Below are 60948 nucleotides of genomic sequence, written 5' to 3' on the forward strand. Positions count from 1 at the left end.
AAACTAATCAACAACATGGACAGAAGTTGACAAATAAAACATATGGACAAATAGGCCTAATGAGTTACACCTGGTCTGAGTCAAACTAGCTGGAATCAGAGCTGACTATAGGCCTACCGGTTAAGGATAAATCAGTCATCCCCACAAACATTCAGTTGGGGCCACTGTCTAGACATAATGGAAGATCTGCTCTGCCTGTAACAGTTGTTCGCTTGTGGCAATGTATATCACCAATCAGAGCTTATGGTCTAAAGATCAAAGCAGGGAAGGAAAAGGAGGATACAAAATGACAGAGCCGTTTGTAAACTCCAGATCCTATATCCAACCTTTGACATACAGAGAGTATTGCATCTTTCAACAGCCCACAAATTCACAGCATCCATCTGGAGAAATGGTGAGCACAGCAAACTCTGAGCTTCTCTTGTCACACGGTGGGTGTTCCAGGGAAGGGGTGTAAGCATTATGCGGCAGACTGTACAGCCAGGGCAGAGAGGAGGGAGACTGATATGCTGCCCATACTGTACTGTGTTCTCTCTGCACAGTGCACAAGGAGATAAGCAGCATTAATCAGTCGATATGGGGGTTTGTAAGCGCTCACACAATAACCACAATGTTGCCTGTACGTGTGGAAATGGGATGTGTTTTTTTGGGGGGGTTTTTTACACAAAAGGATCTGTTTAGTGAATCCCATGTACTGTAGTCTTGTTCTTGTTATGCAGATGCCATGGAAATAGGCTTGCAAAAAGGTCATGCCTGACACCAGCAAATATCACACCCACACACATCCAAAATGTGCTTCTCCTGCAGTGATTTACAGATGAAAAGGAAAAAAAGCTCTGAACCATATAGACTATAGTGTCTGACAACCTCAGACATATTATTAATAATTATAAGCTATATCTTTTGTCATGGGGGGGTTAATGTTACAGTGAATGCACTGCATTGTGGAGACATTTTGGGGGTTTAAATGTTATGGTTATGCATAAAATGTATGCATCTCGAGATGTGACCTGCTCTATTAAAATAGCTGAATGTAGGGCTGTGCCCAGTCCCCTCTCACTGCTATTCTATTCTGGGTGGCCCAGACTTTCTGTTCAGCCTTTTTAGATCGGGGCTTTAAGGCATGCATGGGCACATGCGGCCCCCACCTGCGGCCCTCAAGTTAATATCAGAATATTGATATATTATTTATTAGCCGTTATACAATTCCAAACATGGCCCGCTTTAATTAATTCAGTCTAAATTAGTAGCTAAATGACTAGTATTAAAATGTTATTGCATTTTTTATGTCCAATGAATTTGGTTCATAAAATTAACATACTGTAACTAGGCTATAATTAAGGGTATTTGAAAGGCATTTGAAATTACATAAAAACGTAAAAATAGCAAAAGATTATTCAGGATCAAATATATAAATAGCAGATCTACAAGATCTACAAGCTCAAAACGCGTCACATTGCGACACGTTTTGAGCTTGTACATCAGCTATCTATCGCAACCGCAGTAATATATTGCATATTATGCAATGTGGCCCTCTGGAGTGAGTGTGGAAATGCCCTCTCCATCCTCAAAGTTGCACATCCCTGCTTTAAAGCATAACGTATAGCCAGGGGTTAACAAAGCTAAAATATCTATTCCGTCAGACTTTTTTAAGTAAAAGTCCTGAATTCAAAATGCACTCGAGTAAAAGTACAAAAAAGTACCAAAAGTAGAAAGTAGTGGAGTAGAAGTAAGTATTGGAACTTGGAAATACTCAAGTAAAGTACAAACCCTCACAAAAAAACACACATCCAAAATGTGCCTCCCCCCTCAGGTTGGCAGAGGAGGTGTAGCGCCCAGGGTAAAGTACAAATACCTCAGAATTAAGTACAGTACTTAAGTAAATGTTACTTTCCACCAACTGAGCCATTGGTCAGGAGGTTGGACAACAGACTAGCCTGCGAGACTACTCATGGTGAGAGATGGCATATCTATCATCACAGATCTATATCATTCCTCCAGGCTTAGGGATGTAGTTGATTGGAGTACAATTCTATATGGGCCCTGCCTCATGAATGATGTGGATCACTGCTCAGCAAAGCAGCCTCATTCAAATGCACAAGTTGGGATCTGGTCAAGCCATATTTTATACTTTGATTTGTAATGGCTATATGAAGAAGACAGATCAATATCCCATTATTATTGTCTGATTTACACATTGCACTCTATCATACGCATTGGTACCTTCCATGCATCCACAGCCTGGCAACGTGAGGCAGAAATCTGTTTTACGGTCTGCAGTGGCTAAAAAGTCTAGTGGTTAAGTTGAACCAGACCCTTTAACTAGAAAACTAGAAATCTGTGTTGATAACCTACCTGGCCTGGTGTAGACTACAATTTGGATGATTACTCATTAAGAGAAGTTTGCAATATACCGTATTAGCAAATGCAAATATTACAAGGTTCTGAAAAACTAATTTTATATGTTAACGCCTTTCAGAATTCGAACGTCCGCTGAGGAAGGTGTTAATCTACGGTTTTCTGTTGCACTCTGCTGTGTTTGTAGACTACATTCTACCCTCCATTAAGTGCGGACGAAACCCAACACCGGCCAGCCGGCACGCTCCGCTCCTCCACGCTGTGGCTGAATGTCTCGTCACTCCTCCCACATGCCCATGGACACTGAAGTCATGGCGTCTTTCCTTGTCACAATCAAGATCGATAACTACACGGATTCGGGGACAAACCGGACTCGCCGCTGCGCGAATAATGCTGTTGCCTGACTGATCATGTCAACACGGTGGGTGAATATCCAACCTGAAACCAACTTCACCGCTGTCGAACACGGATCCTTCCTCATCAATTCATCATAGGACGTGTGTGCGTGTGTGTGTCTGCAGACTTCGAATGAGCCTTCACACCTGCCAAATGAAGCATACTTTCCGACGTAGCACGATTCGTTTTAATCGTAAAGCATTCTGGTGTGAATGCGACCTTAACCTTTAGGCCACAGCTGCCACCACATTATAGGCATTCCCACTGAAATGAATATCCCTCTACCAAACTCCCCACAATTTAATATTGCCCATACAGGGTCCAGCCATACTGGGTTTAGACCCTCAGACCTTCGTTTTCCTTGTGTCCTTCCCTCCTTCCTTTTCTGGGTATTTCTTCCCTCTTTCAGTTTGTTCTCTCCTTCAGTTTGCACTGTTACATGACTTGCAGATAGGCTGACAATATTGAACAACAGCATGTGCTGCTTTTGGACATTTACTATCTCTGAAAATATTTGGAGTCATTCATAGAAAGCCCATCAATAACTAAACTTTACAGCAGATTGCATAATGTCTGTTCACAGAATTTAGACAGAAGACAGACAGGGAGAAGGAAAAGCAAAGCCGTAAAGACAATTTATACTTAACTGTCTTCCAACTGAAAAATGTGTTGCATTACGTTTTTCAGGTGCAAGGTATTTTCAGCGAGCGACAAGGCTGTCACAGTGTCACTTCTCAAGCACAGTATAAATTAGGCTTTGTGCAACCTAATTGATATGTCTGACAAGTACAATGTGCAGTGCTTGCTTACATACAAGCCAGGAAAAAATACAAATTGTCTATAAATATAGCAGGAGTCACAGAGGCAGCTAAATAACCAATCTTATGTGACTCAAGGCACAAAATTGCTACTACCCAAGTATTAAAATCCAATATGATATAGGATGATAGCAATATACTGTATGTAGCCAACTACTGGCTCTGTTTGTTCATTTATAGAAAAATCAATGTGCGTTTTTCGCTCCAATTGCTCTCTGTAAACGCATTAAGTCAAGGTTTGTTTAAAGAAAACATTAGTTCAAACGTAATTTAAGCATGGCTATAAAAGCTGCATGATGATTATTTTCTGCAGACATACGAACAATGGATGAAATCACAAATGACAAATTGTGGCTTCAAGGCAGCATTATACTGGCGCTTTGTGAAAACCCCAACTGTTAATGGACTAAATGGAGTACAATTAATGACTCCTCTTCTGCCACACCTGCCTACTGTGTACACATGCAGCGCCAATCTGCTTCAGTCATTGTTAGCAGCTGTGTCTTCCCTGGGACCCATCCAGAGACAACACAGCACACAAAACTCTTCATTGGCTTATCGACACAGAGCCAAGCCATGTGTTCAGCTCCTAGCTGCCACCTTCACCATGTCAGGAAAACCGAGTGCTTATCATGATGTCACACACCCTAGTACACACACAAAGGATTTGATCTTTGCACACGCACACGCACACGCACACACACGCACACGCACACACGGTTGTTGAGACGATAGTTTCCATGTGCCTGCTGGTGATCCAGTGGTGTCTATACATCGTGATCAGGTTATTGCTCTTATCATTTCTGACTGGGCCTCATGGAGGAGGAATCACAGTCGCCATGACGCTTATATTTATCCTGCAGATAAAGAACCATACCTACGTCATTCATTGTCCATTGTAAACATTGGCCAACGGCCACATCATAAACAAATATAGTGTACCAGTAAGACGCCCTGAGGGCGAGAAGCGACCTCGCCTGCACGCATCCGCCTGGGTGACAGCAGACTTCTGGACGAGTGCCGGCGCTTTGGCATGGGGGGGGTCAGATCAACATATGGAATGAATTCTGTACTGGCCATATATGGAGCGTGTCTTGAGTGTACAGGGTTTGATGAGGTAAGATCAACATATGGAATGTTAGAACAGGTCAGCTCCATATATGAAGATCTAAGGGTGGATTCCCCAATCTCCAAATGCTATAGAGTCTGGAGCCTCCTGAAATCGGAATAATCTGTTTGTCATTTCCGTTCACAAAAATATAATTTAAAATATCTTTAGAGCTTATTTTTTTATTTCCATTTCCAGCAAGCTATAGACACGTGGAGGATTTCTATTCATATTAGGATAAATTTGTGCAACTGTAAAGACGAAATGCAGGTGAGGAGGAGGCTCCACCTCCGCTTTATATTTTACTCATGGAGCTTCTGTTGCTCCAGACTGTATGACGGAAGCATTATATTTATATTTGACTCATGGAGCTTCTGTTGCTCCAGACTGTATGACGGAAGCATTATATTTATATTTTACTCATGGAGCTTCTGTTGCTCCAGACTGTATGACGGAAGCATTTGGAAATTGCGAGAGGCAACAGTTTGGCAACGCAAGACTAATGACACTACAACATGTTGATGTGGACCACCACAGCATGAATCGTATAAACAGCCACAAAAAAATAAAAACAATCAGACCAGTCTGAAGTGAGTGGCACTGTACTGTACTCCTCCCTGGCCTGTGCGTGTGTGAGTGCACGCACGCACGCTCGCTCGCTCTACGTATGTATCAATGTAACAATATCGTAAAATTGATTCAAACTGGTGACAATTTCAATCACGATTAAATCGCAATTTGAATCGTGATGCAAAAGAGAAGAAAATACAGGAAGACAACTGATGAAAAAAGGATAAGAGAAGACAATTTAAAGAAAGACATTTCTGGATTTGTGAAGAGAAATAGCCTATGTATGCCCAAAATAGGGATGTCAGGTTGAAAGTGATTGATGAATCAATGTATGGGTGCTGAGCACCGATCTACAATCACATTCATCTGATGAATCAATGTATGGGTGCTGAGCACCGACCTACAATCACATTCATCTGATGAATCAATGTATGGGTGCTGAGCACCGATCTACAATCACATTCATCTGATTGATGAATCAATGTATGGGTGCTGAGCACCGATCTACAATCACATTCATCTGATTGATGAATCAATGTATGGGTGCTGAGCACCGATCTACAATCACATTCATCTGAATCAATGTATGGGTGCTGAGCACCGATCTACAATCACATTCATCTGAATCAATGTATGGGTGCTGAGCACCGATCTACAATCACATTCATCTGATGAATCAATGTATGGGTGCTGAGCACCGATCTACAATCACATTCATCTGATTGATGAATCAATGTATGGGTGCTGAGCACCGATCTACAATCACATTCATCTGATTGATGAATCAATGTATGGGTGCTGAGCACCGATCTACAATCACATTCATCTGAATCAATGTATGGGTGCTGAGCACCGATCTACAATCACATTCATCTGAATCAATGTATGGGTGCTGAGCACCGATCTACAATCACATTCATCTGATGAATCAATGTATGGGTGCTGAGCACCGATCTACAATCACATTCATCTGAATCAATGTGTGGGTGCTGAGCACCGATCTACAATCACATTCATCTGATGAATCAATGTATGGGTGCTGAGCACCGATCTACAATCACATTCATCTGATGAATCAATGTATGGGTGCTGAGCACCGATCTACAATCACATTCATCTGATGAATCAATGTATGGGTGCTGAGCACCGATCTACAATCACAATCAATGTATGGGTGCTGAGCACCGATCTACAATCACATTCATCTGCATCAATGTATGGGTGCTGAGCACCGATCTACAATCACATTCATCTGCATCAATGTATGGGTGCTGAGCACCGATCTACAATCACATTCATCTGATGAATCAATGTATGGGTGCTGAGCACCGATCTACCATCACATTAATCTGCAAAAAAACAAAGACATACAGAAAGAAATACATTGAGAAAATATGGATAGAAAAAACGGAATTGGAGGTTAAATGAATACATAGGGGGTGGAAAATGACAATGCCATCTGGAACCCCAAATGACACCGCTGGGCCTGAATTGAAAGTTCCATTTTCCATTTAGCGGTAGTTCAGTTCACAGCGGTATGGAACGAAACAACTGCTGCATTGGAGTCAGTCCCAGTGAGAGACAAAACACCACTTTTTGCTTCCTGCAGTGAAGCTGTATTACAAGATATTGAAAGTATGTTTCTCACAGATTAAAAAGGGGTCTGCTAGCTCCCACTAAAAAGGGTCTTTTAGTGGGGGCTTAGTCAAATCTTTATTTATAAAGCACATTTACAAAGACCAAGGGTCATCCAAAGTGCTGTACAGGATCAGGTAAAAGAAAAATAAGACAAAAATAGCAGGGTATAACAACACAAACAAAAGAGCAACAAATTACACAGTTGTAGTACAATAGAGCAAAACCAAAAATTCAAATCAAGAATCAAATAGAGTTAAAAGCCATGGAGAAAATAAATGAGTTTTAAGGGAGAACTTGAAAGCTCCAAAGGGAGCGAGCGGACCTAATCTGCAAGGGCAGACTGTTCCAGAGTTTGTGGCCGGCCACTGAGAAAGCTCGGTCACCTGTAGACCTGTACTTTGTTGAGGGCATAGTCAGAAGCAATTGGTCAGCTGACCTCAAGGATCTGGCTGGGGTGTATGGATTTAAAAGGAGTGATAGATACTGGGGAGCGAGCCAACAATCTAACAGGTAGCCAGTGGAGTGTGGTGAGGACTGGGGTAATATGTTCACGCCTTCTCGTGGTGGTGAGGAGGCGGGCGGCAGCGTTCTGTACAAGCTGGAGGCGTCTGAGGGCAGACTGGTCAATGCACAATGAGTTGCAGTAATCAAGCCTCGATGAAATAAAGGCATGAATAACCCTCTCAAGATCTGGTTGGGAGAGATAACCCTTAATCCTGGCCAGCAGCCTAAAAACTAGTCTTGACTACCGAGCTGATCTGCTTTTCAAACTTAAAATTATTGTCAAAAATTATGCCCATGGTTCTTGACTGAGGAATGAATATTGGTGCTGAGGGGGCCCAAGGTGGAGAGGGAAGGTGTTGATTGTTTTAATCAACATTATTATTTTCATTTAAAGTGAGGAAGTTATTGTCCATAGTCTGCTCTGAAGAAGGCCGTTTGCCGAAGCGCGTCAGCGTTCTCAAATAAACATGAGAAATGTCATCTGGGCCAGTCTTGCATCTTTTATTTTGGAGTGCTGCTTTTTCCAATTAGTTGGTTTATGAGTTAAATAGTTTCTATGCCTCAGGGAGAATGCAGATTTGCTGCCTGTCATTGATTTGATATCTATAGGTCACAGTGCTACGTCTGTGGTCACACGGCTCCACTGATCAGGATAATAAAGAAACACATTGAGTCCTCCCATGAAAATCTATTGAGGTGAAATTTGCTGCATGTTCCAGCCATTTATTCACACTGGGGATAATCAGATTCATCAGCCAGATGGGCTTGGTGTTGTTTATTACGTCATTCAAAGACACATTTTCTCTAGAGGATACAATACAGCAGGCATATACTGTACACACCATAGCTGAACCTTTTTTACACAGGTTTTAAAATCCTATCCAGCTCATTTTTAACATAACGTTAACGTACTAAAGTGGTAGAAATTCGGATCATCCTCCACCCCCCCATTCTAAAATGTTCCCTCTGTAATTGTTGCCAAACCCAGCCCCTGCCGGCTGCCCACCCGTGAATACAGCTATTTGTGTTCAGCAGAGCACCCGGCCAAGCCAGAGACACTGTGGAGGAATGGAATCTCCCTAGTCTCCTCAGCGGTGGGCAAGATGTAGCACGTTGTGCCATGCCTTAGTTAGTTGTACAAATAACGTCACATAATGACACCAACTCTGCTACGTTTTTATATTGCCCAGCATGAATACAGCTAGTAGGCCTTTCAGAACCTTTCATCCCACTAAAGCTCAGATTTATGGAGGCATCCCTCCCATCTCAGTTGTTGTGGCAGAAAGAAGATTCTGTTTTGCTGGACACTGCCAGTGCCACAGAGCAAAACACCAGGTCATTTTAGATATTCTTCTGTGGAGACTATACCCTGCCCATTATGTCACATTTCCAGATGTTCTGACTGAGTAGGGACACAGGCCTGACAGTGAATGAACTTGGTGTGGCAATGAGCAACAGAGACCAGTGGAAGCAGCTTGTGTCGCAGATCTCGAGGGCACTCGAATAATGATGATGAGGCCATGGAGTATCATGTTGTAGTTTACCGATCGTGTGAGAAGAGGGAAAAACACAATTGCACTTTGTCCTCTATTTCTGTTATGCCTCTTTTATTATTTTAAATTATTAATGAAGTTATTTATTTCTCTTTAAATGCCCATTCATGCCCCTTGAAAAGCAATGTGAACATTTGTGGGTATAAATATGTACAATACAGCAGGCATACACACCATAGCTGATTATTTTTTACACAGGTTTTAAAATCCTATCCACCAAGTTCATTCACGTGCGTGTGCCATGGCAACAAATGAAAAGATGACATCAGAGAGCAGGAGTCTCACTGCAGCACCTACTGGATGATACTGGATAATACAACACATACAAAGTGCCATATCTGCGCCGGACATGTCACGTACTGTACCGACAGTGTTGGAAAAAGGACTCAATTGTTCTACTTAAGTAAAAGTATCAATGCTGCAATGTAGAACTACTCTGTTACAATTAAAAGTTCTGAATTCAAAATGTAGGCTACTTGAGTAAAAGTACAAAAGTATTGGTGTCAAAATGTACTTAAAGTACCGAAAGTAATGTATACAAAGATCTACTTTTCAAATGGCCGAAATGGGGTGAAGTGTTTAATGTATGTTTTGTAATAATAATCAAAGTAGTAGCTAATTGGTTTCCAAATAAATGTAGTGGAGTAAAAGTATAATATTTGTACAGAGTACAAATACATTCTAAATACTCAATTAAAGTACAAATACCTAAAAAAAATTACTTAGTTCTTAAGTAAATGTACTTAGTTACTTTCCACCAATGCACCAACAACTAGCTCACAACGGGTCGCACTGTGGATCTTTGGTGCATGACATGACACCTCATGCAAATTAATGATGAATCAAACCTTTAATAGCCCAAGCCTAACCACAGCTCAAAACATGCCAGCTGTATGTTCGTTGACCTCCAACTTATGTATGCGCACTCCCTAGAGGCCATGGAAAAACATTTTCCCTGCATCCCTCTACATCTGCCGGTTAGAGCGCCACCATGAGGCCAAACACATTGTTTATGTTAGTCGCACAGATTTCATCCAAATCTCATGCAAATACACATCTCTGTATAGTCATGTGATCAATACGAGCCTGTTGGATTTCTCAGATTCTACACTGATTGGCTAAGATTGCCTTCCAAAATTTTCAGGAGTGGCCCGTTTTGTACAAAGGGAACAGAGCGGCATTCCGACACATCGCCATTCCGACCATTGACTTCCATTGATCGGAATGTACAAAATGCTGCACATGTCCTGCTCATCCAGAATTCTATCCTCAGAGATGCTATGAGTGTTCTGGCTCTGCATTTCCTCAACAAAATGAAGAAAATTGTTGCAAAAAAGTAAAAACAAAACTAACATTTTGCCAAACATCACACACACTCCTATCCTCCCAGAAGGGCTCATTTTCTAATTATTGCTGAGTTTGGCATTTGCATATCATTTAGCGGTTCCCATGCCAGAAACAGCCACTCCACACTGGCATAGCCTCACTGTGACAGGAGGCCAGGCCTAAAGTGGGCAGATGATGGCACCACGGGAGATGGTGGAAAGGGACAAGAGTTCATGTAACAACCCTTTATCACGGGCATATCAATCAGTGTTCCAGAGTAGGGCCACTCAAGTCGTTATGGAAGCATTCCCCCAAAACATACGTCTCTCCTCTGCATAGAAAGTGCCTACTTACTGGACTCTTCATAATCCCTTCATACCTTTTGGTTAGGAAACAAAAAGGCAATGCATTGCTTACCGGAAAAAATAAATTATATATCCAACTCACCCGACCTTTAAGTCCGGAGTCATCTGCTGGGTCCTTTGTTATACAAGCTCTGATTGTTTGTCAGAGCTCAACACCTCAGAAGCTGCCCTACCAAACTTTCTTTCTTTCCCTTAGCAAAGTTCTTCGGTCAGACAGGCTTTTTTTGCGTTCACTTCTGAATTGGCATAGTATTGGCCTTTAAAAGAGTGTGTTTGGCAAAGAAACATAACCACACCAAACCCTCTTCTTTCTTCCCAAAATGGAACCCAGGCTCGGCGGCTGACTTCCTGTTCTTTTATAGCTTCCTGGAAATATTGCTCACACACATTGCCCCACAGCTCCCCTTGTGATCAAACCTTGTCATTTGTCAACAGAAAATTGATGACCATGGTTCAACTACACATGACAAAACACATTATATTGTGTTCTCCGTACACTACAGTGTTAAATATTCAACCCTAGTTTAACCAACATATTCCCCTGTTATTCCCCAGTATGTTTCATTTTCTTCAATACCAGGCCAGGAAATACATTGTTTCACACATTTTATGTGGCAGTGTCACACTTTCAAAAGGGCACATTGCATGCTGTCCAGAGGGCAAACGGGCAGACACCACCTAGTGTCTATCTGTGCACACCACTGTGGTCTGGTTGACCTAATCCTTGCCATAGTAGTCTGCACCGCAAATGAGAATGAGGTGTCGGGCTCCCCTTTGGCCCACAGAACGGTTTCCACTGCCACGAGATATTAATGTTGACTTGTCCTAAAATGAGGGGGCATCTCTCTGACAGTGTCTCAAACTGGAACACAACGTTGCACAGTGAGACGCCGTGGAAAGGACACCTCTGTCCATCAGAGTGATGAATGACTACAGTAGATAATTGGGGTTTTAATTTCAGCGTGGAATCCAAAATGATGAAGCTGAACAGTATGTTTCTATGCAGTAGGCAGTGTTGGTAGACTGACTAGACAGTAACAAAGTACTTTTACTTGAGTACTGTAGTGCATATCTTTGAATGTCTTGAGTATTTGGATTTCTTTGGCTTTCACTTCACTATTTTTTTTTTAAATACAATAATACATTGATATGAAAATCAAACTGTACTGCACTTGACAGAGCAACTTTCTCACACAAATAAGTATTAGTGCAGGAGCATTGTTACGGCCCTATGTGGCCATAATGTCGGTTTGGTTAGTGTTTGATTGAGTGGAGATTGGAGGAGTGGCTTGGTGTCTGGAGACACCTGGGCCTCGTTCTCAATCAGCCAGCATAAAAGCCTGGTAGAAGCATCAGTCCTCCTGCCATCCGTCACCTGTGCTGATCCTGTTCGTAGGCTGTGTGACATAGCCTATCTGCTGAGTGCTCATATCTTGGGTATGGGTACTGGGTACTGGGGTTTGTCTATTAGGTACTTTGTCCACCACTGTTTGTGTGCAGGCAGGGAGCACTAATAAGAGTTTAGGAAAGCAGATGCTGAAAGCAGCCCCTGGCAGTGTAGGACTAGGAATATAGATTTCTCCTCTCTGTTCAGTGACACACCAACAGTCAGGGCTTCCTGTACCGTCATGACTTTCTATCAATCTATCTGTCACATGGCCTGGGCCGTGGTCCAGCGGTCCAGGCACATAAGCGGCAGTGCATCTGATTACAGTGTAGATAAGACTCTTATCGACACTGTAATGTAATCTATAAATAAAAGGTAGAAAAGCCCCCAAAAATATCTGTCACACTTTTGCTGTCTCTGTATGTCTGTCTCTCATTGTCTCTCTCACATACATTGTCTGTTAATCCTTCAGTGGATGTACAAATGTTAACCATGGCATTGTCTGGGCTTTGTTGAATGTCAGAAGACTTGACTGACAGCCAGGGAAATGTGTGTTTTAGAAGTACAGTGTGGCTTCGGGTGGTACAATGCATTCAGACCTTCACACCTGCCACAGATGCAGTATGTCAAAGGCTAGCGACCTCAAAGCTATTTCTGAGGCCTGGGTCTTTGTGAAAGTTGATAGAAAAGGTAGTCCCCAAACAGACCCCCAAGAGGCTGCTATCCCCATGTCTGTCTGTCTGTCTGTCTCTGTCTGTCTGTCTGCCTGCCTGCCTGTCTCGAAACCTGTCGGAACGCTCTGTACCATTGAGATTGAGAGTGTTCTGACTGACAGGCTGCAATTGCATCACGGTGCGGTTTGCCAAGACGACAGCAGAAATTATTTGCACAGACGTGCTTTACCACGACTTCATTACATTTACACCACTCGCTGAAAAAGCAATTGCACACAACATCATTAGGACATTCTCGCTTCTTCCATAAAAAATAAACACCGGATCATCAAATCATACTGTTCTGAGACACACCGTCTCAGTAACAGTTTATTTCCACAGGCAGACAGGTTGCTGAACAGCTCAAACACCATATGAACCATAATCTGTTGGTTTTAGGACGGTACGTACGTCCTTGTGTTATTACATCGAGCCAGATTACAGGCATTGCATTGTATTATATTACACATGACAATATAGTATAGGCCTAGTAATAATAATATTAATAATGTCTCAGATATAGCCTAGCGCTTTTCAAAGTACTTAACGCTTTACACGTGAAAAACAAACTTAGGAAAGTTGAACTCCTGGAGGGAGGTTCAGGGAGTGTGTGTAGGCTACTATTCATTTTGACAGGGATTTGTGCTGCCGTGTTCTCTTGTCCCAGTAGAGTTGAGGTTGAGGTATACAATGTACAAAATGTGCATCACCATGCACAACAGCGAGGATGTTATAAAACTGCCCAAAAAATAAATCTATAGTCAGATTCTTCCCCAACGTCAGTGCACATTGATTTTACCCAAATGGGACATGGAGGGAGATGAGGCGATAGAGGGAGAGAGAGAGGGAGGGAGGGAGGGAGGGAGAGAGAGAGAGAGAGAGAGGGAGAGAGAGGGAGGGAGAGATGATCAGTATCAGTTAAGGAGAGAGAGAGGGAGAGAGAGAGAGAGAGAGAGATGGAGAGAGAGAGAAGGAGAGAGGGTGCAGATCGAGAGGGAGGGAGGGAGAGAGATCGAGGGAATGAGCGAGAGTGAGATGAAGGAGAGGGGAGAGAGGGAGAGCTTGCTTAATCAGTATGATGGAGAGAGAGAAGGAGAGGGAGAGAGATAGAAGGGGTGAAGGAAGGGGAGAAGGACGAGGGAGGGAGGGAGCCCATTTCACCAGCAATGGAAAAAGTACATTTTTTAATACTTAAGTAAAAGTATCAATACTGGTATGTAGATGTACTCCCGTAGTCAAAATGTAATCAAGTAAAAGTACAAAAGTATCGGCATCAAAAGTAAATGTACTTTACGTTACACCACTGCATTTCACCAACCCAAGTATACTGGAACCCCAACATGCTGACAATGCTTCCCTTTGCAATGCATTGTCAGTGCAATCATCCTGGCAATGGCAGCAACATATTCATTATTTACTATAGAATAATTATGTTGATTCATTATAGATGATCTTGCTCGTTATACAAATACTGAGCCACTGGTCAGCTGTGACTATAGGGATGTACCGGCCACGTTTTTCTTTTGCTCACGATCCGATTCCGACCATTTTTGTTTTAGATTTTTCCCGATCCGATATTTATATTTTTATAGAACACTTATGCCATATCACAATAGTACAATATCTAGTCTAACATCATGATATGGATATAATATTGATACTAGGGGATGTACCGATCACGTTTTTGAGGGGCACACAGCTTTGTGTGTTTGTGTGTACCACAATTCACCCTTCTGATTGGTCCCTGACTGACCATGCAGCGGGCTCTTTCTGCATTGTTCCGCCCTGGTTCCGCCTTGTTTATGTTGAATTTGCTTAAACATCTTTTTGGGGAAAAACTAAAAACAAACATGATATGCCCAGTCACCATGCTGCACCTGTGATGTTCCTTTTTACTGACACCAAGTTTAAAATAAGAATTGAATGCACAGAATATCAATATGAAGCAACTGAAAAACATTATTTCAATGGTAGTGGATGGAGAGAGAGGATTTTTGTCCAACCACGAAACGGCAACCAATGGGTGCAAAGAGAGGCACAACCACGGGCGGGACTTGACAAAGGGTGAATTGTGACGATTTGATTGGCTGCATGAGCACGTAATGTGTAGACATTTCATTTGTGATGATTCGATTGGCTGAGCGCGGAACGTTTTGATGAATGAAGACGTATGACGATAAGAGCGCCTCTCACTTCACACAAGTGTGATTTATTTTGTTCCCAAGGCAGGATAAATAGCATAGCCCACATGGTTACTGACAGAACAAACAGCAAAGTAAAGAAGGGCAGTTTACTCAAAGTAAACAGACGATCAAACACGCACACAGGCTAACAAGACACAGGTGAACATAAAATAATGCACAATCGACACAGGGCGTAACACTGACAGATGATAGGCAGGCTCAAGATGGGAGGGTCACAGGGTGTAAACAAAGACATATGGTGGTCGTCAAATAGGTGGTAAACCGGGGAACACATACGGTAGTATGTAGTGTCAACAAAAGCACATATTGGACAAAGAAGACAAGAAACGGCTGACAATCACACCTGGGGAGAAGCAGCAAACCAGCACAAGGAGAGGGAAAGCAACACGAAGGCACAAGATAACATGGCAGGAGCGAAGGGATCGAGGGACAGATGCAGATCGTCACACAGATTTGCATGACGCACTGGGAATTGTCACACGTCAGGACGTCTAAATAACCCAATCTCAGGCCCGGAGGAGGTTTGTGCTCTATACAAGCATCCTCATTTATTCTTTTACTTGCCTTTTATACAAACATCTGCTGCTTGTTCTTATATGAGACTTTCATATAAGATGTTAGAATATGTGGATATTCACATTGAGGGGACTGTGAAAAAAACAAGAATGTCTAAGGGTGGCATGTGTACATGCCACAAGGGTGTCTTGAGTGTACAGGGTTTGATGAGGGCCCAGGTAGGGCCGGGCCTTAATTTTTGGGCCTGTTGGTCGCAGTTAAACACTTAAGCCCTATGTTACTTCGTTGTACAACCGTCTCATGCGAAAATAGCACATTCAGAAAATGTTTGAACTATTTCACATAATAACATGCCCCAAATTGGGAGGGCAGGATGAAAGCTCAGGAACAACTAAAATAGAGTGAGAAACTCCAGGCTTGTGTCCTTTTTAGTTATATAATTTCTCTTATATAACTCTTTTTTTCTTTATTTATTGAGCATAATTGAGCATAGATATATGAAGCATAGATTGGTGTCAGGGCTCTGTCCCTATTCATTCCCTGTAACATTAACATTTTAGTTAAATTATAAGCAGAATTACAGGGAATGAATAAGACCCCATGCAGGGGGATCTAGAAACAGAGCCTGTACACAGGTGGATGCTGGGGAGGCGGTGGGATTTATAAAAACTTCATGAGCAGCAGGTTAGCAGCAAGCGAGGCAGGGAGACAGCAGCAGCGGCACACAACCCCACGGCAGGAAACAAGCCGGGAATGAGCAGACTAGTCACCTGATCAGGTGGGTGCGCTCACGAGTTGCCTGCCTGAACTAGCTCCGCAGGCTTCGCATCATATATTCTGTCCGTCTGCGCACACGCACACGCACGCACACACACGTCCTTTAATTGCGATTGTACATTCTGCATAATCCAATCATGTACAAGTCGGAATGAATAAACTCAATCAATGAAATCAATACATTAGCATAATGAGGATTTCAAAGGTTGTTTTGTATTGCGTTTTCAGACCTTGTGTAGCTATCCTAGTGTGCCACAGAATGACAAAAAATATTTATAGAAGCACTCAATCCCGACCCATACAGATTGATAATATCAAAACATTGAAAATACACCTTTGCATGTTCGACATAAGGTACAATTAATTTGATGTTTTCTTCAATTCATCGGCTTGCCAGAGGTTTAGAGGGCATCATTATGCTAGCAGTACATCAGAAAATAGCCTTATCGTGCATGCATTTATCAAGGTAATGTCTTTCCCATGCTTTACAATGGCACTATGACTTAACTCAAGGTGCCAGAACATCCCCATGGCACTACAAGCTAAATTATGATTACAAAAAACACAAAAGGAAAGAGAAATGACAAGATTGAATTGTTATCTCGTTAAGTCAAAGTGCTTTGCTACAGGAGGTGTCCCACTCATAATTCAATTGGGATCTTTCTCTGACTCACCCACCACCAGTGTTTAATATGAGCAGTTGAAAGCACCAAGAAATCCTTCCATTGACAACCAAGCTCAGTCAGGCCTGAAAATGTCTCCTATATACACACACCATAGGAGGGTGACTGCCTAAGAATAACTGGGCAGCATTCCAGCTCTCCTGGGGGACAAGGCTCTGTCACTGTTTCAGGGTGAGAGGGCACCTGCGGGGGATCGGGAGAGTGGGGGAAAGATCAATAAACCGATATCATTCTCCTAGTCTAAGAATAAAGCTCTATCCCATTCTGTTCCTCTAAACATTAAACACCAAAGCTTCCTCATCACACGTGAGGACACGGACAGACTGCTATGCCTATGTGTATAGGGGAGAGGCGTCTCACCTACACACTGCAGTGGGCCCATGTCTCTGCTAATGAAGCCTCTGTTTCTCTTTTAAACGTGCAGGGTCAGACAGAGTCTCTCATCGGCTTGCAAATTATTTCCTTTCCAGCGCTTCCCTAGACAAATGAAAGTCATAATTAGCAGCGTAGACTACGTTATAAAAGAACTCAGGAGGGCTGTAACGACATGAGAATCAGAAGGCAATTTAAGTCTTATTGTCTTTGTGTGTTTGTGGCAAACAGCCCTATACTTCTATATACTATATACACTTTAGTTTTAGTACAAAAATAACTCGAAAACATTGTTCCTGAAGAAGCAACGTGGGCTCGCTTCAAGCCCAAAAAATAGTAGTATAAATAGAACAAATTCAGTTTGACTTGGTATCTCTGTGTGTGGGTGTATTGCCTCCAGTTAAATCAGATTGCGAGCACTTTTTCAGTTTCCTAATTGTCATTAGTTACACCCCTGCTTGCATGTATCTGATGGTAGTAATGGGGGTGGAGGGGTATAGGGGGCGGGAGTGATGTGTGGGGTGGTCCCCCAGCTCTCTAACATTTAAAATATTCATGTACACCTGCATGATTCCACAGTAAGCTGAACATGTCAAAGTTTGAAACTAAGTGTGTAGAAGTAGTTTCCTAAGACATGATTCTGGTCTTGCTGCTGTTGCAGGCTGCAGCAAGCCCACAATCAATGAGCAATGAGCTTTTAGTTGTTCTATTTTAGAAACATTTCAGTAACACTTTATTTAAAGGTCGCCTCTATAATGCATTATAACACTTATAAATGTTCATAACCACATTTATAACGTATTATAACTGCTAGTCATAATGCATTATTATGCTCAGTGGAACAGCACATTATAAATACCATCACTTCAGTCAGTTATAAAGGCACATTATGTAATGTGTCATAATATGTTTATTAAACGGAACAATGTCTTATAAACATCAGTTTTAGACATTACACACATAAAGACCCCCAGGAAAGTGTTCTAAATCTTCTAAACGTCATTCAACATATACCGGTATATGTTTTTGCAAAAAGGGTGAAGTTTCCCTTTAATAGTTGTATCATACTATAATACCCTACCTATAGCATGACACCCATTCTGGGTGGGGAACCCCTTTTGGTGTTAGCTATTGAAAAATAGCAGATCTACAAGCTCATTGAAGGATGTAGAAGACATTTTTAGAATCTGATCTCAGGTCAAAATGGGTTAAGTAACAACATGTAATGTTGCTGTAATGCAATGTTGTGCAATTAAACAAAACACTACTTTGTGACCATCTACAAGTTTGGCTATATCACAACAGGATGAGTCTGTCAGTTAGTACTATTCACTTTGTTTTATATTGGTCAGTTATTTGTCTCCTAGTTCATGCATGGGCTTCGTCTTATACGGACCTGGTTTGGGTGCATGAGCTTTAGAAGCGGTTACCTTGATGGTGAGAAGGAGACAGGCAATCTACTGTTGATGTGTCAGAGAGCACTTTCATTTCCACATCACACGTCATCATAAGCATTTGTATGACGACGCATGCTACGTGTGCACCCATGTGTGGATAAATTAGTGCCATTTACAACCGATTTTAGGGTTACATTTACACTGGGGGTTTTTACTGCGTGGATGGGGGGTGGCAGAGAGAAAATTTAACACGAGAAAAGGAGAATTAATAAATTGCTGACGTTCTTGTTTTTAAAGGATCCAACTAAACTTGATTCACCTGCCAACAATGCTTGAGTGGTAAAAGAGCAAAGAAATGCCCAGTCAGCAGCAGGAAGGCGCTGACAAGGTGACTGATGGGTCATTATTTTAACATTATTTCCACACAATTTCCAGCAGCTTGCAGAGCAAAGTTCACGCAACTCAACTATTGTTGAGAGCTGAAGATGAGTGAGATGGGTCGAGGAAGAGGAGAGAGAGAGAGAGAGAGAGAGACACAGATTTGAGAGCCTTCGATCTGACAGTCCACAGAGCTTGCATTAAATTGCCGAAATATTGATAACATGTTGTATTGTATACCCACTAAAGAAATAACAAATATTGTAAGTTGTAAGCAAAAGATTTTAAGTGAAATAAGATAATGCACCACAGTTAAAGTGCTACAAAAAGGGTGCATACTTAGTTTAGACTAGTCATTGGTTAGACATGGGACTAATACACTGGCAGTAAAGGCAGCCATGCAAGGTTTGTGTCATCAATTAGGCAGACTATTGACCAGCTGCTGAAATCTGTGATGGATAAAGGTAGATCGATAAGCCATGATAAATGAGTATATGATTATTTTATTAGTATATTACTGGTATCTGTCAACAAATACAGGTACGTGTACAACTTACTGTAAATCACTCTAATAAGCCTAAATTGTAAGACTTATCTGTGTACATGTGCAAAGGTCTAAATATGTGAATTTGAACACCAACCGAATAACATAATATTTCTGATTTGTCCATTAATAGATTGCTATTGAGAATGACGTGCATTTCTCTTATAGTGCCTTTCTCCAAAGCACTTGACAATGTGCATTACAATCACCCTTTCATAAACAATATAATAATAAACAATGTGCATTACAATCACCCTCTCATAAACTGACAGCAGAGGCAAACCTGCTCATCAGGAGCAGTATGGGCTTCAGGGGGGGCTTCACAATGCATCTCATCGCGACGCATTGTGAAGCTCCCGCATTGTGGGCTTGTAGATCTGCTATTTCCAAAATATTTTTGAATATATTTGAAAACTTGAAATATGGGACATTCTGCATAATGAGTACTTTGACTTTTTTACTTTAAGTGCATTTTTATGCCAATACTTTATACCCTTTACTCAAGTAAATGATTTAATTTCTATATTGCAGTATTGATACTTTAAAAAAATTACTTTTTCCACCAATGCCTTCCAGTTCCTAGACAGCCACTCTGAGAGACCAAGAACAAAATAGTTGGCCAAAAAGAAGAGAAGAAAAACATTCCAACTGTGCAGTCAAACCCTCAGTTTAATGGGCATCAGACACATGAAATATGCATGCCATAGAGATTAGAATGATGGGTCACAGCACGGATAGTAGCACTTCATGATGAATGAACACACCATGGATGAAGACCCGCATATGCACATTGAATCCCTAATATGCTATTGAACATTTCAAGTCTCTGATGCGTTTCATGTATTGTATGGATTGTGTTCGGTCCCTGAAGTAGAAGCACGGATTCTTTGATGGGAGGAATGATGTATGAACATTCCTGTGTTTGTAGGAAAGGGAGGCCAGTGAACCGTGAATGTGGTGTTTCAGCATGCTGCTGAGAGCCTGGGGTAATGAAAAAAAAACACAAGAAATAAGGATATCTGCTAAGGTCCCTATAGTATACTTGACAAAGAATTTCTTTGTCAAGTATACTATAGGGACCTTAGCAGCATTTTTATGATTATGCAAGAATGTGTATTATTTGAAAGAATACACATTTTAGCATAATCATAAAAAAGTTTGATGCCGATTATCGCTGTGCCAACCAATAACACCAGCTTGGGAAATGCATTGAGGGCAAACCCCAATAATGTTTAGTGGTGCAGAGGTACATACACAATATAATGCAGACAATTAAAAGCAAATGAGCACAAGGATACATGTAGGGCTGTAATAATTAAAACAATCAATTAAAATCTAGAAGCACAAGAAAGTGTATGAAAATGGATTTATCAATCTATGAGAAAAACAATGAAAAAGGCTAAAATACATGACGATGAGATGATGAGATGAGATATACTTTATTGTCCCACGAGGGGAAATTTGTCTTGGGCAAAAATGCATTAGTACATCAACGCTTTTTAAAACAGACAGACAATACACAAAAGACAATACACAGTAGCAGCAAAGTACAAGTCACAAGAGTGTATTCACAGTTTATAGTATCACAGTAAAGTGCAATAAATAACTGATAAAGGTCAAGAAGTCCCTTCCCCACTAAGAACTATGAACTATGTGGCGGTTGTTTAGTAGAACAATTGAAGTGGGAAGAAAATAAAGTTTGAAGCGGTTGCTCTTGCAACGACACGCTCTGTAGCGTCTACCAGAGGGTAACAGCTCATACTCTGAAGATAATATACATGTGAAGGATCAGACAACACTCCATTTGACAGATTGAGCACCGTTTTCTCAAAGATTGTCTGAAGAGATGGAGAATCTTTCCTACCAATTACCTTCATGGCAGTTTTTTCCATTTTAGCTAGCTGGACAGAAAGTGTCCCAAACCAAGCTGACATGCCATATCTAATAATGCTACCTAGCACTGCATCATAGAAGGTTGACATGACTCCCTTGCTCACAACAAAGTGCCTGAGCCTGCGGAGAAAGTGCAAGCTTTGTGCCAATTTGGCACACAGATAGTCCACATGGACGTTCCATTTGAGATGGTTGTCCATTTGGATCCCCAGGTACTTGTATGATACAACCTGCTCAATCTGTGTGCCCCCCATGACCACTAGGTCATGGATGTGGACACCTTTTGGATCAAAGATGACAAAGTCATAATAAGCCATTAAACCTTGGGGCTGGCTCAATGGTATCAGTGAGATCAGTGTTTCTGAAGCATATTGCTTTTGAAGGAGAGTAGAGATTCACACTCAATCTACTAAGTAACTAGTAACTAAAGTTTTGAAATAAATGTATTTGCCTCCGAGTAGTACAGTATTTTTTAATACTTTTACTTTTTACAGTAAAGTAAAAGTACAGTACTTACCGGTAAGTACATTTAATTACCTGTAGTTAGTTACTTTCCACCGATGAATTTAACCCATTGTTTGAGCCAAATCTGGGTTGAACGTGATTTGGGTCTCGGACTTTGCGTGACCAGCCTGTGACATCATTAATCTATGATCTATCAATGATGTATCAATGATGTATGGACTCCACATTTAGACAGGGTTTAAGTGTGAGCACCGTCTCTTTGACTTCCATAATAAAACATAAATTTGATTTTCCTGTGTGTGGAATGTGGATGTGTTGCCCTTCACTCCAGAACCCTGGACTTTGATCACTCACAGCTTGTGGTGAACACTACACCTCCACCATCATGGTCGAGCAATTCGTTGGAAACTGGAGGATGACTGCCAGCGAGAACTTTGACAAATACATGAAGGCAATAGGTGTCGGCTTCGCAACTCGGCAAGTGGCGAACAAGGTGAAACCTAACCTGCTGGTGAGCATTGACGCCGCCGGGATTATCACCATGAAATCACAGAGCACGTTCAAAACGATGGAGGTCAAGTTCAAACTCGACGAGGAATTCGATGAGACAACCGCAGACGACAGACACACAAAGACCCTCGTTACCCTGGAGAACGGCAAGCTGGTGCAGAAACAGACCTGGGACGGCAAAAGCACCACACTGGAGCGAGAAATTGGAGATGGGAAGCTGATAGTGAAATGTGTCATGGACGATATTGTGGCTGTAAGGACATACGAGAGGGAGGCATAACATTTCTGTTACCGTATACCAGCAAAGTCCAAATAACGTCATATTGCTCATTTGTCCATTATATCTGCAACAAATCACTAATCAATAATCAATACTGTCAATGAAATGTTTCTGGGGTGTGTGTGTGTGTGTGTGTGCGTGTGTGGGGGGGGGGTCTCAGGGGGGGCTGTGGCCCTTTGCTGCATATGTTCTTCCCTGTCTCTCCTGTCACTTCCTGTCTCCACTAGAGATCATATAACGGCTTGACATCCAAACATTTTTTAAGAATTATGCTACTCCTCTGAAACCGTCACTTTTAAGTGTTTCTCTCGCTCTCTAGACTCACACGCACCACGCGCACGCACACACACTATTTCTCACCTGTACTCACACAAGCAGAGAGCTCTAACCCTTTCGCTCCCCTCTTTTATCGATGGGCGACAATGACCGATTGTTCTTCAGGGACAGTGGTCGTTTCATGCAGATAGCTTCTTCTCTCAGAAAGAATCCAGTGCATCGATACAGAGTCAAATCATTGCACAACCAGCTTTTTAAAGAAAAGTTTAACATTTTCCAAAGAACTGATCAATTTAAAGTTGGAAGGCAAACCATTCCACCTGCGGCCGAGTATACGAAAGATTAATATTTGGTCCTTCTCTGAGCCACTAGCAGCTGGTTAGCAGAGAGAGTCCGATCACAATTTGTTTTGTACCAAGATGTACAAGTCAAAGTAACATTGAAGGTTGTTAGTAACTTTGAGGTTATTTCTGTCTAAAAGGTTGGATATTCTGGATTAGAAAATTAGCTTTTTGGTTTACCTTCTATAGAACTTTTAGGGCTAGACTGCCATAGTTCCATGCATGTCCGACAAGTGTCATTTTAAGTAACCACTTAAACCAAACCAATATACTTCGTTCACCATGAGTCCCCCAGGGGTCTATACAAGGTCCTCTTCCTCTTCCGCTCTACAACACCACGCCTCTTTGTCAGAAATAGGCTAGCAGATCTACAATTTGCGACGTGTTATGATCTTGTAGATCTGCTATTTTTGCTGCATTTCTGCCCATTATCACCAGATCTTCGCCTATGATGACATTCCCAGAATAGCAACAGAAGGCCATGTGGTTAAAGGGTCAGTACTTCAGTGTCTGAAGCGCTGGACTAACATTGGCAGATCTATAGCCTCGGAAACGTTTCTAGCAGATCTATGGCGGTTCAGTAAAAACAATGTTTTGGTGGTGATAATGCGCATTATCACCATCAAATGGCATATTACCCATATGGCTTTCATAAGCACTATGCTTACTGTCATCGGGCCGTCCGTCTTCATAACAACGTTGCATCCTGTGTTGAGTGTGTTCACTGACATTTATAAATTACAGACTGCGCTGTTGGCAGCACATTACTCACAACAAGGCTGTGTGCCTTTTGCATTCTGTTCACGTACACTGCTGTGTCTATCATACATCATCACGCGTGACCTCGGCCACTGTACTTATGATCACCATCATTCACTCTCCTACTCAGGTGTTTCACACCCATGATGAGATGATGGTTCACAGGTGATGGATGTATTCATTTCCGTATTAAATAAGCACATTAGGTCTAATTAAATATATTGAAATCTCAAACACACATCATACAGGAAAATATTGATCAACCATTTCAGCTCAATAACCACAATTGCCGTTTTCTCCCATAAAGTAGGCTTTTCTATGCTATAATCTGTGGGGTAAAATACTGAGGGGGAAACGTGGTCATTGTGTAGGGGAAAAGAACAGGCTGTGCCAATTTTAGACCTATAAGCACATAATTTACTGTCAGTATCTTACCACTCTTGACAATGCTGTTCTACTGTGGAACGCTCTACTGCACTCTGCTGGTGGTACTGTAGATCACAATCACTGTCAGATGTTATACATCATGTTGGGATTGGATAAACTGGGAGTGGATAATGACCAGAAATGTGTTTATGTTCAATTCATCACTTTTGAGACAGCAATTTAACTCACGCCATGGGTCCATAAATTCCACATTAGCTGAAACTATACATTCATAATAAACGTTGGACTACCGGTATGAGTAATCATACTAGGGAATTTGATTTGTAATTAATTCAGATGTATTCGCAACCTTATTCTTTCGGTCATGACCCACACTTCATGACCATAGGTGAGAGTAGGAACGAAGATTGCTCGGTAGACAGAGAGCTTTGCCTTCTGGCTCAATTCTCTTTTCGTTCGGCTGTGTTTCGACTGCCCCCCACCCCCTCATACAACACAAATGTTGTGTCAAACATGTGACTCCCATTGGAAATGCATTGCGAGCTTGCATCAGCTATAGCCTACATCTCATACAACAAGCATACATCAGTCTGTTGTAAAGGTGTGAGTGAGGCCTAAAACACAAGCAGCATACACAAGCAGCATACAACACAAGCAGCATACACCACAAGCAGCATACATGCAAGCAGCATACACAAGCAGCATACACAAGCAGCATACAACACAAGCAGCATACACAAGCAGCATACAACACAAGCAGCATACACAAGCAGCATACACAAGCAGCATACAACACAAGCAGCATACAACACAAGCAGCATACAACACAAGCAGCATACACAAGCAGCATACAACACAAGCAGCATACACAAGCAGCATACACAAGCAGCATACAACACAAGCAGCATACAACACAAGCAGCATACAACATAAGCAGGAAAAAAAAAAGTTCCTACCTTTAGCCGTCTTCATCAGCTGTGTAAGTGATTTTTTTGATTAATTAAGGACTCCAAAGGAAACAAGCCATAGTGTTTTCTTGGGTTTTAAATCCTCTTAGCAGACACTATTTCTGGATGACTGAGACCTTTGTAAAGTAATCGCTTCTAGTTCTGGACAATAACAGATTACTTTACCAATTTTTACAATCACTTTACCCTACAAATGTACTGATTGTGATTAGCACCACCTGCACCCAATTGCAGTAGGCATAGAGCCCTTTGAACTTAGGTAGCCACTTCTGCACTTCTGTGTGTTTGAGTGTTGTTATTCCTGAGTTCCATTTGATGTTTTTTTGTTTGTTTGTTTCATTATTGTTTGTCTCCACCAGACCACCACCACCACCATATGCTCACCTGTATGCCATTGCCATACAAATACGAACTCCTAATATTCTGATATCTGGGTGCTAGTGTTACAGGTCCCAGGCCTGCTGGGTAAACAGTGCTCACAGGCTCTGCCACTGAAATGTTTGGAATATTTGTGTTCTTTCACTGGAGGGGGTGGGGAGAAACAGCCCGCCTGTATCTTGCTTAGGGAGTGTCTACCAATATCCTCACAGTGTCTACTGTATAGGCCCGTCTGACAATAACCCATTATTTTGTGTCTCAAGTTGTAGCTGTTTTGTATTTTGGGGGTTTTGTTTTGAAGACTATAGGGGAGAACGGGGTAAGTTGAACCACCCCCTTTATCTATAAAACTAGAAAACTGTGTTGCCATGTGACCTTAAATCTAGTAAGCATCCATCATTTACACGTACGGCTGTGAAGTTGGGAAGCACATGGGGAAAGTAGAAAACATTATTTTACACAAAAAACAGTTTTTTGTCGGTCAAAGTAAGATTTCAACACATCATGTAAAATGACTGTTATACACAGCAAAATGTACCTAGGTCTAAAATGTAATATCATACACGTTGATGATTTCCCAATGGATAGAACCATGTGAATCATTTAGCAAATAAATTGTCTGAAGTAGCTTATTCCAGAACCAATGTCCGGGGGTAGTCAATGGGAATCACTATTCATATTTTTTTTAAGTCTTTGCTACTCAAATTATACTGAATGACCTTTAATTAGCATGTTGTACATACTCATTTAAGAGAAGTTTGCAATATTGTATTAACAATATTGCAAATATAAGGTTCTGAATAACAAACTTTATTTAATTGTCTTAATATTGTTTAAATAATAAATAAACAAATAAGACTATTTGCAAAAGGGAAAACTGTTATTATATTATTATCGATAAGTGAAATCATTATTTGTTCAAGTTTAAGCTTTTAACATTAAAATCATGTAGATCTGTTTTGACTGAATCGCCTGTCTGAGTCGCCCTTTGTATAGCACAATTTAGATTAATTAATAATAAGATATAAATCTTTGTTTGAATTGTATAATGTTTATTTAATTGTACCAAAGAGAATACAGTCAAAGTGATCGAAATAAGACAAAATAAGCCATCACACTACATCACAAGTCAACGCATTGATAGAAGGATTCAATAGGTCCTCTTTGGGATGTTTAATACATTATTGGTTTTAAAATGCGGCACTAAATGACATTGATGAAACAAAATGCATGCATACAATGCATGATGGAGGTACTTTGTTGGCACTCTATCACAGCATGCACAAGTTGAACTTCCAGTGGTTTACCAGATGACTGACCTGGCAGCGTTACAACAACATATTCCATGAGGATGTTAGACTTAATGTAGCTAGTCTATGACATCAGTCATCTATGATGTATGCTATGAGTATGACCCCATGTTTAGGCAAGGTTTCAGACTGATTCGATTGCCATTTAATTATTATATAATTATTAATATATAAATTATGAAATGTATAATTATGGATAAATCACACCGTGTGAAGTGAGGGGAGCTCTCATCTTCATCAAGACGTAAAATAAAAATAGACACAATGCCTATTTGCTCAGACACTATGACATAACATTCTCCATTCATTGTCAATGAACCAAAAGCTGGAGGTAGGTGCCCCTCAAAAAAGAAATGCCTGGAGTTAGCCTATACTTCATGGCCAACTGACCAAGAACTGAGGCGTTGATTGGTCAAACGTTTTATATTAGCCACAAGCACATTTCTTTCTTGCTTCTTACAGACTTATATAGAGCAGTTGAGACAAATAACAGTCTAATAATGATCAATAATATATAAATTATGGCTACGGGGTCAGGACAGATAGGCCTTTTCGGGGAGGGGTCACATCAGAATGAATAATGGACTTTGATGGTTCTTCGTCTCAACTGCATTAACACATGTTTTACTGATATGGAGGCACATCTATATTATTATTTTTATTTTATTTGTATTTATTTTGTAATTCCAGGAATGTCAGTGTACATGTATGTATTGCTGATTGGATGAAACCTGTCATAATATCTCTGAACACCCGACTGTAGTTCTTTCATTTCAACTTCAATAACAGGTTCTGGAATTGTTTCCATACGCGTCATCACTACAAGTCTGTTTCAGTCTGCTGCAGGTGGTAGTAACTTCCGATTTATGAGAAATGAGAACGTAACACTTCCAATGTCAATAGCCGAAATAGCCAATCTACAAGCTCACAATGCATCATGTTGCAAGCAATTTTTTATGAGTTATTTTTATGACATATTGGTTATAATAGAAACGTAAACAAAAAACCATCACAAATCTCTGAAAGAGCCAACAGACTGACCCTCCGAGTTACCCTGATAATGGGTAGGCAGTAGGCACACTATAATTGCAATGTCCTTCCAATCTACTGGACAAGTCCTATTTAGGCAGTCGTCACCAACGCATCGTCAGATTCACAGAATTCACAGCCACGCACAGAATTCACAGCCATGCCGTTATAAGGACCATGTTGTTTAACCGGATTTCTTCGGTTTCTTCTTTTCGATCTCCTCTTCCCTTTCTTTCTCAATCTCAGCCACAAATGCCTCAATTTCCTTGGCCTCCAGTATCCTCAGCGGCTTGTTTCGTTTGATAACAGCAAGTTCAATGTTTTTCCCTCCTGACTGCACCACTTCCAGCAAGGCCTTGATAGCCAGCTTGATTGCCTCCTTGTCTACAGCAATGGCTTCGTCTGTGTAATTCTTCTCCAGGAACTCTCTCACAGTCTTTGCACTGTGGCCAATTGCATTCGCCTTCCAGGCATGATAGGTTCCTGAGGGCTCTGTCTGGTACAGCCTGGGAGTCCCGTCATCGTCAAACCCAACAATTAAAGCGGCTATACCAAATGGCCTGCGCCCGTTGCTCTGGGTGTAGCGCTGCTTCAGTCTAGCGATGTAGCGGGTTATGTATTCCACTGTGACTGGGTCCTCGACGGTTAGCCTGTGGCTCTGGCATTCGACACGAGCTCTGTTGATGACGATGCGTGCATCCGCGGTGAGACCTGCGAATGCCATGCAGACATGCTCATCCAGGCTGTTTATCTTGCGTATGGTCCTGTCCTCCTGCAACTTCGCTACAGATTTCCTCTCGACGCCAAGGACGACAATGTCGTTGCCCCTGATTCCCACCACCGTGGAGCCTTTCTTTACGGCTTCCTGGGCGTATTCTACCTGGAACAGATGGCCGTCCGGAGAAAACACAGTGATTGCTCTGTCATATCTGGCTGCCATTGTGTCTGGTTAACTGAAGACGTTCCCTTGGCTGCTGTGAGATGATTCCTAACTGTCTCGCTTAACACCCTCAGACTCCGTGTCAGCTTTTTAAGAAGGCTGCCTCTTAATCTTGCCTCATGATGTCAGTCTTGTCCAAATATGGAGTTCCACAGGGCTCCAGAGTCAGACTGGTCTCCAAGTACTCTGATTGGAAATATTGGGTGACCATGGCAACCTGATATCAAAAATGGCAACTCAATATCAACAAACATGGACCCCAGATTTGGAAATCTGTATCTGTACAATATTACTGTGAACACTGACAGTCCTGACTCTGTCCGAGCAGAGGAATGAGGGACAGTTAAATAAGCACCAAACATATTCAGTTCATAAACAAAGACACAATCATATCCAAGCAATAACAATTATTACTGTTGTTGTTATAAATATTCCTTCCATTTGATTTCCCTTCTGGTGCTTGGTGTTGGCCTGAGTTGGCCGTGGAACATGTGTGGCACATATCCTGCACATACAGTATTTCATACTGTACGTAATGCCCACTAGTGCAGTGGTTCGCAAACAACGTTTTCATGTCAAGGACCCCTAAATAAAACCAATGTTAATTTAATTCTCAGAGTTACAGACCCATAAGGGTCCATTTGGTTCCAAAGTATTGTTTAGCTGGGGGCCCCCTGGAACTCCCTCAGGGACCCCTGGGGATCCCCGGACCCCACTTTGGGAAGCACTGCACTAGTGAAGCATCGTTTTCTAAAGAGGCTACAGGTGTTGGTCAGGTCAGCTGACACCGGCGGTTGCTATGAAACACTGACATCAAGCTCCGAGGGTCTCTCCCTAGAGAGCAATGAATTATTTATAGGCCTACAAGTACGGCAACATCACCACAACAGACAGAGACATTCTCCTATACTTCTCTTTGAGAGCACTTCAAGACTTCTGCGATATGGCGTCTCTAGTGGATCACGGTTTGGTCAAAACTGCAGCAGCAGAGCAGGTGGTGGCGCCCATCGCTGGTCATTTGTGTCACTTGGTCCTGCTTTGTGACAGTGCAGCGGAACCGGAACGGTTCGCCCAGCTAGAGGACGCAGCGCTGGCTGTGGCAAAAGCCACTAAGGAAATGGCAGCAGTGGCCTCCAGGTATGTACGTGTGTGGTTTAACCAAGTCAAATAAGGATGGTAGTTTAATGTCCACTAATGGTAGTTTATTGTTCAATAAATAGAAGAAGTCACTTAATACATTTCTGCAGGCTCATTCAACATGCTTTAAATGGGGTGTGTTAGATATTGTTAAATCCAGTAGCAATCATATAGTGTTTGTTCAGTAACAGGGGGTCTCTCCCTGTCTCTCCAGTAAACCTTTCAGTTTATGATATGTTATGCAAACAATAGAGAGAGGGCTAGAGAACAAAATACAGGATAAGCCCTATACCTCCATGGAATAAACATTGTTCGTTTGATCAATAAATACATGGGAGCAGTCAATCTTTTTATCGTTCTACTAGCAGTGTGCACAAGAAGATCAGTTCAGAATGTTTGTGAGATTAGCTCAGGACACACACAGACAGACATGCAGTCAGTCAGACAGACAGACAGACAGACAGACCACTGCATTACAGTATCAGATCAATGCCAGGGTCTCTGTCTATTTCCTTTCTCCAGGCGAGTAAGCGAGACAGACGATGAAGTCCATCAGATGGAGATGTCCTCCCTGTTGGAGTCAGTGAGTGTGTCTGGACAGCATGTGCTGCTGACCGCTCAGAAACTCAGCATCCAGCCTGTTCTGTCCGAACACAAAGAGGAACTCATCACCGCGGCACAGAACGTCCTGCTGGGAGTGGTCAAAGTGCAGTATATGCTTTTATTATGTGATCCGAAAATACAATACCGGTATACTAATAATACGAATCGTTGACATTGGGCAGAAACCTTGTATCTAGTTATGTACATATTTAATCTGCGCTCTGCGACACATTGTGAGCTTATAAATTGGCTATTTTCACTATTTCTGAACATTTTCATTCCATTTCCTAAAAAGTAACTGTTTGGACATACATATAGGCTTCTACTACAGCAACGATATACTGTGCAAAACAAGAACTAATTATATAATGTCACACCAGCAATCAAATATTGTATACATTATTAAACATACAATATATCTATAATGTATGGTACTGCTATTCTTTAGAACTGACCAATATATCCTCTATGGAGCTGTCCAATAAGAGTTAAGGAATGGGAGATTAACATGGCTATGGGAGAAAACAGCGAGAATATACTGCACATAATGTTCTCATATGACTTATATTATTGATTTCTAATCCACAGTGAATGGATAAGCATATACTGTAAATATATAAAACGTTTTATATTTTAAATTATGGAAAAGTGCATGACCATGGCCTTGCAAATTTAAACATAATTTATGTTATGTTATATATGCATGTCTGAGGAATCATTTTCCAACAACATGGTTCTCCTGTCTGTCTCTGCTCCATAGGTACTTGTAGTGGATGATGATGCAACTGTAAGGAAAATATTAGCAGCTGCTGACCAGGTTTTGGAATGCCTCGGCGAACTGGGCTCCTCACTGGATATCATGTCCCTTCTGAAGTCCTTCAGGTTGTTTTCCGAGGCCCTGCTTCTCCTCAACCATCTGACAATGGACCGGGCGAAGTCCTTACAGGATCCCAGACAAGCACAAGAACTGTTTGACTCGCTGGAGACTCTGAGAAAGTGCATCTCCATGCTGCACACTGCTATGCACACTACCATCAAACATCCTGCTAGTGAGCAGGCCCAAGCAGCCAAGAGGTACATTCTGGACAAGGTGGAAAGTACAGTCAATGGCATCATTGTAACACTCAAGAGCAACGGCCACAGAGGATCCCTGGGTCCTTGCGGGTATTACACTGGGAGGCACAATAATCTCGTACAACTACTGACCAGTTCTTTCATCTCTTCAATCAGAGGCAGTGGTTTTGATAGCATGGTGCGAGATCTTGTGTTTCACTGTATGGTGGTGGCAAACTCTTCGCGCAAAGAGCTTCAGCAGCGAGTGGTAGGTTACTGTCGACATGTCCTGCAGTTCTGGTCTGACATCACAAGACTATTGAAGTTCCCAGAGGATCCCGAGCGCCCCAAGCAGAATGCAGATGATATCTGTTCGTTACTATTGCAGCAAATTCAAATGCTTGACAGACTCTTGATGACTACTGTTCTCTATCAGGTGTTGGACACATTCACGATGGCATCATCAACATTTGAAGAATTAGCGAGTGTAACAAGGCAGATCCTGGATGCAGTAGAATCAACAGCAGAGTTTGATCCGGACTGTGTTCAACCACTACTTGAGGATTTCCTCTGTCTTACTGATAGAATTATCCAAATCGCAAGTTTTATATCAGCTTTAGCTATGGATGCAAAGAGTCTGGAAAATGTGGAAAACTCACGGACCAGCCTCTCGCGACTCCGATCTGTGATTGCACCACTCTCACTAGAGCTGGATGGTAGCTCATTGAAAACTGTTCAGAAACTCCACGACCTTCTTCAGAGATGGGAGGAGGACACCGCACAGCTCCAAGATTCTCTAAGTGATGTCATGGACGTCAGGGAGTTCACCAGTATTGCCATTCATGAGATGGTCAGCGACCGGCGTGGATGCGATGCAGCATACAAGGAACAGAGCTACGGACAGTTTGATGAGCATGCAAGGGACCTTGTTTGTCACATGAAACAGGTGATCCAATCAGTGAAAAGACACTTGGACAAGAGCGATAACCCCATATACAGGAATGGCCTCCTGGTGCTGTTGAAACAGGTGCAGTCGTCCCAGGCAAAAGTGGTTGGGTCGGTCGGAGACATGCTCTGTGGATCGGATCTGAATGTGGAGGCATTTTCGCCCTTTTCTGATGATGTTTCCATGGCAATCCAGCACTTTAAAGTACTCAGGGAGGGACTGGATGGCCAACAGCATCCCCATCTCCTCAGCCCGCTGCGGGAGAATGTGCGGCAGCCTGTGGCATCACCTTCCCCCCCACCTGCACCTGTCAAAGAGACTGATGATGGCACAGACCTAGATCAGGACTTTAGCGGTATCGATTCGCCTGAGCTGGAGGATCAGGAGATGGATTTCATAGCGGAACTTGAGGAGGAATACTCAAGGAAAGAAACTGAAGAAGTGTATCTGGCTCATAAATATGACGAGGATGATTTAAAGTTGCCAGCTGTCTCAGACGAGCCAAAACTGCTCAACATGCCTCTGGATGTTGATCTATTACCGCTGCTGTATGAAGTTGTGACTGTGACTAAAGGTAAAGATGTGACAGCCCTCAACCGGGCCTGCACCAGTGTTCTTCAACTGTCAAACTGCTACGCTCAGGCTGCCAAGGAGGCCTCTGTGATTGTTGATGCAATTGACTGTCAGACACTGGATGACTTCAGGGCAGAGCTGGTGTCACTGACCCCACTGCTAGTCCAGACGGCTCAAGAGACCGCCATGAGTTCAGGGATGAGCACAGAGAGCATCTTCAAACACAGTGCAATATTTTCGGATCTGATCAACAACATACGGAAAGTCCTGCTGCCAGTGGCTGGAACCTGGTACCATTCCATATACACACTTCTTCAAGGGAATCAACTACCGAATATGGCAGCCACTGTGGCAGAGCAACTTGGCGAAGTAGTGGCTTTGTGCAGTGATGTGGTCCAGCTTCTGATGTCATCTGATGTTCCAACACAAAAAGACTGTCAGGAGAGTTTCACAGCTTTGCAAAACAAGTTGAACAAAGCCCAGAACAACACAAGGCATCTGATAGAACTCATCAACTCACTGGATGGCCAAGTGGATCAGCTAGAGGCACCATGTATTCTGTGGGCATTGTCAATTCAGATTTTGTTAAACTCTCTGGATAAGGTTTTGGGTACATCGACTGCAGTGAGGCAGGTAAGCCCACAGAAAAGGATATCAGCTATGTCTGAAAACTCGCTGCGCATCCAAGAAGCAGCAAGGCTGACTGGTATCAATTGTAAAAGTGCTTATAAGGTTAAACAGTTGACGGAATTCCAGGAGGAACTGAAAATAGTTACCGAGACCTATCTTCAGGCTGCGGAGGAACTTAACACCACTCCCTGCAGTGTTCTGCTTCTCTCCAAGTCTGAATTCCTACAAAGAAAACTTCTGATGAAGCTGAGACTGCTGTGTGGTCACTTAAGCAAAGCAAACAAGGACTATATCCCCGAAATTCAAAGTATTGTCAACATCGCCTATTTTGCAGCTGAAAACCACCCGGACGACGGGACGGCGGAAGACGCCGAGCGGGAATTTGAAAACGCAGCACAGGTGCTCTTTGAAAACGTCAAAGGCGCCACGAAACGTGTCGAAGACTGCTTCAGCTACGTCCGCGACCCGCGGGCACGCTCCAACCTGAAGTCCATCAACGACCACCTGTCCTTTCAAATCTCCGACATAGTGAGCAGGGCCCGGCTCATCGTGGAGACTCGATTTGCCTGTGACACACTGGGTCTGGAGGTTCAGACGCAGTGCTGGTCAGCCAAGGCTCATTATCTGGTGCAGGAGGTCAGCAAGCTCGACGGGATCCGCCAGGAGGTCAGAGAGCTCATCAAGAGCGGTCTTCAGGGCAGAACGCCTGCAGTGGGTGACAAGGCAATGCTGCTGACCGCAATGCCCACTTCTGTGAAAGAAGTGGAATTTTCACCGGACATAGCACCCTGGCACAAAGACGCTAGGCCTACCAAACCTGCAGAGGTCGCGGAGATAAATGTGACTACGTGCATGCCTGCAGTGTCTCCGCCTATACCTGCAATGGAAAAGCATGTGAGTAATGCATGAGTGATGTGGTTTTACACTAGTTTGCACCACTTAATCCCTCTTTTATACTTCATCGTGTCACGCAAAAGTAGTGAAAATAGCCAATCTGCAAGCGCACAGTGCTTTGGTGAGCTTGTAGATCTGCTATTGTCGCTAATTTTGAAAAGTTAAATAAATATATATGCTACTTGCTACTACTTAATAAAAGGTGATGTTCACCTACAAAGACATGCCAAAAATAGGGACGCCAGATTGAAAGTGGGCAATACTTACAGGGCAGTATTTTTGTAGCCTACTAAACAGGAAATTGTCTTTCACAATAACCGACGCTGTACTTGTACTGTACAATTTTTTTCTTTTACAGGCCAGGGCTAGGCCTTCTGTGCTCAAAGACGCCTCATCTCTCGCATACACCTCCCTGTTTCTCAAGCAAGAAACCGACAGCTGGGATCCCAAAGACAACCGGATCGTTCAAGAGACACGGAAGATGGCTGATAAGATATACTACATGACTCAGTACCTGAGGAAGAAAGGCCCAATAGCGGTGATGGCCCTATTGTATTATTGTAGCCCAAGACCTGTTTGTCCCTTCCTTAACGATCTTTTATCATCCAGTTGTGTGACACTGTAGTATGACAAAGCAGGGTATTAAGTTACGAAAAAACATTAAGAAAAAAACATAGAAAGATTCATTATGATTTCTTTCTTCCAGGCAACAACCCATATACTGTAACTGTATACGAGTACTGACAACAAACATTATCTCCCCCTTTATTCCAGAATAAAGAGGCATTTGTCAACACAGCTAAAGACGTGATCTCAGACTGCCAGTCAGTCACCCAGTTTGTCAGAGTCATCGCCAACCACTGTGTGGACAAACAGTGTACAGTGGAACTGTCCCTCCTAGTTGAACAGATCCTCACAGTCACCAACCAGCTCAGCATTATCTCCAGGTCAGAACACACAGAAAAAGAGGTCAAAGGAGCACCATTTTCAACCTTATCTTCGTATAATTGGTCTTCACTAATGCTCCATTATAAACCTGGCACAATTTCCATCTGCTCACTCTGCGTCTCCTTGGCAGGCTATGGACAGTTCAGAACCCTGCCTACCAATGACATCATCGATAGGGGGGTTCTTAGCTAATAGAAACCACAGCCTTTCCCTTACTGTGAAGTTAGCATCCTGAAATAGAAGCTATACTGTAGGTTTTGCATTAATTCATTAAAAAAGAATCACACACATGTGAAGCAAGGGGCGCTCTTATCATCAGACATCATCATACATCATCACATTCCAGCCAATCACAATTGGCGCTCTCACTTATCTGTCCTCACTTTTTATCCTCAATACGTAGCCTAGCTGTAGCTCAGCCAATCAAATTATCGCTAGTATGGGGTGCTCAGCCAATCAAATCATCGCAATGGGGTACACACAAACACACAAAGCAGGGCATAGGACTATGGGCACCCGAGGGAGGACCCCTCAAAAATGACAAAGTTTGGCATCTGGCGATACTGATGACGTCACTTTTAGGGCAGGTTTCTAAACTTTTCCAGTGAGGAGACAGAAATGTTGACCACATAGAAATGTTGAATATGGCCATAGAAAGAATGAATTGTGAATGATTGTGTTTAGTGTCAACGCAGTGACGCCTGCAGGGTGCAAGTCGTCAAATGAAATCCTGGTGAAGAACGCACAGAATCTACTGCAGACTGTTCTACTGGGGGTCCGAGCCGCTGAGACAGCATGTATTAAGGTAAGGTTCTACTGGGGGTCCGAGCCGCTGAGACAGCATGTATTAAGGTATGCCGTATTAACTCAATCCTGACAGTTTTATGAAATACCTATGTTTCTATCAGTGGTGCTCAATATTTCATGTCAAGGACCCCAATAATTATATGTAGTTGGCCGCCAACCCTGATGAGTTAAAAACGTATATATTCAAAGATTTGCACCACATTTTCACCATAAACAAATAGCAGATCTACAAGCTTGTAACACGACACTCTATGAGCTTGTAGATCTGCTATTTTTCAACAGCTAAAGGATAACATAATGCTTAAAACACCAAAAGGGGTTCCTGTACAGAATGGGTTAACACATCCAAGACATGTGTAATATTATGAAGGTCCACAATTAGGGCTGTCACCATCAAGTCTTAAGCTGCAAGATCACTAAACACGTCACGTTAAGTGGTCAGATGTTTATTTTAATGATCGATCAATCAATTGATTGTGTTCTGGCTTGGATCAATGGAACTTAACGTAGCATACCCTACGTTAAGTACCCATTTATCGGTATCACAATGATACCGATAAACCACCAGTGGTCCCTGAGACCCTGGCCCACATCAGGTTGAGAACCAGCGAGCTAAAAGATGAATAATAGTATTTATTGTGTTTGTGCGTTGGCCAGGGTTTGACCCAACCTGAGCCCGATTCAGACGGAGCGGAGGCAGCGGCACTGTGCTTCCAGTGGAGGAGGAACCTGCAGATTCACAGAGCCCAGCAGCACTGCAGCCTGGAGACCGACGACCTGGGCCTGAGGAAGACCTCCTCCACCCCCGTAGCACCCAGCCTCGCCTCGCCTATCCACGTACAGGAAGGATTTAAGTGATCACCAGTTCAGAAAAGATGTGTCGTTTCAGCAGGAAAGATGAACCGCCACATCGTTTGCGTCATAACTCTTACTTTTCATGTGTTCAAACTCTCAATGGATCCAATCTAGTTATTATAGTCACAAGCTCTTGCTTTTCAAGTTTCAAGTAGTTCAATATTTAGAAAAACCCACACACACTTAACCACTTTCACTCACAAAAAAGCAAAAATACTAGCCTTTTGAAAATAGTGGAAAGTGCCAATATATGTATAGCCAATCTATGTCTGCCATTTTCCCTGTTTATGAAAATGTATTTCTTTTGTCTTTTTATGTTCGCCTATAATGACATGCCCAAAATAGGGATGCCAGGTTGAAAGTAGTAAATCAGGCTTTTTTGGGAATGCCAATTAAATGTCCATGCAGGTCTCCAACTGGGACCCCACCTCTACTGTACTCTCAAGGCCTATTATTCATACTCCAGTATGAATAGGCCTTTAGCCTAAAACACGAACGTGTGTGTGTGTGTGTGTGTGTGTGTGTGTGTGTGTGTGTGTGTGTGTGTGTGTGTGTGTGTGTGTGTGTGTGTGTGTGTGTGTGTGTGTGTGTGTGTATATATCTGCAGAGGGGCCAACTTTTCAATCAGAGTTTAGATTTTATATTAAATAACCACTGAAACAATCACCGTACATTCAGATACAGAATCTGTTATTTCAGAAATGGTTGATTTAACACTTTTTTATTTAAGACACAGATAATAAAGGCATTGCAACGTGATGAGCAATTTAGTGTTCTCCAAGTGGCCTTACATTGTCTCTGATAATCATAGCTACCATACTGAAAAAATAAAACAATAATAAAGCAATAAACATTGCAACAACATTCAACAATAGACTGCATACATACAAAACAAGCATTTAAAATGTGACTATGGGCAAGATAGAAAAGTATAGTGTCTTGAACAAGGGTAGCACCACACATAAATGACATAATATAGAACAGAGGATCTCAAAGTGGGGTTCAGGGACCCTTGAGGAGGTTCCAAATGGACCCTTACTGGTCTGACTCTGAGAGCGTACAAATGGAACCAAACGGACCATTTGTATGCTCTCAGAGTTATGGGGGCCCTTGAATTAAAAGAAACAAAAGTTTGAGAAGAATTGATATTGAACACATGAATGACCAAATTATTTAAAAAAAATGTAAGAGATTTTTTCTTTAATAATGCTTCAAAAATAGCAGCTCTACAAGCTCACAATGCATTGCACCGCGACGTGTTATGAACTTGTAGGTCTGCTATTTTTGCTATCCAGCGTACAGTTAAGTATATAGGGCTTAGTGGTTAACACAGACCTTTAACAAATCTATTCTTTAAACAGGTTAACCTTTTATTTTATCCACACGCAATCCCTTTCTGATTTCCTCAGCAGACAACAAATAATGTTTGCCAGCAACACAAATAACATTGAAAAATGCAGTTCAGGAAGTCTCGATCGCGAACGTGTACCACAAACACACACACTGTAGCATTTGATTGTTTCTCAGTGTAATATGACGTGTAGCGAGCTTATAGATCAGCTATATTCGTCGTGCAACAACGTATAAGGCGTGATTAGTACTTGGGTCGTGCGAAGGTGTCACACAGCGAAAACAGCAGATCTATGAGCTTGCAACGTGTTTGTGGGGCTTGTAGATCAGCTATTTCCGGCCTGTGACACCGCCATACAGCAAGAGTACGCAGTAAATCAGGCTTTACTTTTTGTGCTACATTTGATTTCCCAGGATGCAATAGAGTGGGTCACCGTTTCTCAACATGGGGCCCGGGAGACAAGTGCATGGACCCTCAAGGGTCTGGTCTGTAAGTCTGGTCTGAGAGAGAGTATTCTTACAGTGTAGACTGGGGTCCCAGAAATGTAAAAGATGTGGCCTGAAGGCCAATGCATGCTCCTTTCGTCCTCAGAAAGAAAACTTCGACAGTCAGGGCATCTGGTGCACGAGTTCTGAGAAAACGTTCTGCAGACCTTCCATCAGAAGTTCTCAATCAATCTGTAGTTACCTCCCTTTACAAATACACGTAGGAAAGGAGCATGTATTGGGCTTAATGCATAACACACCAGGGCTAGGCCCTCCTATGTGTGCCGCGGTACCTTATGCCATATCTATATTTTTAAATAGTGAAAATACTGTTTTTCACTAATTAAAAATGTTTTTCAGTATAATTAGGGATCAGATTAGATTGGGCCCTAAGGGGTCAGTGAACTAAACTATACTGGAGCCCAGATCTACACTGTAAAATATTCAGTGATAATTTAACTGCACAAAAGGTAAGGGTCCATTTGTGCCGCTGAGTTACTGGCCTGTTATGGGTCCATTTGGACCACTGGTAGTCCCCGAACCTGCCTTTGAGAACCTGTACAGTAGGTTACATTGTGTCCAATGTTTACAGTTGATGAACTCAAATGAAGGGGTGTGTGTGTGTGTGTGTGTGTGTGTGTGTGTGTGTGTGTGTGTGTGTGTGTGTGTGTTTCTAAGAAAAGGAAAGGTCAATGTTCTATAAAAGTGGAAAATCTCTTGTGAAATCCCTTTCTACCAAAAGAGTGCACGAAAATCAAATCCCCATGACATAAAAAGTGCCTTCAAATAGATACTCAAATAAAAAACATTCAAAGAGAAAACGAATGGATACATAACTTCTTATTATGCTGATAACACGACAAAACAAGTGTGTTCTTCCCTGTCTCACAAATGTATGGTTTATTTTAATAGTAATTAACTACGTTTTAATAACCAAGTTACCAAGTGTGATGTTATTTACCAAGTTGGTAAATAACATCACAGAATCGTCGCCTCGATCATCCCGTATTTTGGGTTATAGGCCTACAGTACCGTACACAGAAATTCAATGACAACTGAGGCCATAATCCTGTGAAAAAAAACCCAGATTGTAATTCTGCACTAATATACAAAGCCCCGGAGTAGCCATAGAAAGAGAAGAAAACAATATATTGAGTTAGACCACATTTTACTACATTGAGCCATCAAACTGGCCACAAGATACTCATTCACCGGTAATTACTTTGTTTGCACAAATTACGCAAAGTAAATAAAATGTGGGAAAGAGTTACAGGATATGGTTGCTGTTGGGCATACACCTCTTATCTCCTATTATACCCTACTACTTGATCATACTCTTGATCATACTACAGCGGCACACAAAAACATCCAAAGTAGCAGATATACAAGCTCAAAAACGCGGTGCGACGCGATGTGTTTTGAGCTTGTAGATCTGCCACTTAATGCCGTTTTTTAATTTGAATCCTGAAAAGTAACCTTTTTTTAAGAGGTTTACACCCGGCAGAGACGATATCTTGTGGCCACCATATTGAGTGCTCGATATAGTCAAATGTGGCCTCAATATAATATTTTTCCCCCCTCTATTATGGCCAATCTTGTGCTCCGTGCTAACAACCTTTTCAAAGGAATTATACATGTGTCCATACAGTATATACACAGCATTTTCACATTGTCCAAAGTCTGACAGCAATGTGCAACGTTACAAATGTTCTGCGTGAGATTCTATCGAGGACTTTGTTTTGTATAATTATGTACAGTTGAAATAAATACATTTCTATGTAAAGTTGTGTTTTAATCTGTATATAAATCATACACCACTGGTTCTCAACGTCAGGTCCGGGGGCCAGCAGGGGGTCCTAATTGACCCTCGTTAAAGCTGTAACTCCAACCAAATGGAACCTTACTCTTCCACGTGAAAACTATATTGTTCCCATTGTGTGGTATTTAAATGTTGTACGAGTCACTGTGTACCTTTATTGTATTGTATTGTATTGTATTGTATTGTATTGTATGCTGCAGGGCGGGTCCTTGTGGTCCAAGACAAATTTCTCCTTCGGGAGACAAAAATAAAGAAACCTTGAACCTTGCACCTTGTACAGTGTACACACTCGGATGAGTTACAGACCCGTAAGCAGTGGTGGAAAAAGTAGGTAAGTACTAATTATGCAGAATGTCCCATTTTAAGTTTTGTCAAATATATAAAAATGTTTTGAAAATGTGACGCATTGTAGATCGGCTATTTTCAAATGGGCGAAAAGTATATAGGGCTGAAGTTGTTAATGTATTGTGAGATGGAGAATGACTGATTTAAGCAGTCACACCTGTCCTGAGTCGAACTAGAACTGGACTCAGAGCTGGGTGTGGCTGCGCACCTGTTGTACATGGACTTGATCAAGGCACAACAGCTGATGAGTTGTGTGGTGGTTGGCATTGTGGCAACTTTAACTTTAAAACACGTCTCAGCACATCACAAAAGACCATAGACATTTCAGCAATGTCGTCGATCAACGTCCTTGGCATTCTGCCAGAGGAGCGCTTCGAGTGCAGCATTTGCAGGGAGTTCTTCAGCGACCCCGATACCACTCCGTGCGGACAACTACCTTGTCTGAAGGTGGGAAGCGTGGGAAATGCGCAAACAGACCAAATCCTGTGACCGACGACAATCCAAAGAGGTTTGACTAATATCCCATGGTTTTAGGCGAGAAGGGCTTCACCTCTGGACGCCATCATGGTAAGTCCAGGTGGGGGTGAGAACCGACTGGGAGGTCGGCGTCGCCAAGGGGACAGTCGACAGGAAAGGAGAGGTCAATGTGAAAAGAGAGAATTGGTTCTTTTTCATGCGGAAGAGCGGTTTACGACATTTACGGCAAAACCCTTCCCCCCGGCCGACAGCTGATAAAAGTAGGAGTCTATTTGGACTATGAGGAAGGCTGTGTCTCTTTCTATGACGTGGATACCAAGTTGAATATTTACTCTTTGACTCAGGCCAGGTGTGACTGATTAAATCAGTCATCCTCCATCTCACATGTACAGTATGTTTTCAAAATCTACAAAGTAACTAGTAGCCTAACTAAAGTTTTCAAATAAATGTAGCGGAGTAAAAGTACAATATTTGCCTGTGAGATGTAGTGGAGTAGAAGTAAATTTGACCTACTACTCAAGTAAAGTACAAATACCTCACAATTAGGCTATACTTAAAAGTACAGTACTTGAGTACATGTACTGTACTTTCCACCACTGCCTCTGAAGGGTCCATTTGGTCCCCGGACCCGCCCCCCCTCCCCCCACGTTGAGAGAACCAGTGTCATCATATACAACGTTTGTCCACTTTGCCTCGCTGGGGGAAGCTTTTCACTGACAGAACGGGGAGGCGGTGGGATCGAACGTCTTGAAAACATCTTTCAGCGTCCTGTCGTCTGCCTCCTCCTCCTCCTCGACTACCTCCTGTTTTGGTTCCTCCTCCATCTTCTCCTCCTCTTTCTCCTCCCCCGCCTCCTCCAGGAGGCTTCCTTCGGATCCCTGTGCTGCTTCTTTGGCCTGTCTGGGGTCTGCTGCGTACTGCGGGCGAATCAGCCCCGCCAGCGCCTGAACCGGCAGGTTGTGCACGGCGGGGGCTTTGACGGGAGACGTGGCGGCGGGGGGAGGAGGAGAAAGCTGCGGCACGCGGGCGGCGGGCGTGTCGGGGGCTGCCGCGACCAAATCCGGAGGGCCGGAGGAGCTGTCCGAATCGGCGTTTTTTTCCGTCGCGCCGCTCACCGCAGCCTCCTCTACGGAGCCCCGCCGCGACAGTGACGCCGGCGGAGCGTCATTTTCTTTCTTGGTGCCGGCAGCGGGGGGGTGTTTCAGGATTCCCGTCTTTTTCGGGGGCTCCGCCGCCTGGGGGTCCCTGCTGCCGGGCGTCTGCTGCTCAGTCTGGTTGCGGGGATCATACAGGCAGATGCCCCCCAGGATGGCGCTGGGACTCTCCAGCCCTCCTCCACCGCCGCCGTCGGAGGAAGAGGAGGAGGACAGGCGAGGGGCGTACGGGGGCAGCTTGGCGGCTTCGGGCTTGGTGGGTCTGGAGGCGAGCGGGGCGGCAGTGGTGGTCACGCCGCTGGCTCTCTGCAGCCTGGGGTCGACGACCCCTCCTCCTCCTCCGCCGCCGGACGACGTGTCCTTCTGGAGCGCCAGCTTGGAGTCCAGACTTAACGTTCGTTTGATTCGGGGGTCCGACATCTTGTGCTGCCGAGGGTCCAGAGGCCTGTCTGCCGAGGAGCGAGGCTCCAGGACCCTGGATGTAAGGGTACTACAGTTGATCAGACTAATTGATTTAGTCGGGTGAAACCTGACATACAACAGGCCCGTTTTCATTAGCGACCTAGTCATGATTGACTTCCCCCTTAAGCCAATGCATACTATACTCTGAAATGCCGCCTAAGCCAATGGGTAGCCAATCACATAGTAGCGACCTAGTCATGATTGGTTGCCTCCTAAGACCCTGCACCGCACTGCGGAAGTCTGGCAACGCCGCTCCGCAGCCACTCTAGACCGCAGCTCGAAACGATTGCTGCTAATGTTATGAGCTAACTGCAAAAAGGCAACAACAAAACAGTGATTGAACCATGAAAAGAACGTCGTAAACACATTATTTTCTTTTGTTATGTCCTGTATGAGTGTCATATATATTGTGAGTACGTCATTATTGTATTTAATGTATGCCCTAAATCCTGAATAAACAAAACTGAAAAAGGAGAGAAAAAGAAAAAATATATATACATATTTTTCAAATATTTTTTAATATTCGATTAATTAACAATCGATAGAATAATTTCTATGATAATGACTTAAAGCTGAAGAAATAATATGTCAAAATTGTAATGACAGTCAGACAGCCAGCAATGAGTAAAACGCTCCCAAAAATGTTTTATTTTCTGTTTTATTCTCTAGGGGCCACAATCTGCATTCAAAGTTGTTCCTAGAAGCTTTGTCATTGGTCGAAAAAACACCCGGTCGAAATGGAAGTAGACAGGCAAATCGACCAATGACAAAGCTTCTAGGAAAATCTTTGAATGCAGATTGCGGCCCCTAGATGAGTCACAGAGACTTTGTTTGGGAGCTTTTTACCCATTGCTGGCTTTCTGAATACAAAATAAAATAAAAAGGTAATTAAAATGTTGACATATTATGGCTTATAGCAGCTTTAACAGGCCTTACCTGGACGGCGTTCGAAGGACGCCCTCCTTCAGGCGCGCGGCGGCCAGCCTGGGGTCTATGGGCGGCGGGGAGGTGACGGCGGCGGGGGACTGCTGCTGGTGACAGTCTGGCGGCAGAGCGGCGCGGTTCATCTGAGCGTCGGCGATCAGCGGGGGGAGGGGCAGGTTGATGGAGTGCTCCTTTTGACAGCAAATTTTAGTTTAGTCATTGGCTTTGCCCTTTGGAATAAAGCTTAATTTAGTTTTTGTTCCATTTTTGGGTTATTTTTAGTGTTATAGTCTAGTTTTAATCAACTAAATGACGTAATATTCTAGTCGACTAAAATCGATGGTTGATTTTGTCAACTAAAATGTGTTTCGGCGGGCCTCAATGGCGTCGTCATTTGTGATTTTAGAATTTGTTGCATGCTGAAAATAGCTGATCTAGTAGATCGGCTATTTTCAGAGCGCAAGCAAACATAAAATGATTTCTCTTTTAGTTTTCTTGTCCACTAGTCCCTCCCCAGTCTAGTTTTTATTAGTTGACGAAAATGTCAATATATTTAGTCATAGTTTTAGTCATCATAACTCAAGGCCCACTATTTATTCATCATTTGAGACCACGGACCACCATTTGATGAGATTTAGCCTCTCAGACCCAAAACTAAAGAATATTTGGTTGTCGTTGGATAAAATTTTGTCTACGATTCCATGCTTTTGGCAAATGTTGATCAAAATAACAATTCTTACATTCTATAATTGCGTAGACTAAATTAAGTAATGCAGATGTTAAATAATAATTTTACTCTTGAGAGCCCATTTGGTTTCATTTTATGCTCTCAGAAGTTAAGATCTATAAAGGTTCATTTGGTTACCAACTCTCCATTATTTAGATGGGGACCACCTGGAACCCCCTCAAGGACCACTGGTGGTCCCCGCGGACCACTGGTTGAAAACCACTGCGCTAGACCACTGGGAGATGGACTGGTGAGGGTGGATCGCCACACCTACCCTCGTCTCCCAGTACTTCCCGCACGACTTGCCGCACCCAAGCCGTGCGACTCATACGCTGAGTTGGCGGTGCCCGGGATCGAACCCATGAACTTGTGGTCCAAAGGCGAGAGCTCTACCGACTGCGCTACCCTGAGTATACCCGTACACATTTTTTGTGAAGATGAAAATCAACTCTTACCTGCTTGGGCTCCGGCATTGGGATGAGGTCCTCGGGGGCCCACACCACCGTCTGTGCGAACGCCGGCCGCTGCAGCACCACGTCCACCCGGATGTGGCTGAACTGCTTCAGCTGGCAGCGGGGGTCTCGCAGCGCGGCGCCGGGCCTGGCGTCCAGCGGGATGAGGGCCGCCCTGTCCCGGATCTCCCTCTCGCCTTCCTCGTCGTCCTCGCCGCCAGCGGGGGGCTTGTGCTGTTGTTGCCGATAGGAGTTTGGTTCCGTGGGTCTCACCTGTTATTGCAGATCAGGACCATTTATTGTGGATTTTAACCCACTTAAACCCAAACATGGTTTGCTGGTGTCTTTTCCGTTTTCTGCAGTGGTGGAAAGTAACTAAATATTTACTCAACATTGCCTCCGCTCCATTACGGAGCTGTGTGTCCGCATGTCTGTCCCTGTCCCTGTATGTCTGTCCCTGTGTCTGTATGTCTGTCCCTGTGTCTGTATGTCTGTCCCTGTATGTCTGTCCCTGTGTCTGTATGTCTGTCCCTGTCCCTGTATGTCTGTCCCTGTCCCTGTATGTCTGTCCCTGTGTCTGTATGTCTGTCCCTGTGTCTGTATGTCTGTCCCTGTCCCTGTATGTCTGTCCCTGTGTCTGTATGTCTGTCCCTGTGTCTGTATGTCTGTCCCTGTGTCTGTATGTATGTCCAAGCACGGAAAGCTGCACCAGCTAAAGTGGCCAGTAGAGTACAGCACAGAGGAAAGTGGCAGTACAGTGCACTACAATGCAGTTTACAGACCACAGTACAGTACAGTAACTATAACAATAAATGTATAGTTGCACCGCTCACTTCACACAGGTGTGATTATTCTTTTTCTTTTTACTTTACGTATTTCCAGTTTTCAATTATTTTACTTACTATACATCTCAGAGGTAAATATTGTTACTAGTTACTTTGTAGATTTTTATTAGTATTACAAAACATACATTAACTTAATTTTCGGCCATTTGAGATGTGACACATTGTGAGCTTGTAGGTCTGCTATTCTCAAAAGATTATATACTTTTGAGAACTTGAAATGGGAACTTGAAATGGGAAACCCAACCATGAGTATTTTTACTTTATTTTGATGCCAATGCTTTTAAGTACTTTTGTACTTTTACTGTAGTACATTTAAAATTCTGGACTTTTACTATATTTAGTATTTCTATATTGCAGTATAAGTAAAAATTGTGAGTAATTTTTCCACCACTGGTTTTCTGCTATAGTGGGTAAGTATCTACCCTGTTAGAATAGATCGTAGATCTGCTACTATTTACTAGTTTAGAATTTGAACAGTTTGGTTTCCACCTGACAAGAGTACAATAATGCAATGCTAAAAACATAACACAAAATAAAAGCCTTGGTGGCTTGTTTCCATTGTGTATTAAATTCTTCATGAGGCCATCCAAGACATGCAACACGATGTTCATGGGGGGTACCTCTCTGGTGGCAAGCTAGAACAGTGGTTCCCAAAGTGGGGTCTGGGGACCCACAGGGGTCCTTGAGGGAGTTCCAGCAGGTCGCCAGCTAAATGATAGTTTGTAACCAAATGGACCCTTATAGGTCTGTAACTCAGAGAGTGTACAAATGGAACGTTAGGGGGAACACTGGTCCCTAGCACAAAACATTTTCAGAATATATATCAATTTGGGGGGGGGGGGGGAAGTCCATGACACGTAAAGGTTTGAGAACTACTGATTTGGAAGCCATGTTGCAGAATGGTCCTCAATCAGGTTAAGGTGATTCCATCCCTTGTTAAGTCTCACCTTCCTGGGGTCGCGGGCCAGCCGCGGGTCCACGCCGCCGTCCGGCTCCTTCCTCGCGTCGGGGGGCCGCTGGCGGGGGTCCGTCTTCATACGCGGGTCGCTGGGCGGGACCCTGGGCTCCTTCTGCAGCCGAGGGTCTCCCAGGGCGGGGGCCGACGAGGGGGGCTGCTGGGGGGGTTTGGCTTGGGACTGCTTCTGCAGAGATTTGAGGATGGACACGACGCAGCTCCCGTCCTCGTCGTCGCTCGAATACCAGTTTGGAGTTTCGTCTAAAAAAAAAAAGAAAAAGGTTGAGCGCATTGTTGCCCGATTGATTGAATACTTTGAATGAGTTGCAAACTGTTTAACTGTGTTAAATCGTAAATGAACGCCCTTCTTGTTCATGCTACAGTCGCTGCTACTTTTGCTGATTTTGTGTGACGCTGTAGTACAGCGTCACATAAAAGCAGCAAAATCCCACTCTGTCCGATGGAACCGTAAGAGTGAAAAACGTATTAAAAACGTGAATTAAACAATGAAAACATAACTTGTGTAAATCGTTATTGGGAGGGAAGCTGTTCTACAGTCAATTAACTCGTGTTAGGGAGTTAAGACAGGACTTTACTGTGTGTACCTGGTCCTACTCACCTTTGTTAGAACCCATGTCCTCCTTGCCCTCTCCTCCCTGCTGTGGGGGCTGTTGTTGCTGCTGCTGCTGGGTCACGTGTAAGAAGAGAGCCTTCTGAACGGCTGGAGGTAAAGAGTGCATCTGGGACTCGGCACCCATCTGCTGTTGAAGGCTCTGCATGAAGGCCAGACTGGGATCCACTGCATCCAAGAAGAGGAAAAGGATTCCCGATTGAGGAATCATAGTACAGTAGCTCCAGGAAATGAACGTTTATGCACAGGAGTTCTATAACATTTTCTTGCTTTATTTGTTTCCAATTCAGTCATTATGCCAATTCTCTTAATGTGAGGGAGCCGTCAATCAGACCTAGTCTGTGCACGCCCCCCACACAGCCCTGAGAAGAGGTGTAATTGACTGTTTTTTTTTTCTTTTTATCCCACGATTTTGTAACCCATTCTTTCACCCAGTGTCAATTATCTAATAATTGTAATCTAGTGATCGTGGGCTCTACACTCCCTCCGCCAACCTGGGGAGAGCAACGGACTGACCTCATGCTTCCTTCAATGCATGAATGTCCAAGCCGCTTCTTTTCACCTGACAGGGGGAAGTTTCCCCACATGTAGCGCGTGGAAGGAACACGTTATTCCTTTCCCAGCCTGGCTGGCCAGGGGGAGGCAGTTTAGAAACCAGGATTACTGCATGTTTTTTGTAAGGGTACCTACTCTTCTATTGACTATCAATGGGTTCAGAGCAGAGCAACCGACAACACCTGCGTGAGTGTTCAGGACCATTAATAAAATGACACACATGCACTAACCTCCTTGGTTCATGGCCTGGTTTCGGAGGAAACTGCTGAAGAACTCTACGGGGTTTGGACCCAGAGGCGGAAACGGGAAGAGACTCTGCAGCATCTGCAAGTCCGGCGGCATGGGAGGGAAGGGAGGAGGGCTCTGCATGTTCATCTCCATGGGAGGGAAGGGAGGAGGGCTCTGCATGTTCATATCCATGGGAGGGAAGGGAGGAGGGCTCTGCATGTTCATCATGTTGGGCCGGTTGGTGTGGAAGGGCGGGGGGGGCAGTCCCGGCGGAGGTGGGAGAGGAGGGGGCGGCATTGGGAAGCCGTGCGGCGGTGGTGGGTGCTGTTGTCCCATCCCCGGGGGGCTCTGTGGCATGGGTGGGGGGACCGTGGCGGGGTGGTGACCCGCGGGAGCTCCAGGGGAGTCCGGGGGAGGAACGTTAGAGCCTGAAGGAGTCGTAGTGTTTCCGCCCTGCGGGGCGGCATCCTCCGAGCCTCCGCTGTCCCCCTGATACTGGGATCCGCTGTGGAGGAGAGATGAGATGACTTTATGTACTGTATGTGGAGGAGAGATGAGATGACTTTATGTACTGTATGTGGAGGAGAGATGAGATGACTTTATGTACTGTATGTGCGCCCGAAGCAAAACGTCACATCGCGATGTGATGCATTGTGATCTTGTAGATCGGCTATTTTCAAAATAAATGGCCGAAATGTCTATGGGGCTGAAGTGGTTATGTGTGTTACGTAATGATAACCAAAATCTACAAAGTCACTCACTAGTAACTAAGGTTTTCAGATCATTGTAGTAGAGTAAAGGTACAATAATAGTGGAGTAGAAGTAAAAATACTGAAAACTGTAAATACACCAGTAAAAGAACAATACTCTGAAATGTGTACTGAAGCACAACACTCGAGTAGATGTACTATAGTAGTTACTTTCCACCACTGGTCATGACTGGGCAATTAACCGAAAATACACGAAAGCGACATGGACAGCTATACCTCAGAGCAATCTTCTGCGCCAAATCTACAGTAGGCTGAACTTTGATTTCAAACAGAGACGGGATCTTCTTGCCCCCTGTGTCCGCAGTAGGGCTGCCGTGGCCAGGGGTGGGCAGCAGGCCTACGCCAGGCGGGGGCTTTGGTAACGGGGCGATGCCCTGCTTCCTCAGATCCTCCAGCTCCAACTCATCGTCGTGGGCATTATCCTCCTCCGTGTTTATAATCTGGGAGAGTGTGATGATTTTGATTGAAAGGTTATGAATTATGAAGCGACTTTGGAGAGCTATAATCAAAGCTATGGTTGTAGCTCTTGAAAAGAGGAATATAAATGTTGTATTATATTAATATAATTTTGACCTTGCTCATCAAGCAGAAAGAAGTTAAAAGCAGTGGTGGAAGAAGTACTTTACTTAAGCAACAGTAGCAATACCACTAAATAGTAAATACTGTCCTTTAAGTAACACATAACCAAAATTTGCCAAATGTTTTTGAAAATAGCAGATCTACAAGCTCACGGCACATTGAGCGCTTGTAGATCGTCTATTTCAAAATAGCGGTGCCATGTTTGAGATGCTGTGTGGTAGAGGTATTTGTAAAGTATCGAACATGAAAGAGCGGTGCCTAACCACTCAAATGAACAGCTATGTGTGTCTGTCCCTGTGTATGTCTGTCCCTAGTGTGTATGTACGAGTACAGACAGCTACTACACCTAGTAGAGTAGCCTACAGCACAGAGTAAAGTGGCACAGTGCAGTACACCTAAAGTGGCCAGTATAGTACAGCACAGAGTACAGTGCAGTACAGTAAAGAGTAGCACAGTAGAGTACAGTACCGAGTACAGTACAGTACAGTACAGTACAGTACAGTACAGTGTAACCGCTCACAGACCGCCTTTCCACCAGTTGGTTCCCAATGGGAACCGGTTCAGTTCTTTTTGGTTCTTAGTCCATGAGCCAGAGCTCCAAAATTGGTGGGAAAAACTAGACCTATATTAAATTGTTTATAGGATCAATACAAGTAAATTAATACATGCTAACCCTTCCACAATATAGTAGCTTTTTAATATTTTCGATTATATTTTCAGATGAGGGTCCACAGCCAAATAAATACATACAATTATGGGGGTCCATAGTTTGAGAACCACTGACATAGAAACATAGGTTTTTCTGAAAACTGTCAGGATTTAGAAGACATTTGTAGAATCAGGTTCTCAGGTCTTTACAGGTTAAAACTTAAAAGTCATGCAATCCTTGGTTCTTGCCTTATTCAGCAGCTCTTTGGTCACGTCATTCAAGGCATCATGAGAGAACTTGCAGTTTTCTCCCTGGTAACACTTGGCTCCTGTATGAAAGAACTTGCAAGGATATTCATGTGCAAGGAGACGTTAAGGATCCATTATGATTTATGAAGGCATTACTGAATCAGCAGAAAATAGTTCATTTACATAACAACGGATGTTAGTTGATTAGAGCAGCGATTCCCCACCTGTAGGCCGGGTGCCCACTGGAGGGCTGGGAGGATATTGCCAGCAGGCCCCCAAAATTGGCAAAACATTAGATTTTATTGATAACATTATTAAAATCATTTGTGATAAATAGGAACTTAAAGCGGCACTGTGTAGCCTAACTACTATTTAATGAATAAAATGTAATTTTGTCCAATCTGTATGGTAGAGTATTTGACTACTATTCATGAGTTGCCCGAGTTCATTCATTGTAGAACACTTTCGCTGCGCTTCGTGAGTTGCCCGAGTTATGCTTTCATTGTTTAATCCACGTTGTAATCAGTTTTAAATCATACGGCAATCCACTGGACAGAATGGGATATGAGACGCGTTTTGACAAAAAGGTCCGTTGCGCCGGCATGCAGAGGGTTATGGGAAATTGAGTCCCTATTGTTTACAATGGGAAAGCTGCCTAGCAGCGAGTGGCCGCCCTTAAATGGGGGTCCACGGGCTAATTAGTGTCATTTTGGGGGTCCTTGACATGAAAAACCACTGGTGTATAATACGTTTGATAGTTCCATTGATCCAAGCGAGAACACAATCGATTGATTGATTGATCATTAAAATAAATAAATATAAATAAGCATTCTACTGTAGGACAATGCACGTGGCCCACTAGATGGGTGAGCCGTGAACACTTTTGAGATTTTCAAGTGGGCTCTGATCAAGAAAAAAATGTTGGGAACCACTGAACTACAGTATAGAACATTGGTTCTTTTGTGAAAAAGGGCCCTTTTCACAAACACTTTGTTCATCATTTATAGAAGGATATTGTGCATGTAAATGCAATTGTCCCCTTTACTGCAGTATCCTTGGAGGTAGAATTTACACAGTTCCTTTTTCTTATCGGGAACAACCAGGTCATGCTCGAACTTACACTGCTCTCCCTGAAAAGAGTAAAGAGTTACAAGTCAACTGTCAGTGAGAAAAGTATTTTAAGTTGAGCAGGCGTAGACACTAGCGTTGCAACAGTTCATCATATCAATTTAATATATTATAAACAACAATCGATAATGTAGTAAACTATTTGCAGTCAGGTTACTAGTACACAACTTACACCCAAAGGATAAACAGCGTTGATACAAACGTACCTTGATGCATCGACCCTCCAGGAAATATTTGCAGATATATCTGCCGTTGTGTTCCACCGTGTGCTGATTGATGAACTCCTTGCTCATGATTGGTCGTTTCTTTTGGAAACCAGAGGGATTTTTACCTTCCTATGGACAAAAATAATGTGTGAACATTTCTCTCTCACAGCAGAGAAGCTAACACACATTAGCGCTGTGCAGTGGTGTAAAGTAACTAAGTACATTTACTTAAGCACAGAACATAAGTACAATTTTGAGGTATTTGTACTTTACTTGAGTATTTCCAATTTCCAATACTTTTCCTTGTACTCCACTACATATCAGAGACAAATATTGAGACAAACACTGAGACAAAACTCAGAGGCAAATATTGTAGATCTGCCATTTTCAAAAGCTTTTTATACATTTGAAATCTTGAAATGGGACATTATGCATAGTGAATACTTTTGGTACATTTTGATTCCAATACTTTTATACTTTTACTCAAGTACACTTTGAATTCTGGACTTTTACTTGTAACAGAGAGACAGGGATTTAGAGAATGCTGACAGGTATTCAAAAGGCACTCAAATGAGATGTTTAACGTCCTGTAAGAAGACTAGTGTGACTAATCATTAAAAGTGGCTCTTATTTTGATGAGGCAGTTTCTGCACAGAAAGTCCGTTTCACTTAACAAGCTACGATGGATGAGCTGTCAAAGTGCTAGTCGCTAAACCACGTTAGCGACCATGTTTACAATATGAAAACTGTCACTTAGACAATGTAGGTTACACACGCTGGAATTAAACATGGAACCTGCAGGCAGCATTAGGTGAGTAATTAATTGTATGTGTTGGACGTTTGTGGTTGTTCTAGAGATAAACGAACAGGTGCTGCCAGTGGGATGTACTGCTGCTTAACGACGACACTGTTTGTGACTAGGTGTACTAGTGTAGCTTTGCATCAGTTGCATCTGCCCGTGTGAAAGCAGCATAACGTTGTGGCAGGATACGAACGTCTGTACACCCCCCCCCCCCCCCCCCGCTCCCGCTGTGCGCACCAAACTACATGGGCAGGTGCTCCTTTGAGTACTAGCCCAAAATAATAGTGTGCACATCTGTGTATATTGCAGTATTGATACTTTTACTTAAGTAACCACTGGCGCCACTGTCCACCACTGGCGCTGCGACCTAGCACTGAGAGAACAGATGCATGTGGCTTTGCCTACCGGCTTCATCATGCCTCCCTCAGTGGCCTGATCTCCACCTCGGTCTCCCCAGTTCTTACCTGCTTCATCATGCCTCCCTCAGTGGCCTGATCTCCACCTCGGTCTCCCCAGTTCTTACCTGCTTCATCATGCCTCCCTCAGTGGCCTGATCTCCACCTCGGTCTCCCCAGTTCTTACCTGCTTCATCATGCCTCCCTCAGTGGCCTGATCTCCACCTCGGTCTCCCCAGTTCTTACCTGCTTCATCATGCCTCCCTCAGTGGCCTGATCTCCACCTCGACCTCGGCCTCGACCTCCCCAGTTCTTGCCCTTCAGCTTCTTGTTGTTGTTGTTGTTGTTGTTCTTATTGAGCATGCCTCGCCCTCTGCCTGTTCCGTTCCCTCTGCCACGCCCCCTCTGGCCAACTGAAAGAAATATGAAATGTTGAAAAATAGCAGATCTACAAGCTCATTGCACGGTACCAAGTGCCACGCTACAAGCTTGTAGATCTGCTATTTTTGAAAAATCGTGAAAATGTGGGCCAAATCATGAATATACTGTATTATTCTTTCACAGCAAATGTTTTTAACTCATATCTTTGCTTCTAGGGGTCCATGGGACAAACCATTTTTATGCCAAATACACTGGCATACACTGACGTAAAATTTTTTGTAGAATCAGGTCCTCATGTCTTAATGAGTTATAAAGAAGCCGTCAACAGTGTTGACGGCTAATCGGAAACAGGTGAAATTCGAGGACAAAAGATTCGTACATTGCTTGTGTTGTCCCCTCATGTTACCCCTCTTGGCATGGCGCCCCCTGCTGTTGGCGTGACCAACGGAGTCTTTGGCGTGCTGATAGTCGGACATGTCGTCCGTGTAGTCGCCGTCCTCCTCCTCTTCGTAGTCGTACTTGTCATCACTGTAGTCGCTGTACTTGTCGAAGTCGCTGCTCTTGTGCTGCGGCGACTTCTGCGAGTTGCCGTGGCCCGTCTTCGAATCGCGTCCGTGCTGGACACACAAAACATCATAAGGCTCAATGTAGCCAGCCTTCATCTGCCTTTGTAATGCATATTGCCCCAGGCAGGCAGATGTCCCTCAACAGGGACATCTGCTGGCAAATTCCTATTGTGGACTCTTACATCACTGTCCACTGCAGGAAAATCAGAGCACTTGTTTGAGCCAGAAAACCCCAGACCACAGAAAAACGAATGAATTTCTGTTTTTTTGGGTGCAATTGAGCTTAGAAAACCTAAAATAAATAAGAAAAATTACATGATCCCTTTAAGTAAATGTACTTTCCACTACTGGATTTACACTCCTGTCCTGTGCACAACGGTGTCGCTTGCTGAAAATAGCCCAACTAAAACTATACAACTATACAAATAAAGTTTATTATTAAAAGGGCAGGATGACCACCTCTAACCACTGCAAGTGTGTTGGCAATGTATTAACATACTCTAACAACCAACCACCAGTGTCGGTCTGTGGGACATGCACCACCAGTCCTCGAGAAGGTGGCCGGGAATTCCAACTTCTGTGTTTTGGTACAATTCATGCACAACCACCACGTGACAAACTGTACTGTAGGTCTCTGCAAAAACCATTTTAGGGCTGAGGAGCTCACCTGAGAGGTCTGGCCATCAGGCTCTCGGTTGGAGGCCTGGCTCTTCCTGGGTTTCGGCCTCTCGTCCCAGTCATCGTCAGAGTCATAGCTGTCAGAACTAGAGGTGCTGGAGGGGGAGTGGTGCTGAGGAGAGGAAAACACCACGTGTCTGTATATGTAAATATATATTGTATGTTCTATAATGTGCATTTTCTATCCATTCTTCTCCTTGATTTACTATTTACTACCCCCTCCTTTCTTTCTTTCTTTCTTTCTTTCTTTTTTTTCATTATTTTCTTTACTCTGATGTTGCTTCGGTCTCTCTGGGGAGACGATGTGAATTTTGTATTGTGAACACAAAAACAATAAGTTGTAACAACAAAACACTTGAAATTTGGCATTCTGCATGAGTACTTTCTACTTTTGGTACATTAAATACATTTTGATGCCAATACTTTTGTACTTTTACTCAAGTACATTTTAAATTCAAGACTTTTACTTACTTACTATATAAGTAAGAGTATTTATTTATTGCACAAAATGTGAGTACTTTTTCCACCACTGGTAAATTGATAGCCCTATACAGAAAACTTGCTAAAGGTCAGGGTGATGAGATGAGATCATGAGAGAGTGGTCGTAGTGTGTTTTATTATGGGTAGTGACTGTGAGTTCTTACCCGTCTCCTCCTTTTGGACCGTCTCTTTTCTCGGGTCTTTTTAGATCTTTTCCTTGAGTGTCTGTGAATCTTGTCTTCTTTCTCTTTGCCTTTCTCCTTCTCTCTGTCCTTTTTTTCATCCTCTTCATTCACCTCCTTGCTTTCTTTATTTTCTTCTTCAATTCCGATCCCTTCGTCATCTATTTCCCCATCTTCCAATTCACCATCCTCTCTTTAAAAAGAAGCATACCGTCAGTATAAACTAAAGCCAGATTTATTAGTCATCTCAGTAGAAATTGATGCTGTTTGAATTGGTTATTTTCTTAAGAGATCACTCTACCGATTACTTTTTAGATTCATCGAATATTCGAGAAGCATATTATATATATATTTTTTTTTCTATATCAACAAATCAACAAAAATAAATCAATTTGGTTTTTTTTTCATATTGTTTTGTATGTAACATTTCCCATGAATCCTGGCCATCATTAATGTCAGTCACATTCCTTTGGCTTTGGTCAAGTTGAAGGTCAAATCTAATGTGGTTTTGGTGAAATTAGGACACACTGGCCCATGGGAAAAGCTGAGCCTTGCATGACTGAACGTTCTGTATGTTCCCTGTCCCAGACAGGGATCTGTTCTCATTATCTGCATATGTATTAAATGATAAGGTGAACATATTGTCACTGTTGGGCAGAAATCTCAGATTTTTTTTTTCTGTAAATGAATGCCCTACTTCATCATAACTAGTGTGTCACACAAATGTATCAATAATAGCTGATCTACAAGCTCTTCTGAGCGCGTTGTGCAGCTTGTGTGCTGTTTTTACTACTTTTGTGTGATACTCTTTTACGACGAAGTAGGACATTAATTTATGGAAGAAGTAAAAACATAAAAAGTTGATCAAAAATATTCAGATACAAGGGTTCTGCCTGACAATGATATGTTTAAAATAAGGGACACACTTTTTTCCCCCACTTTAAAATAAGTGTTAAATATAGTCTGATAGTAATCATTGCTATATTGCTACAAATCATTGCTCAGTTAGGGCCGATTCATACTCCTATTTTAGAGCCGAATAAAAGTTGGTTCGGCTCTGTAGAGCCTACAATGTGACGTCATTTGAGGTTCGGGGGGACGGGTACCGTCCTAAAGTCGTCTCTTCGGTGCTACTGAAAATTTCTGACGAGCCAAAATCATTTCGGCACTACAGAGCCGAAACAGCTGTAAAATAGGAGTATGAATCGGCCCTAACAGGTGTCTCTCCAGCTCTTTACAGAAAATGCATTTTCAGGAGAGTGAACTCATGCAAGATAGAGCAAGTGAAATTGGAAGTGATGACACTTTGAATTGGAACAATATACATTTCAAGCTGATTAATGGTTACTCTCTTCGGATTGGTTGAACCTGTGCAAGCCATCTTAAAATGTATGTTCTGTTTATCAAAGAGCTGGCGAGATGGGGGGGGAGTGGGACCCCTGTTATTGAACAAGCACTCTAAAGAAATGAATACCATCACAATATAGTGCTTTAAACATATAGCTTACCCTACCTTTAACCGGTCCTTTATCATTTAGTAAAGGTAGAGATAATCAGAACAGATCCCTGTCTGGGTCTAAAACATACAGAACTTTCAGTCATGCAAGGCTCAGCTTTTCCCCATGGGTCAGTGTGTCCTAATTTCACCAAAACCACATTAGATTTGACCTTCAACTTGACCAAGGCTTGGCCAGTCTCAGACTTGGCCAGGGAATGGATTAAATGGGGTTTGAGTCAAGTGTGTCTCAGATTATCTTCAATACAAATACAAAGATCACAATGAAATCTATTTTTGTGCTAAATGACACATTTACATAGCATAGTACTTATTAATGAATTAACTGGCATTATAGGTGTACTGTAAAGTACAAATGTACTTTATTCAAAACGCACTGTAATGTTGAAACTCTATTAATAATGGCCATGTGAGTTCTATAGTGCAGTGGTTTTCAACCTTTTTCATATTAAGGCCCATTATACATTCATCACTTGAGCCACGGACCACCATTTGATGAGATTTAGCCTCTCAGAACCAAAAATAAAGAATATTTTGTTGTTGTTGGATAAGATTTTGTCCACATGCCATGCTGTATTGATGTCGGTACCATTAGGAGAGCTAACGGGAAACGTGTTGATCAAAATAACAATTATTCTGCATTGTATAATTTTGTAGACATCTTGTAAATAAAAAAATGCAGATGTTTAACAATAATTTAACTCTTGAGAGCGTCAAATTAAACCAAATGGACCCGTAAAGTTAAAGATCTATAAGGGTTCATTTGGTTACGAACTCTCCATCATTTAGCTGGGGACCACCTGGTACCCCTCAAGGACCACTGGTTGAAAACCACTGCTATAGTGCATCTCTTGGACCATGCATGTTATAGCCCTAACTAAACATGTACTTTGTGTTCTCAGATACTAGAAACTGTGCATTGGTAACAAATAGTCTCTTCTGCTATAGAGATGGCTATGAGCTCACACTGAGAGAGAGTAGAAATATGGCAGGGCTGGAAGAAACTCACTTTGTTTGAAATATACGACAACAAAAGATGCAGCAAGCATAATGGGTGCTGACTTCTTGATTGAAATAGCTGATGGACTTAGGTTATTACTTAATTGTTGTGTGACAGGTTTAAAACATGGGTTGATGAGGAGGTATGGTCAAGAAATGTCTTCCTTGTACAACAGTTTTGTTTCAAATGGATGAAATCACGATTGCTGTAAGCTACTGTAAATGGCCAATTAAGAGCATGCTAGACAGGAGTCGTGTCCAAATAGTTCATGCACATCTTTTCTTGATATGAGCACTGTGCCTACGGTGATGTATCTGCATTCTTTGTAAAATGTAATGGCAGCTATACTGTTGAGAAAACTGAAAGGTAACAAACACCATAGGAGAGAATGTCCTCCCATTATCCCATAAATTCTCTGATCCGTTGCTCAGAGACAAATTTGCCATCATCACTTCTGACACCAATGCACTATCCCGTTGATTCTTAAACTATGTGTGTCGTTTTTGTCCCCCAAGGACCTCCAGTTTATGTATTAGGATTTATAGGATTTGCACGTTTGTGTCCGAGTGTACAAGAGTAATTTGGACCGTTACACTCTAGGAGTTTACCGATCTCTAAGGGTCAATTTGGTTCCCAAGAATCCCAACAATCAGTCCCCAGTTTAGCTGGGGACCCCCTGAACCCCATCAACATCCCCTGGGGGACCCCAGGCCCCATATTGAGAACCACTGCAATATCCAATGGCAGTCAGAAAAAAAAACTGATTTTCAAGTCAAACATTATACACTGAATTTAGGAAATGGCCTCCATCCATAAAATGTGTCATGTCAGTTAACATGTATAGCCTACACTTTTACATGATCATGGGGGAAAAGTAATAATAACAAGCCAAGATAATCAGTAACATACCCCTCTGAGAGGTAAATAACGTGGTGTTATATTGACACATGGCTTGGAGTTGGCGGGCTTCTTGAAGCTTAGCCAAAAGCCACTCATAACATAATCATAATCCTGCAGAAAACACTACCGCGAGATTGCCGCTAGGGGGTGTCAAAGTGCGAGGATGGGCGTGGCATACTACAAAAAAAAGGGAAAAAACAACATTAAATATTTGCATAGCCTCCTGCAGGTGGCAACAATGATGGATAATCCCAGTTCACAATAACACAATGATGGAAGTCTAGCGACACGTATGTGGCATGGACATGATCATGAAAAAACATGGTGAGCATGGTGAACTGCACCGAAAAAGGCATGCAAAAAAAAGAAGTGTGGGGGGAAAAAAATAAATCCTGCTGGAATTAAGTGTCTGCCCTGTAATGATAAAATAAATAAAACAAACAAGCATGTAGAAGACCCACAGCACCGGAATTCACGCACAGATGACGAGCGTAATATATATTAAGAAGTGCATAAGATTTGTTACTCGACCTTTCTTCCCCTGCAAGCTCAGAGTCTGTCATGTTTTTGTCAAGAACAGGGGCTGTAGTAGTAGTAGTAGGGGGACTGGAAACAACAAGGCTCACAGTAGCCATCCTTGTTCGCCTGTGTCGGTAAACAAGAGTGAATGACTCAATTCACTCGAAAGGAGACGTTGTTTTGGCTGTTGTTGTTGTTGTGAGAGAGAGAGATGCTGCAAAGATGTTCAGTCACAGACTGGAAATGGAAAAAACTCACGGTTGTTACCATGTCTCGACACAGAGAGACGAGTAAAACATTCTCCTCTTTACCATGTCAGACAACAGAGAGACGTTTTTTTTGTTTAACTCAAGTGTTCACACAGCTTGAACGCCCCGCTTTGCCATTTAAATGTCCGGTCGGTAGACAGTAGTCAGCGGCCATGGTGAGCTAGAGGAGACGGAGGGAGAGACACACACAAATGGAACCATCATGGTCGTTGGTTTCAGCATCTTCCCAGTGTTTCTCAACACAGACATCATTCTCAAAATGGCTTCTGGAGCGAGAGAGAGGGCTTGTATGTGGAACATTCCTGGCTAATGCACTCCGTCCGCGCATTATAATAACCCTAAAAATCTATATGCCCCGTCGCCGGGCGACGGTGTCGCGCGCCCGGGCAAAAAGCTAGACCTACAAGCTCACGACGCGTCGCTGGCGCTACGTGCCGTGGGCTTGTAGGTCGGGTGTTTTCGGGCGCGCGATACCGTCGTGCGACGACATATGGAAGCGGGGCTTAAATTCCCCACCCTATCAGGATCCATCTAACTTGGACTGGGACGGAGCCTCGCCCGGCGATTGGTCCAGTGTGGTGTCTGGTTCCTCCCAGAAGCCTGTGTCCTATTGGCTCAAAGATATGCCATTTATTTTTCAGCAGCTAAAGGCGCTCATATTTATTATAGAATATACACATT

At 42.9% G+C, this 60948-nt stretch overlaps 3 protein-coding genes across 4 annotated transcripts; 1 reads left to right on the forward strand and 2 right to left on the reverse strand.

Annotated features, from left to right (window-relative positions):
• Positions 1 to 22350: 22350 nt before the first annotated feature.
• On the forward strand, positions 22351 to 22755 carry LOC308327996 (fatty acid-binding protein, adipocyte-like; the record flags this gene model as incomplete). Its single annotated transcript, XM_080781667.1, has 1 exon — positions 22351 to 22755. One exon carries the CDS (start codon positions 22351 to 22353, stop codon positions 22753 to 22755), a length of 405 nt encoding a protein of 134 aa, XP_080637793.1.
• Positions 22756 to 28387: 5632 nt separating this feature from the next.
• On the reverse strand, positions 28388 to 29143 carry LOC308328784 (proteasome subunit alpha type-7-like; the record flags this gene model as incomplete). The annotated part of the gene is made up of 1 exon (XM_080782894.1): positions 28388 to 29143. The coding sequence occupies one exon, from the start codon at positions 29141 to 29143 to the stop codon at positions 28388 to 28390; it is 756 nt and encodes a 251-aa protein (XP_080639020.1).
• Positions 29144 to 38289: 9146 nt separating this feature from the next.
• On the reverse strand, positions 38290 to 60594 carry zc3h6 (zinc finger CCCH-type containing 6). 2 transcript variants are annotated; one of them, XM_080782014.1, is made up of 15 exons: positions 60011 to 60594; positions 56046 to 56256; positions 55391 to 55513; positions 54537 to 54774; positions 54023 to 54189; positions 52580 to 52708; positions 52259 to 52375; positions 51246 to 51353; positions 49986 to 50209; positions 49002 to 49504; positions 48205 to 48384; positions 47578 to 47846; positions 45789 to 46058; positions 44619 to 44797; positions 38290 to 43695 (listed from the first exon to the last, which is right to left on the reverse strand). In XM_080782014.1, the coding sequence occupies exons 1-15, from the start codon at positions 60112 to 60114 to the stop codon at positions 42777 to 42779; spliced, it is 3741 nt and encodes a 1246-aa protein (XP_080638140.1). In that variant the 5' UTR covers positions 60115 to 60594; the 3' UTR covers positions 38290 to 42776. The 2 variants fall into 2 exon arrangements, with proteins under 2 accessions (XP_080638140.1, XP_080638139.1); XM_080782013.1 differs by having other exon boundaries at positions 38290 to 43710.
• Between the last annotated feature and the right edge of the window lie 354 nt (positions 60595 to 60948).

This window comes from Protomyctophum bolini, assembly GCF_963924005.1.
Source record: "Protomyctophum bolini genome assembly, chromosome: 14".
In the NCBI taxonomy this organism is placed as follows: domain Eukaryota; kingdom Metazoa; phylum Chordata; class Actinopteri; order Myctophiformes; family Myctophidae; genus Protomyctophum; species Protomyctophum bolini.

Coding starts and splice junctions, on each gene's coding strand:
- zc3h6 (XM_080782013.1), bottom strand. CDS start 60,114: ATGGCTACTGTGAGCCTTGTTGTTTCCAGTCCCCCTACTACTACTACT. Junction 56,257..60,010: donor GAGCTTGCAGGGGAAGAAAG/GTCGAGTAACAA, acceptor TTCTTTTTAAAG/AGAGGATGGTGAATTGGAAG. Junction 54,190..54,536: donor GAGGGGACAACACAAGCAAT/GTACGAATCTTT, acceptor TATTTCTTTCAG/TTGGCCAGAGGGGGCGTGGC.